This window comes from Pollicipes pollicipes, unplaced genomic scaffold (assembly GCF_011947565.3).
Source record: "Pollicipes pollicipes isolate AB1234 unplaced genomic scaffold, Ppol_2.1 Scaffold_6138;HRSCAF=7277_pilon_pilon_pilon, whole genome shotgun sequence".
NCBI lineage: Eukaryota > Metazoa > Arthropoda > Thecostraca > Pollicipedomorpha > Pollicipedidae > Pollicipes > Pollicipes pollicipes.
In genome coordinates this window covers 22,779,424-22,848,562 of record NW_023596818.1, presented here as the reverse complement: position 1 = coordinate 22,848,562, position 69,139 = coordinate 22,779,424, and the positions used below count along the sequence as shown (strand labels likewise).

The following is a 69,139-nucleotide window of genomic DNA, read 5'->3' as shown; positions in this document are numbered from 1 at the left end:
GACTTTACGTTCGTCAGATTCTTAATCTTAAATCATGACCAACATCTGCAAAGGAAGACATTGCCAGCGTTCTAGGCATCAGCTAATCCAGCCAATTTACGTTTGGCCAAGCCGATAAATCACCGACGGCGGTGCATCCTCTCTACGGTTGGGGACGAGAGCAACGTCGGCTGTTAAGTCGTTTCTTTACCCTGCAACCCCTGTAGAATAATGTCACGCCGTCTGACTTTGGGGGGCGGCTGTCCCTATGACCCTCCCGTTATTCCCTGGTAAATAAGCGTGTAGATGGTCCCAACAGGGCAGCTGCTCACGTGTGGACTCCGCACTCCGCGCTCGGTCAGGCCTCACGAGTAGCATGAGGCTGTTTCGCGACCAACTGCTCATACGTCAGACCGAGGTGAACCGAGTGAACTTATCATGTCAGTTCACTGCCCTGGTCCCTTACCAGGGCCACCGAGGTCGTCTCACATGAGTTACATCGCTGTCTCGGTGCCCCCACCGGATGGACATATACTGGGCTGTCTCATCGTCCCGACTCCTTCCCCATGGTTTCAGCTTCTCACCAGGGGCATCACAATGTCCCGACTTCCTTGCCACATTGACTTAATTGTCTCTGTTCCCTGGGCACGGTCACGAGGCTAACCTATCCGACTATGGGCGTCCCCTTGCCCTGGCTCATTCACGAGGACCATACCACTGCCCAACTCTCTCGCCATTTCACCAGGGTCACCCCACCGTCCGGGCTCCCGCGCTGAGGTCATCTCACCGGCCCGGCGCCCTGGCCAGCTCGGGCGCACGCTCGGCGGGGCCGGCGGGCGCTGAGGGCGCCGCTTTTTACCCGAGCGAGGCGGCGCTGCCGTGCCGCGGAGCGCGGCATGCCGTAACGGTCTGCCCACGGCAGGCCGGTCGGAATGCCGGGCCGCCAAAGAAAGTAAACTGAACAGGTCGACGGCATGGCGCGCCGGCCACCGTGGCCGTGTCAGTGACCCGTGCAATGGTGGAGCGCGGACGGCCGAGCGCGCGCCGCCGCCCGCCGCCGGCGCGGACGCGCCAGGTCACACGCGCACACTGGAGAGGCGACCGGCAGGTCATGGGTGTCGTGACGCGCGCCACCGCCCGCCCCCGGCACGGACGCGCCAGGTCACACGCGCACACTGGAGAGATGACCGGCAGGTCATGGGTGTCGGGACGCGCGCCACCGCCCGCCGCCGGCACAGACGCGCCAGGTCACACGCGCACACTGGAGAGACGACCGGCAGGTCATGGGTGTCGGGGCGCGCGCCACCGCCCGCCGCCGGCACAGACGCGCCAGGTCACACGCACACGCTGAAGAGCGGACCGACAGGCTATAGGTGTCCGGGCACGCGCAGAGACGCTCGAAATTGGGATCAGCATGCTACATGCGTGCGCATGCGGGCGAGGGAGCTCCGTGCAGCGGGCCGTTTTGGACTGCGTGAGAGTTCACGTCCTGTTTACGACGCCTTACAGCTGGCGAAGTACCGATCTGAGGAGAAAAGGCGCAAATTGTCGCATGGGATCGTTATCAGAGAGCTTAAACTTCAGCCCTTCCACGTGAAAAAATATAACACCAGTGGCAGCCACAAGCTCACGTTTCCATCAGCCCGCCGTGTTAGTCGCGCCCTTTCCATCAGCCCGCCGTGTTAGTCGCGCCCTTGCGCTCGAGGAAGTGATGATCCCAGCGTGTGCGTCATTGGGAATAATTGGGCCGATTTCGACACACGATCAGATTCCCTGCTGCTTTCGGTTTTTTCAATCCCAGAGTAACTTAATTCCTTCGTCAGATGTGCCGAAACAACGCGTGATCCTGGTAACCAGCGAATCGAGCACGCAATTAAATCGTGCACCTTTGGGCACGTTCTCAACATTTATGTTCGCGCTTATTGTTTTTGGAAGGCATCTGATGTATGCCGTGACAAGCAACAACACTCGGGGATCCTCGTAAACCTCATATTGGTCAGTAGACACATTCGTGTGCTGTTAGCCCCAGTATATGATCCGGTGCGCGTGCTTTTCCATATTTCTCGTCTAAAATGATATGGGGGTATGTGAGATAACTTATGCGCCCCATTATGTCCTAATACCCCACAACCATGAAGGTTGAGGAGAGGCTCGATTTTTTTCTTATAGGGCAAATATTCACTCGAAGAAATAAGGCGGAGCAGTACCATGGAAAACGGGCGTGTAAAGACTATGAAGGAAAAATAGAGACAACCAGCTCTGACCTCTCCTAGATTGCCTTACGTGGCCATGCTGGGCTCCATGCCTTACACAATAAACGTCGGCTTTGCACGCTGGGAAAACACAGTGCACAAAAACGCAACCTGGGACTGAGCGTTGAACTTCATCGATCCGTGTCAAGCCATGACCGCGGAAGTCGTCTCTTTCAACCACCTGTATGATGATCGATTGTGTCGTGTTTCTAATGCTGATAGATTTTGTTAAACGGCCTAATGCGTTCCCAAAGCGCGAGCAATGGGGTTGAACTACTTTTCATACTAACAGGCGATGTCGAAAGTGGCGTTCGAAAGATTAACAAAAAAAAAATTAATCGCAAGATGTCCGAAGCTCAAATGCCGTACTATGTAATGCTCTATGTATGACAGCATGCCTTTTTATTCCCACGTTATTTAACCAGTCGCTACTAGCTTCGAATTTGAATCCTGCGTGCACATATTTTATTCCTTGAACACAAACATTGTCCGCATGGTCTTTAGCAGTAACATCTGTCTCAAATGCAGTGGGAAGTGCTTTTAAGGTGACACATCATTGTCTTATCTTGTGATTGGCAATGTAATGCGCGGATGAACCCAAGGCGAAATAATTCGTGGTGTTCGTGCATTCAAACCAAGGAAATGAAGTGTTGAGGGCTAGGAATGCATTTGAGTGAATCCCTCAGCTTACCGTGATCTGCCTCTCACAGTTTAAGGCGGCATGCAGATGAGCAACGTTCAGCTTACGTGGTTGATAACAAAACAATGCGAGGAATGCAATTTAAATATCCTTGATTTTTGTTCACCAAGAATCATGAAATGAATTTAGCTCAAGTGATCAGAGGTGGTTAGGTGAAATGCGGGGCATGTTGTCATGTTTTCTTCGTTCCTCAGGTGGCACTCTACGAACATCTGAAGGTCGTCTTCGGGAAGAAACAGTGTTTGTGGACGGTAATGAGCATGGGGATGCATCTACTAAAGGGATCATGGCATGGATGTCAATCATCGCTGCATATCCTACAGGCGACTCAGGTTATATTCTAGGGTGTCACGTCTTGTCCACATGCAGCTAAAAATTATGCAGATGTCCTGAAAAGCTAGTCACATTTTTTACCGCATGTTTTTTAGTTGTTCTTTCAGGCTCTTACTTAGTAGTCCATATGCCTTAAAGAATAAGACCCCAGACTTGTACTAGCAGCGATTTGAAACCATTTGCGGAAGCATCACATCTCAGCTTTTTATTACAGAGGTACGTGAGGTTCGTAACTGCCAGCAAAGGAAGCCTTTAAAAAGATATCACGATAGAATTACGATCAATGATAGTTTCTCTGACCCGAGACACGTCCCTACTCGTAGATGGAGACCCCACGGTGGGTTGTGGGGTCAGGGGAAAGTCAGAAATCCTGACACTTAATGTCAGGACTACCGCATACCACCGAACCTTCGGAACCTTAAGAAGACCTGCGCCTCCTTCCACTCAGGAGACAAATCCCTGGCGTTGTCTCGAGCCGATGTCTCTATCTGAGACCACTGCCGGCTCGCAGCTCCGCCCTGAGACGCGGTCCGGGCGGATGACGCCGAAAAGCTAATGCTGACATCAGCCGACTCATAAACCCCGGCCTGAAGACGCTCCTGCACTCTACACTTCTACACCGCACTACTCAAAGACTCCAACTTCTCCGGCCTGAGAACGCTCCCGAGCGCACATTTCCGGCCTGGGAACACTCCCGAGACGCACGGAAGCTGCTCGGCGCCGGGCCGCGGTCGGCGGCGGTGCCGGTCGCCTGCGCACGTGGCCGTCCTGCCGCACGCGCTGACGGGCGGCCGTGCGTCATCCGGCAGCTCTGCTCGGGCGCGCGTCACGGCGGCCGGCGCTGCGGCGGCGGACGGTGGCGAAATAGCCCGAGTCGCCCGCCGGAGGTTACGCGAGGTGAGTGCGTCCACGGAGCCGGAACCAGTGCGTCGCCGGAAGTGTTTGTGCTTTCGACCAAAACACTCCTCTGTGGTTCTCAAACTGAAATGTCAAGGACTATTGAAATGACTCTTAATACATCGTCGATAAGGACCAGTTTTTCGAGCGATGGCACGAGTTATGAAGTCTAGTAATACTCATGTGCACACGAAACACAGGGAACATTTTCCAATAGCTTGTCCTCTTCTTAAAAAAGAGCGAACATACGCAAGTCAGCACAATTTAGCTGCTCTTGGCCGATAAGCCCAAATGGGTCGATTAAAAAGTACCGAGTACAAAAGTGAAGACACGATGAAAGGAACACTAGGCGGCATACGTATCCCACTGGGCCCTGCTAGCATAAGTACTTGCAAAGTTATTTCATCGTAAAGAGTTATCCCAAAAAGAGCGCTAGCCTACCGTCTCCGTCCAAAAACAGCGTTACCATATGCACCAGGAATAACAAGAGCAGAACGTGGCCTTCTACATGTTCTATCCTAATATTTTGTTTTTCGTTGGTCCCAATCCCTTTAACTTATATTTTTGCTTGGGGAAACTGGTCAGAATTTGTCGCGCACGGCCATTTTCCATGTTTTGACATGTCGGATAGCGGAAGGCCTAACTACTAAACCGCACCAGATGCGTATAACACAATGACGCACGCATAAAATGACGCAGCAGCGTTTATATTCCAAAGGCAAGCGATGCCAGCCTTGTGAATTACTTGCCTGGCAATTTGCTCTTATCTCATTATCAAGCTTAGGCAGCTCAGAAATCTATCCAGTTCTATCCAGACATCTATACAAGCCTGAATGCACTCCGTTGGAATGCGCACACTTCTGTTGGTATTTTAGGGAAACGCGTCATTTGACACCTGCAGCTGCGTCTTGATAATTACGTCCGAACCATGAGATGTGAATTGGCGTTCAGTGGAAATATGCGGGTTTTTTTTTACTGAAAATGAACATTAATACGAAGCATCTCACCAGCTATGCCATGCTACAGCAAGTTGTTTTTTGTGTGCTTATGGGACGGAGAAACAGTCAATGACAATAGCTGTTTACGTCCGGGTGACCAACATAAAAACGAGCGAGAAAGCCTCATTTCACAATGTTTCAGAACATGTGTAGGGTGCGGATCCTCTTGCAATAGAATGGCATGAGTGCCCGGTTGTCTATGAGCTTGTAACTTAAACATAGCAGCTGCTTACACTCGTAACTGAATCGACTCGCCAGGACAACATTCCGTGTGTGGCACCGTTTGGTACTTTATGAGCATGCCTATGCAGGTGATTCTAAAATCAATGGATGTGTCGTTTACATGTTTCTTTTAGCATTTTGCAGCTGGCTGTTGCCAGCCAGTATCGGCAGGCTGCAGCCTTGTGCGAGGATGGTTCCGCAGCGCTGCAGCGGTGACTGCAACAGGATCCCTTGATGTTGCCCAGTGAAACTCTCTGTCCTCAGTTGTCGCTGTTTACATTGCGCAAGCGTGTTACAGTCGGGCGCTCAGAATTCCCACGGAAAGGGGTTTGAGCGTTTCTGAAGATCCACGCCTAAAAATTATGCAATGAAATGTCCATAAGCCCGTTGCATGCTGCATTGCAAAACTCACCGGCGGATGATTATGATAATGAAGCAAAGAACTGTTACGACTGCGATGAAACGGGTTTCGGGATCAAAACTTACTATGGGTGCGGAAAAAGGCGGAAACCAGCGCCGTGTAAGCCGGGTTCGGTCAAGGCGAGTGCGCAGGTGCGCTACCCCCCCCCCCCCCCCCCCGTCCCGCCTGGCGTCTTCGCCGCTCCCGCACGTGCAGCGTCCACCGGGCTGCCACACCTGGCTCCTCGGGGCCGGCCGGAAGAGGCGGGGCGCTGCCTAAATGGCTATCGTCGCCGTGTCGGGCCGGCGGTCGAGGCCAACAGCCGGCCCGGGCCGTGACGTAGGGTGCCGCTCCCCGTCGCCGGGCGGACGGGCCGCCACGCGCCCACGTCAGCCCATCACAGCCGGCTGACGGCCGGCTGACGTCGAGCCGTGCCCGCTGAGGGTCCGCTGTTGTTCTGGACCCGAACGTGGCCGGATTAGGGCGCCAGAGGAGGGGGAGCGTGCAGGCTGGCAAAACACGTGCGGCTGAGCAAAAGTCTAAAAACAAAATGCTTAAGATGACGACATCCACACGCGCTCGGCTGGCCCGGGTGGCCGGTTGAATACCACGCGTTCAGGTGGGAATCAGTTTGACCCTCATGAAATCCCAGCAAGTAAGAGAGCTAGAGACACAACATCCACAGGGTGGATTAATTTGCATGTTAGTTCACTTGTGTCGAATTTTGAGGCTCGCAGGTCGTGACCCTCGGGTCAGATAAGGTCAAACAGGATGAAAATCTATCGTGGTGTCCAAAGCGCCCCCCGGACCTGCTCATGCAACTGCATTGAACCTAAATACCTGTTCAAACCAAGAGGTCACTGGTATTTGTCTTACCTCAGTGATCTTTTGACATTTAGGCCATGGTGACCAAGATCTATGAGATTACGCTAATCTTTTAAATTTCAGTAAGCGTCAAGGATTACGCTAGGGGCATGCTTCTAAGAAAGAATAGCTGCTCTGTGTCATTGTCGGTCAGTGATCCATTCTGAACTTTAAGAAGTCCATGGACGATGCATGTGTGGTCCTTTATGATAAAAAACACGAAATGCACGTGAATAATTACCCCATAAAGTAAGCTCTAGAGAAAAAGCAGGTTATTTTATACCCCGGTATAACTTCCATAACTGACCCAGGGCAATGTGATTTGTCGTTATCCCAACTGCAAGCGTATGATTGTCTTATAACCTATCTCATACATTTAAGGCACCGTCTAACACTCCGTTTTCGCATAAGACTGCAAGACCCCCGAGAAATTGACTTCACTGGCAGCCATGGCCTGCTGTTGAACTGCCAAACTTCAGTCACCGTACAAGGCACCCGTAAGTTTTGTATAAACATACCAGCTATTGAATTGTCTTCAGCTATGCAAAGTTTGGCGGGACTGCAACGGGCCTCACGAAAATTGTTCTGCAAAAGCCATGGCGCGGGTATCAAATTGCTCCCGCCCCCACCCAGGCGCGTGTTCATCGGCGCAGACCGATGAGCGTGAGTCAGTTGATTGGTGGGTCAGTGACCGGGGAAGAGCGACCTCCAGAGAATCCCCCGCAGGACGACGGTCCATTAAAGGCCACCATCACCACAGTGCCTGGTGTAATTACGAGCCGCCAGCTGGCGCCTCCAGGCTTCACAGTGCCATTACGTGCCGAGACAGGCATTCCTCGCTCATGACCCTCGCGGCCGGACCGCCCTGCCGACATGGCAGCAGACGCACAAAAACAGCACGACAATTATCTGTTTTGCAGCACTGAACACAGAGGTAACCGACGATGTTTTTTCGCATGCAGCATCCTGAAGCCGAGTATGGTGCCCGACAGACACTGCTGTGCGCAGAGGCATGCTGAGGTCACCTCTGGACACTGAGGACGCGTGAGGCTGACATCGCGGCCGGCGCCGAGCCGGGCCACAGCCGTGACCGACTGAAGTCCGCCAGCCCGTAGGCACAAGTGACTTGCAGGGCCATCCGTCCGTGTGGACCGTGTGGCCAGGTGCGGGCGCCGAGGCCGTTCACGGGCCGTTCAACCGGGAACGGCCGCTGGCAGTGACGACAGGCCGCCCAGCTCCGCCGCGCCCCTGCATGCCGACCCCAGTACCGATCACTGCAGCGCGTCAGACGTGCGATCGCTCAGTGAAGGCGCTTAGTTCACTTAGAGGTCGTGCAGGGTCACGCACGCTCGCGTTAAAGCGACAGGTCTCCTAAATTCGTCTGGATCCATAACGAAAGCTTGTAAGAGTATTCCTTCATCTCCAAAAAATCCCAAATCACTGAAATACTACCACTCTAGTGGTTGATCTAAAGCCACCACTCCACAGAATAAACCACTGCAACAACTGCAGAGCATGACTATGACGGGCTCACTTCACATCCGCCCCGTGCTGAGGCCGAAACCTCGCAGTTATTGCGGCGTGGCAAGCAAGGCTACGCCAAAATAGGCATCAAATGATCCAAAAGAGCCGAATGTGTCCACCCAGTCAACCCCAAAACCCGACATAGTTGTACATTTCCATGGTTGTAGCCGGTGTCCCCTTCTCCCCGACCCGCGCCTTGTTTACGATTTTCACCACGCCTTGACCGCTACCGATAGGAGGTCAAACTCAGCGTGCTGCATTTCCGCTGAGCTCCACCGCCCTCCCACCCCACTTAAGCGAATCCTGGATGAGCGCGTTCCCTATAAAACTGCAAACACAGGCAAAACATGGCTTCGCTCCGCACGTGACAGGGGAATAGCACACGAGCCATAAGATGTTCATCACGCCGGGAAGCCTTTCCGGCGTGGTGAGCATGACCGCGTCTAGCTCGCGGAACTACACTGGCGAGTCGGCCGCCGCGCGTGTCGAGGTCACCCCGGCTGGCCGGGCCGACAGTCCGCGACCCCGTGGCGGATCACCCCCACTTGCCCTGGCGAAATAATTCATGTGTGGAAGCGGTGGTGTAGGTGCCCCGACCTCGACAGTCGATCGCCAGGCGGAGCCACAGGCTGGTTGTGGCGATGGCGGCAGGTGTGTTGGATGAGAACTGGAGAGGTGTCGGCACATAAGGCGGACGTGTGCACTTGCAGACGTGAGCGGATTCAACGTCAATCTGTTATTTGATGGGGGCATGTACCTAATGCGGCACCTGGTCCCCGAAAACCAAGCTCAAAGAAGTAAAACATCTGTGTATGGGTGCAGCGGCTCCCCATACGTTCCCTTTCGTGGAGGCATTCGCCAACTAGTGTAGGTAATTGGGCTTCGAAGAGTCATTTTCGGCCTTCGCTTGCGCGACAGCAGACTCTTGAGGGTCAGGGACAAAGGGTCCACTGACTCTTCGTTGGACGAATCTTTCGCGTACTGCTCATTTTTGGATTCTGTTGGCTACAGGGCGCTGTTGGGTGGCACGGAATGGCCAGCTGTCTGACAAACGGCAACAGCTGTGTTAGGGCTTGTCCGCCACCTGGACTGGAGCTGGACCCAAATGTTCCAGGCGCCTGACATTCGGAAAGGCTCGTATTCAGATTCAAGCCTCATTCATGGTTGAACGGTGTGTTCTGACCGAAAGGCGCATGCTGTGAAGGCCCAAGCTTTGTGTGCACGGTATGAAGGCATGGTCGTTTGCATGTAGCCAAATATTTTGGCACACTATTTCCGTACCTATTGCATTATGTTCAGTTGGGTGGGCCAGATTCGTTTCGGTTGGTTTCAGTAGGGCTCGGTTGGTTTCGATTGGCTTCAGTTTGTTTCGGTTCGGCTCGGGTGGGCTGAGTTTGGACGCGTTAGCTCGGGTTTCAGGCTTATCTGGATTTCTGGACACCAAAATTGAGTCATCCACTAAAACCCCATCATCCGGGATCAGGAATTAATCCGGGATTCAAACTATGCGGGGAACACCCACACATATACCAATGGTGGCTCAGTGTGACGTCAGCAAGGGATATGGCTGGGGTTATATTACGTCGGCTTTGGTTAGATGCACTGTTTACATCCACACATTATTTAGATCTGATGGTCCTCCACCCAGACGTTCTGACGAAACTGTTCTTGTTTCTAGCGTCCCGTGAGAGACTAATGGATTTTGACGGAAGGCTTACATCATGCATGGACCCAAGCTCGAGCTCGGACTTATGATCAAGGACCCGGACTCATGAGCCGTGGCAGTGGTTGGATGCTGTTCGATGATGCTGACACCTGTAGTTTGGCATGATTGGACTCAGAACTCAGGTTCGAATCAGTATACCGAAAGTTGGGACATGCGCGCAAGGTTAGCGTCGTATTCGTGTTCGCACTCAGTGTCGAGTTCCGGTTTTGCATTAGCTTTGGCTATGCTTCGATATTATCAAAGTTATTTTTTAAAATTATGCCTGTCTGCTCTAATGTTCTAAAGTGGACAGTCTAAAGTCAAAATCCCGTCCAAAGTACGGAAAATACAATCCACAAAAAGGAAGATGAGACGCAATCGATTTTTTAGCATCAAAACGTTGCTTGCCACAGGGATCAACCTCCGTAAAACAAACTGAGCCGCCAAAGTCACGCTTCAGAATATAAATCGATGCCAAATAACTGGGAACCCCACAACGGCTAGTCTTACCTTACGTTGAACGTTGGTCGGATCATCCAGTGCGATGTGGTGCTTAAGACACCAACTGGACCTCATGGTTCGCCTATCATGGCTTCCCCAACATTTGAACTTTTAATCTTGATCGGTAAAACTGAATGCTCGGGTGTGTTAGCGAAGGCTGGTCCGAGTGACAACTTCGGTTTTGGTGTTTCACACAGACGGCGGGAGCTCATAGCTTCGTCGCCATGGCGTCCCGGGTATCTGGCCTCGATTTTGGCCCTGAAAGGCTACCTAGAAAGTTCAAGTTATTTTTACGGAGGTTGGTCAGGTGACGCACTTTTCTATGCTCATTGCATCCGGATCGGTCTTACCAACTAAGTACGCATGACGTAACCCATCACTTGACTTTGATTTGAATATGAACGGGTGGCCTTGAATTTAGATGGCCTTGCCGGATGTTAGTACAGATGACGAACTACATTTTTGGGCTTAAAACGCCATGTTGTATGGACAGATATGGTTGATGTAAAGTTCCACGTAATTCAACCTTTGCCGGTCTTTGAGGTAGCCAACTGCATTTGATTTGAACTGCATGCAACACTCGAAATGGTCATCGTTCCGGTCTGTATGGCATCCCCACCATGTGCTTCTGCTTTTGACCTTGAAGATGATCTTGAGTTTGGATTGCCTTGTCGGGTGGTAGTCGGGTAATGCACTACGTTTTAGTGTTGGAAACGCCCAGTCGTGTCTCATATTTTGTTCGATACGACGTTCCTCATCATTTGACCTTAAGTTCGATCTACATAGCGTTGGTTACATTGAAATCAAAACCGACCTTATTTTTCGGCTAAGAGTTCGGTGAAATGAATCATGGGAAAGTTTCAGCTAAATTGGACCGCGGCGCTTTACACGAATACGAGGCCATTTTGACGGAGAAGACTTGGACATGAAACTGGACTCGGCTGCACGGACTAGGACCCTCGTGTGCCTGAGTCCGGGAGGCGCCGAGATCAGATGCGTCACCTTCCGCCGTTTATCGCGCTGTGACGGCGTACCAACAGCCGACCTCATACTGCGGCCATGTCGACCCTCTCGACTCCTGAGCGGCGCCGTGTCCTACGCGCCATCTTTTGGTCGCCTCCGACCAGCGCCGGATGCGCCAGTTTCCGGCGCGGCCACCGCTCCGCCGCTCCGCCGCCGGCGCGCGACGGAAGCGATCCATCGCGGCTTGTGCACCGCTATGCAAAGTGCCCAGTCAAACCACTTCACAATGGCTTCCGCCCCCTAGCAGGCGGCACAAGGTGTCTGGGGCGACACTGGGATCTCCGAGGTGTGGCTGGCAGTCGCCAGGGGTCACAACTTCCTACAGAGCGCACGACGGGATTTTAGAGACACACGTTTTTCGTCATTAGCTGGATGTCTTGCCCCACGGCGCGGGCTCGTCACTTTGCATAGTTTTGGGCTCACGTGCCTGGGCTCACGTGCCTGGGCTCGGACCCGTACCAGTCTCGGTCAGGGAGGCATCCGATGCGCCATCTCACCCATCATGCTGTTTACCGGGTTGGTGGTCAGAGGCGAACAGAAGATGGCGCGTGCGGCACCGCTCAGGGCGGAACCGGAGCTGATCGGAATGGCGCATTAGAAGTTCTCCCCCAAATAATTCGGAATTTACCGCCGGGCTAATGACGAGGCACGTCAACAACCGCCGTAAAAGGCCCCAGCGGCTGTTAGAGTCAATCCGCTGGTCATGTTTGGAAGGTGTTGCCTCAACCAGTGCCCTCGGCCATGACGCAATCGCAGCACAGGCGATCGGCATTCTGGCGTCCCGAGCCGCTCGTCATCGACCCGGGTGATCGCCAGCCTGCCGTCCCAAGCCGCTCGTCATCGACCCGGCCCGGCTGCAGACCGGGCGGCGTCACCCGAGGCGGCGGACACGATCAAAGCCAGGGTCGATTAATACGCGCTTGGGTGGGGGTCAGTTTGACTCCTCGAAGGTTTTTCTGGAATGATTCTGAACGGCTCGGCGCAGACGCGCTGCCCATTGCAAATCTCTAGACAGTTGATAGCGGATAATTGGGTATCACGAATTTAGACTTACCTTGTAAGCTCGCTGACCTACCTTAGGTCAAAGCCAGGCCATGGTTTCAGCGAAGGCGATTTCTAGGGAATCGTTCAGTCTGATGCAACAACGGAGCGTTTCATGATTCCGTGCATCTCTGAGATTGTCTCTGTGGTAAAACAACAATTCAGTTGTCATATTGCGCTGAGGTAGTTTCAGGATGAAGTTTGGACCAAGGTCAAAAGTAGCCTGTGTTTACTCGAGAGCTTACTGTATGAGGCAGTGTCTGGTGCTCATTTTGAATCTACTAATGACAGGAACCACATCATGCATCTTGCATAGATTTCTTAATTGTCAGAAAAGGTCACTGACCTAAAATGACCCATGTCAGCACATTGTTTTTAGTAACATGCCGCCTAGTGTAATCCTTAACGCCTCCTCAAATGCAAAAATCAAAGCAGTCTTGCATTATTTTGGTCACCATGACCTTCTAAAGGTCAAACAAGGTCACTGACCTTGACGAGCATCAGTGATTTATTGCTTAGGGCAGGTATCTGGGTTCACGGCGGGTGTATGAGAACGTCTGGGGGACTTTGGACGCCAAGGATTTTGGCCTTGTTTGACAAGAAGGTCATGACCTAGGAACCTCAAATTTTGACACAAGCGAGTTCACAGACAGCTAAACATACCCTCTGAATTTAATGTCTCTAGCTCTCTTAGTTTCTGAGATTTCAAGGAAGCAAAGTTGACACCCACCCGAGCAAAGGGTACTGAACCAACTATTCGGGCGCGTGCTAAGGGAACTTCTGCCTTTGAGGGAAATGGGTGATATACGGGGAGCAGCATACCCAGTAATGGTCCCGGAATTTATCAAGAAATCTTACAAACATTAATTTTATCCCTGCGCACACAGCACGGGGATTCACACTACCACCGATCACATTTGTCGATGATTCGTCTTTTCCACATCCCGACTAATGGCAACGTGGCCGTATTTAGCGAAGTTGATAAAGCTAATGATTCGGTTGCTACTCGCGGCATAGCAGCTCCTGGAACCTATCGGCGTTACGCTAGCGCTCTCTTGAGGGGTGCGAACGACCGCCCTCTACCCACGGACTGCACGGCTGTGTGCACTGTCGACCTGGCTGCTAGGACGGCGCATCCCACCCGATTAATCGCGGCAGGCAGGCACCGCGCTGCTCACAGCGGCCGGGAGCCGATCGAGACCTTTCTCACCGCGCTGCTCACAGCGGCCGGGAGCCGATCGGAGCCTTTCTCGCCGTGCCGTCCACAGCGGCCGGGAGCCGATCGGAGTCTTTCTCACCACGCCGCTCACAGTGGCCGGGAGCCGATCGGAGTCTTTCTCACCGCGCTGCTCACAGCGGCCGGGGGCCGATCATGGCCTTCCTCATCGTGCTGCTCACAGCGGCCGGGAGCCGCTCGGAGCCTTTCTCACCGCGCTGCTCACAGTGGCCGGGGCCGATCATGGCCTTTCTCATCGTGCTGCTCACAGTGGCCGGGAGCCGCTCGGAGCCTTTCTCACCGCGCCGCTCACAGCGGCCGGGGGTCAATCATGGCCTTTCTCATCGTGCTGCTCACAGCGACCGGGAGCCGCTCGGAGCCTTTCTCACATGCCTGTGCCCTTGTCACTCTCGCTCTTGCTTCCATACTTGCAATGTACCCGGTAACAGACACACGCCGAACCCACTGCATTAGAGCACATGAACTAAATGTTTTGAACTTAAAAAGGCAATGGCTGTAATATCTCTCTGCGGCTACATCTCATAAAGGCGAAGGACGCCCTGCCAACAACCACCGACTGAACAATGGGGACCTTGGTGCCGTGCCGCCGAGACAGCCATCTCCATCCGTGACCCCACAATAATCCGGTCCCCTCGCTCGGTGCATCGTCCCGTGACAAGCGTGCCGTCACCCCCCATGAGCTTCATCCCTCCACAAGCCCGACCGACTGATGGTCCGGCGGAGTACCGCACCCGAGTATCCATGCCGCATTGTGCAGTAGTGACGCAATCAGCACATCACATCTGCACAGGCCAAGGCCAAACCTGCATGCAATTAGCGGCGCATTACGGCGCAATACCACACCTCCGTCGTCCACTCTCGCATATATTACTGCCGGACACGGCCACTGTACAGGCATGTACATTACAGCGCAGACGGCTGATAAAAACGGCACCCACTCGGCTACAGGCAGCCTCTACACGGACGTCAGGCCCGGCCCGAAGCACGACGGCCGGCCGGGCCGGTCCGCGCCCGTCCATGGCTGGCGCGCGCCCCGCAGGTGCGCTCAACGCGCTCAGTAGCGCGTCGTGTCGCGGTACTTGCCGCCCTCACCCAGCTTGAACAGCACCGAGTCGCCCATGTCCGGGTTGAAGCCGTACCGGTACTTCTGGCCAGGGGCCTCCTGCCGGCAGCAGGGTGGGAGGTCACCCTCAGGTCGGGTCAGTACTGAGGTGGCGCCGGGGAGCACAGTCTCGCTCCGGTTATGGTAGGGGGCGCCAGGTAGCGCCGGGGAGCACAGTCACGCTCCGGTCATGGTAGGGGGAGCAGGTGGCGCCAGGTTCAACGATCCCCAACCCCGTGCTCGCCCATTGCACTGTGGTACGCTAGGTTGGAGGCCCATACATTCCTAGTATGTCCAGAGCAGCTGGCAGCTGGATTCCTAAGCAGCTGGGTTTGAGAGCACTCGCGACGCAGTGAGGTGTTTGGGGATACTTATCTAGCGTGCGGGATTTACGACCGTTGCGCGGTCGCTCCGAGTTGTAGCACCATCAAACAAATGTGATGGATTAGATGACCATCCCATCGCCATCCCGTACTTAGCAGACCATAGTGTATCATGCTGCGCTCGAAATGATGATGATGATGGGTTGGGCTTTAAGGCGCGCAGACAACAATGGTCATATGCCGCGATGCGCTCGGTCTGCTACAATTGAGGCGCTAGAGAATCGCTGTATCGCCACGCTATGTTTGCGAGCCACTGAAGTCTCGTGCTAGGCTTATGTACCACCGGCCCAGCTGCATATGTATGTTGTCTTTCGATAACCATACCACCATGAGATGTAACAAAGCACCACGCCGCGGTTGAGAACCACCGCGCAAGCATGCGCGGTAGGAGGATCATTGCACCACCGTGTTGGCGTCAGGACCCCCGCATGGCTACAGTGGATTCCGGTGCCGTCGCTCCAAGCTGTTGGACTTCGTAACGCGAAGATCCGTCGCGGAAGGGCATAACGAACGGAACGCGAGACTAACCGGACCACGTGAGCTGCGGTGAAGTGAAAACAATAACAATCAACAATACCAACAAATCGGGTAGGGTGCACTAATGTTGGAAAGCAGCAGAGTCGAACATGGAGGTGAACGCACAACGAGGTAAGCAACTCGATAATAGCTACGTTCGTTAACTGTGATGGGAATAGAGAAACGCCGCCGATTGGAACTAATTCAAGGCATTAACGTTAAAGACATTGAAGTACAGGTATAGTAACAAGGTACGTTCCTCGTTGCGAGTCAAACATTGCCAGGAGGTGGTGCAGTCCTAACCAGTAGCGTCCCGTACATATTCATTACACACAACCTTCCCCGGAGGCACGCGAACAAACCTCGGGCTCAGGCTACACAGCTTCTGCATAGTGTCGCACACTGTCGTGCACGCCCGAGAAAGCAAAGCCGGACGGAACGATAAGATGCACTAGTGTTCTCACTGCACTATGCAGCGTGGGTAGACACGTCTCTGGGTTGTGCTATGAGAACCCAGGCACCAGAACCAAGAAAGCAACAACAGAGACAAGTTTCTGAGTCGTACTGAGAACCTAGTCACCAGTGCCGAGCTGAGCAATAACAGAGGCAAGTCTTCAAGCTGCCCTATGAGAACTAGACACCAGCACCCAGCAGAGTAACGACACAGACGTCTCTGAGCTTCGCTGTGAAAACCTAGACGCCACTGCCCAGCAAGGAAACAACACAGACACACCTCTGAGCTTTACTAGTGAGAGCTCAAATACCAGCACCCAACAAAGCAACAGAGTGCTTTGCTGGATGCTAGTGCTGGGTGAAGCTGGGTGCTTCAATGGGGCTGCCATATTGATCCCCTGCCATGGAGGAGGGGGGGGGGGGAGGGATATGTTTATTATAGGTAATAGGTAATAGCCCCCGCAGTGGGAATGAAATCATAAAATCGCAACGCTGATATCTACAGATCGGATTATGTCGAATAACACCTTCAACAGACGTTTGCAGGAGTCACGTCACACCAACCTCGTTTATTAGTTCATCTGCTATCTTCATGTCCTCCTGCTCTCCCAGAAGTTCTGGTACGTCGAACCGAGGCACCATCATGTTCATCATCAGGTGTGATTTGTAGTTGGTGTACCTGAAGCCATATCAACGCTGAGCACCCCACTGGCAAAGGCGCCAGCACGAGTTCTTGACACACCATCACCCTAACACCACACAACGCTGTACCGCTCACAGAAAACTCCGTGGCCAACGGAACTGGGTGTTTTTACGACGTTCGCCATGAAACCAAATGACACCGCACTTCCGTTTGACCCTTCTGCACTGTTCGCGCAGTTTGGTGTGGTATTTAGTGCAGAGTGTGCCGGCCTGAAGCGGCGCCCCGCAGGTCCGGGGACTCACTGCGTGCGCCAGCTGTCCCAGTCGTCGTCCGACTTGCGCCCCCAGTCCTCCATCTTGTTGGTGTTGTAGCCGTACTGGGTGAAATCCAGCTTCTCGATGTCGTCCACCATGTGCTCGACGATCAACTCCTTGGAGACGTCGTACGTTAGCAGCTCCGAGTGCTCGCTGATGGTCTTCAGCCAGCTGTTCTTGTACGTGTCTTCCACGGCGTTCAGGAAGCCGTCAGTCAGCGCCGGCGAGCCAACCTCCAGAGGTCGGGCGCGCGCCTGGCGGGTCGACGCTGACGTCACAGGTGTGAAGGGTTGAGGGTGACGGACGCGGACGGGAAGATGTGGTCGAGCGGTCGCAGCTGAGGTCATGTGTGAATTAATGAGTGATGGGTCACATGAGGTTATAAGCGACGGGTCGAAGGCCACAGCCTAAATGTGAAGACACCGATAGGAAGCCAGGAACGTAGCTTAAGGGCACTGGCTAATCACATGTGAGGTGAAGAACGAGACGAAATAACGGCCGTGAGAGGCAATGAGCGAGGAAAACTGAGAACCTTATTAAGCATATAGAGGAACAAGAAAATAAAAAAAAACACGATGACAAAAACATGATTCAGAGTGGTAACATTCAGCAGGAGATTTGTAACACCGCTGCAGAGAAGCTAAAGCTAGGTGTCGCCCCGCTAACAAAAAATGAAAAGACGCGGCACAGCATTTATTGGCCCCAGCACACATTTCGCATGGCAGGCTGGGAGCAGCAGGCCTGCAGCCACCGGCACATGTGGCGTGATACGAGGGCTCGTACCTTGACCCTCTTCTTGACCTCCTCCACGGGGATGTCGAGGTAGATCACCAGGTGAGGCCGCAGCATGAATACCAGCGTGTTCTGGGCAATCTCCCGGTAAACGCTCCGCGCTGAAATCGCACCGAACCGCGCCGAAGGTATGGTCACAGCGGTCAGGCTAGGCTGGCCGTGGACACGGCCGCTCCGCAGGTACATTGGGTGACGAGCTAGTGCACACGGCTTGACAAGGTGCTGGTAAACTCAAGAGTCCTCCGCACTCCCGGCGTGCAAAACCGGAACCACACTTACCGCTAACGGCAAGACCCAACTCTCTGGTCCGCGTAAGGCCGCCACATCCATTCATCGAGCGGGGATGAAGTGACCAAGTCGAAGGGACTGGGCCTTCTGACAACTAGTTTAGTTTAATGTGCAGAAAATTAAGACATCATTAATTTTGTGCTCTAGCATTTGCCACAAATTTCCTCTCTGCGCTGTCATAACTCTGCCAGAGTCTGGTTCCACTGGCAGGTCCACTGGCAGGCGTGGTCCCACCGGCAGGCGAGTTTGCACTGGTGGTAGTTCCAATATAGTGACATTTTAACCCAAAGCGACATGGCCAAGTACAAAGCGCATGACGGTAGCAACCCAGTTACTCCGCGTTTTTTTGTGTGCTTACAAGGCTGCTTCTCAGAAACAAAATGTTTTCTGGGAAAACTGAAACAAGGCTGTTGTTTTCGTACCAAATCTGTTTGAGCCAGGGAACTCCAGCTGGATATCCAGTCCCTTCAGCTTCAGCTAACGCTGGCCACTTAACACGGAGCTCACCTCCACGGCTGACGAAGCCGGCTCTGCACATGGCCTCCATGTAGACGAAGTCACTGAGCACACACTTGTTCATGACGACACCCTGACCTGTGGCAGCGGCGGTCCAACGTCACCACCTCGGAGCGGGAGGGCGAGCCGCACAGCTGCCGCCGCGCGGCGCACCGCAGCGGCGACGGTCAGGTCAGATCGGGAAGACAGGGCGGTATGGGCAAGCAGACGGGGCTGGGAACACGGACATCGCTGGATGCATAGCTAGCCAGCCGAGTAAGACTACAGTCGAGGACTGCACCATTCTAATCCTGTATTATGTATTCAAGGAATATGAGGAGAGCAGGTATGCGGTCGTCTAATAGCGAATCCAGATGGTATGGGTAACAGGGCAGTAAAAATGCCTGATTAACTGAATGATGGTGGCGATGAAGCTGGAAACATAAACTGTTCATCTGTCGCCTATCAAAATAATCACGTGTTCATTTCGTGTTGGAGCTACAGGGAACATAAAAACAAAAGTAAGTTTTGAGTGCCTGCACAGACCTGTTGCCCCCCCCCCCCCCCCACCCACCACCCATGCACACGTCCGCTTACCCGTGTTGAGGAGGTGGGCGAGCGCGTCAATGTACTGAGACAGCTTGAATTCGAACCAGGTGATCTGGAACGAAGCCATGCGAATGTCGTAGGGATTCTTGAGGAAATCGTCCACCTGCATCAGCTGCACCTTGTGCGGCAGCCGCTCGTTGAGCTGCCGTAGGTCGTAGCCGTAGTCGTTGATGTACATGAGATCGGCGGAGGCGGGCGGCATGTACTGCATCTCGAACTCGTCGGCCAGCGCCCGCGCCACCTCCTCCTTGCCGGAGGCGATCGGTCCATCGACCACGATCAGGCGCGTGTTCTCGTCCCAGCGGCTGCGCGTCGTGTCGAAGAACGACTTGAGGCCACGGTAGGGCTTCTCCTTGTAGGGCCAGGGCGGGCGGGGCCAGCTCTTGGGACCGCCGCGCATCGTGCGGCCGGTGATGAGCGCCGCCTGCACAGCCGGCAGGCCGGCGCGCGCCGCCGACAACGGCAGCGGCTGCACGCGGCAGCAGCGCGACACGGTCGAGATGCAGTGCAGCGCCATCACGCCTCTGGAGGGGCACAGGCACCGGGCCGGCGCGGGGCGAGGCGCGGCTGTGGAGAGGGAACACAGTCCAAATCTCTGGAGGGGCACAGGCATTGGGCTGGCGCAGGGCAAGGAGCAGCTGGGGGGTAAAGAAAACACAGTCCAAATCTCTAGGAGGGGCACAGACACCCGGCCAGAGCAGAGCAAGGAGCAGCTGCAGAGAGGGGACACTGTCCAAATTTCTGGAGGATCTTGATACAATCTCTCTAGAGATGACAAAATCAACATAATCATGTATGAGGGTGCATAAGTAGGGGCATTGGTACTATATTTCACTCAAACACTTACAGAAAGTGCACACCAGCCAATACCAATGGAATGCCTCAGACATCCACATGACACACCAGTATGAACAACCATATATGATGACATGCATCAATGCTAAATAAAGATGCTATACATTTAAAACATACTTGATCATCTGAACTTTAAAAGTGCCAAAACTGTAGCTTGTATAAGCATCTCAAAACAATCATCAGTTGTTATTGCTGCCTTTACATTGCATGTAAAACCTAGAACCAAAGGCACTCTGATCATGGCAACAGCTTTTCTTATAAAGATGAAATTGATTAAATTATGTGCATGATTACATATTGCCATGCACCAGCTGTAGTACCAGAATGCATGTAAAGCTCAAAGTGAAAAAAACAACTTTAAGTTAACAAAACTAAAAACTCTGTACCAAATTCCACCATCATTCCACATAAGTCAGCATAATAGTAGCTTACAAATGCCATGCATGCCAGCTACTGCAAATCAAATACATCATTCACATAAAAAAGAATGGCCAGTATGTAAGCTTCATATCAGTTTCACTCTGAAGCATTCTGTCCTGAACAATGAGTAATATTATAAATATTTGAGCTCAAAGACTGAAGAAACACCATGTTGCCACACATATATATGCTCACATATACATATATACATATGCATGCAAGAATAAATAATGCATGGTAACTCAATTTCATATTAATTTATGCACCTAAATGTAACTAGTACAGGAAATTCAAAGCTGCCACACACACACACATCCTCTGAAGTAAGATAAATAATAATGGATTACAACAACTTCATATTAATTTGTTTGTCTGCTCAAACTTCATTTAGACATATATGCACAACATCTGAGACTATCATCTTCCTGGAAAAAGAGCAGTTATAAATAAAAGGCTTCAGAAATTATGCCCAGAATTATGTTATACACTAAACTGTTATTTCAAAATAAAGTTTACATGGACAACTCAAGCAAATACTCAATTTTCCTGAGTACATCTGGCATACACAACGTTGGCTGAACATATGACCCCGAAAAAGCAAGCAGATGTGTATCGCTCATTGCATCCACTTTATCTCAAACATATGCATAAAAACCTAACAACAGATCATCTGCTGTAAGCCCGAATAATCCTGGCTACATTTTGAGACCCGAAAAAATACCTTTAATACAATCCAACCAGCCAGAATTTCACGTTCGCCTCAGCCCAACCGAACTTTCAGAGGCTGTTCATCTCTTTCTGTTGAGAGCCGGTCAAGGAAAAGAAAACAGTTCGATAGACGTTTCGTTTTAGTAGTAAGCAAATAAACCTCAAACTTTGATTTTAGAACAGCAATTTTTCACGATTTACGTGAGCAGAGTAAGGTAATGAATTTATAGGCAATCAATTAAGGTAGATTTAACTTATTACTATGATGAAAATACACCGTAGTTCCACTTAATATCTTGTGGAATATGCCAGCAGCTGACAATACCTAGGTCGATCAGGAAAAGTTTTCCACCGGTAAGACTTGAGCCCCAAGAATTGACGTTTGTTGCGCGTAGGGAGCGAAACCAACGCGGATGTCCGAAAAGTGTGTTCTGCGCATCGTTCTGCGCATCTTTTTACCGTCTCTTCACATGATCTCTTGCCTTGAGCGGCCTCCGAGTGCTGGGCTCGCCAAAGAGTCGTGTTTTCTTATATAAGGTTCTTGACATTTTAACAGGTGAGGTAAGATGAATACCGTATTTCCAGCCTTACGCATGCTTTGCATGTTTCTTTAACGTCTGGATTGTGTTTGCAGGGGTTATGGAATGTGAGCTTAGTTGCTGTTGCAGGTTCAGAATTAAAGATGGAAGTCCTCTTCGGGTGCGTTTTCAATTTCTTGACACATGCAGAGATGTGTTCATGCATGCTTGGTGTTTACATTTGCTCGTGAACAGAAAATGTCTGTTCCATCTGTAAGAGTGTTATTAAAGCAGCTGCCTTTTTATGAAAATTCAATTTGAGAAATAATTCAATTGATGTGGGAGAGATCTAGTGGCACAGTTCAACCATTATGGGAGAAGCCTAGTGTTGCCAGCACCTTCTGGTGTGGCTTCATCCCAGTCTGCCAAAAAATTAATCCATTGTAAAGAAGACTCAAACAGCATCTACCCTCAACTTTGTGCTTTGTGCACCAAACTCGGACTGGGTCTAATTGCCTTGCATTTAAAAGTTATGTGAATTTTTTTTAATGTGTTTGCATGAAATTACATTTCCACCATCTGAATTCCTTGAAACATTAACTCTATGTTCTGTTTTGGTGGTGATCATGCATTAAACTTGGAGCTCTTGGGTCTTCAGGGCACAGGTACTAGCATTGTTGCAGCAATGGTATTATGACAATATATTGTTTTTATGTGTGGCTTGGGTACATAAAATGTGCAAGTTACTTTTCATTGATAGCAGAGTAATACAGTTTGTGCTGTAGCATTTGATGATAGCCATTCCTAAAAGCTGCATGGGGCAGATGAAATCTGTGATGGTAATGGAAATTGGGGCCTTGAGGGCTGTTGGCCAGTTTTAGGAGAAAGGCAAGGTAGGGGAGAGAAATGACAGTGGCATTCTGGAGGAATGCCATTTCCCTACACTACAACACTAGGTTGACTCCATGCATGCCGGTTGTAACACTGGCAGGTTTAGTATCATGTTTTTAAGGTTGTGTTCTTATCCTGGGTATTTGTCACTGGGGCTACCTCAAGCATGCTTTCACTATCTCTGTCATGGCTTGCAAGTTGAAAAAGCAGCCTCTCCATCTAGGCAGTCATTCAGCATTTGCAGAAGCCTGTTGACCAATATCCAAAAATGTGCAAGATGATGGTATGTGATCATTTTACATATGCTTTAGATGGCAGCTGAATGACATAGAACTGAAAGGGATAAAGATTATAGTGACATTTTCATTATGTGCCAAGAAAGATATTGGAAAAGCCAATGTATATTATGCATGATCTATGATCAAGGACTTGTCCAATAGTATTTTAGCTAGGCTTGTACATTTCAGGAATAAATCATCTCAGCCAATGAAATGGTAATTAGGTAAACAAGATGCAGGTTCTCTTTTAATTTACCTCATCAGTTCTGATTGAAGAACATTGAAAGCAGTTATGGTACAAATTGGCTGTGTTTTTTGTCTAATGTGAGTGACAAGTAGTAACAACAGAAAGGCTATGGCCTGTTTTCAGGGAAGCTGACATTTGCCATTTTGTCTTTCTTGAAGAGCATGTGAGCTGCCAGTTACTGTCAGTCAACCAGCACAATTTTCTTTTTAGCATTTTCTGTTAGTAATAAACTTCAGTATTTTCACTTATCAGTGAATAAGTTTTAAAGAAGGCTGCTCAAGAAGGTTGAAGTTGAGTCCAGATCTTGATGTCCTAGCAATGTTTCAACAGAAATTATCATGTCACAAGTGGGCAATGGAAGTACACATCTAGTCACTCATGTCCAAGATCACGCCATAGAACCACCATCCTGCCCATGTGTTGGGGACTGATATGAGATATTGGAAACCAAACAAATGGATACATAGTCAAATGGAAGGTGCAGGCAAATCTATGTCTACAAATCAGCAAGAGACCATAGACACCATCTGGCCCAAAGTCTGCCAGTATTGTCTACGAAGAAACTACACTTGCCTTATTTAACAAAGGACCCAAATGTGACATTGCTTTACCTGAACCGATAGGAACTGGATTATCATAATCCCTAGGTTCAATTTCCCTTTTACTGCTATTCAAATGTCATCACCAAAAATGTGAACCACCACTAAAAATGCATTAGGTCATCTTGGTTTTAGATGCCCTGGCTGTAATAGGTCTATACCTAGCCATTTTTCAGGCATCTTAAGTTGTGAAGTACTCCATTAATCTTACATCACTGATTCTTCCTGTGCCAAACCCTCATAGAAGATAAACTTACTGATTCATTGGTCATATTGGCAATATCCATTCATGTGAATTTACAAAGATTTATAGCTCATCGGGTTTGGGGTTTGCTTGACAAATGACATGGCAACATGAAAACTGATCTCAAAAGTCGATTCCCATCTTCATTTTTTTATTTCCACAGGTCGGCCATAATTTGGAGTTTGCAGGGAGAGGGTGTGGGGAGACAAAAGTCTGTGGTTACCCATTAGCATTCGGTGGAAGGCTTTCCACTCTTCCCATCTCTTCTGTGACCCTGAATTGATGTTTCCAGCACTTTGTTTTGTACCATGCTTTTCCGTGTTTGTGACCTTTGAAGGGTCAGCCATGAGGTGCCAGAAGGGCAGAATCATATGAAAAAGTCATCAATCAGTTATTTAAACATCAAAACAGTGAGTGAAACATCTGTGAGTGCTTGGTGTCAAATTGGAAACCAACGTTACCAGAATAAAGCAGTGTGTTTGTTCACATCTGATATCACGCTTTGTGCTTGGTTTCCAGGAGGTCGGTTAGAGGATGTTTGTAGATGTGCTTTACTTTGAGTTTTCACCCAATGTCGATGTTGACATGGCTGGGTATTTGAAACACTTTCAAATAAGCATATGTCAACTTTAGTTCTCAACTGCTATTGCAAGAAATGGGAGCCTGTTTTGGCTGCAGCAGTCTCTCAGGATATGGCATCGTGCTGCTGGCTTTTTACACAGGTGCAACACCTGGAAGGCTGGAAGGAAGAGTTTCCCCTTTGTTTGGAAGAAACAGCATTCCTCCTTTGTAGTCAGTCACCTGTCTGTACTGAGTACTAACATGTGAGATGGCCATGTCATATGACAAGCCATGTTTCGTTTTTTTGCACCTGTTTAAATACAGCATTCACTCCTTTATCATAAGAATCTATATGTCTTGATGTAATAGTACATGATGATTATTATAGAACTGCTCAGTTAGGTCGAATGCCAGGTGTTTGTGTCTGATATTTAAAGGTGTGCAATAATTACCACAGCTATAAGTAAGTAGGCATAATTATCATAGCATACATGTGTACCATATTTTGTTGCTTTTTGTTTAATTTTGTTATTGAGGAGCCCAGTCTATGAATTAAAAACCATTCAGAAGAAATTGCCTGAATTATTAAGGTGGTGATGAAATCTGAAAGCCTGAAGTGTCTTCAACTAACCAAGCAACAACTCAAAATGCATGATTAAGGTTTTATCATGGTTCTAAGGAGAATTATGATAGTTTAAGGTGTGTCAGCTTTGTGGCATGCCACACCCTGTTCTGTTACACTTTCAAGGCCAGGAAGGAGCCCTCTCATTGTGTGGGATACACAATTGTGAAAAACGGACATGTTTGATTCAAAGTAGCAGTGAATTTGGCAGCTCCATGCTTTTTTGTGCAGGGTTGCCAGCGCTAAAAGGAAATATTTGGGACCCTAATATTTATTCACAAATATGGTTTTGTTTGTGGCTGTGGCCCTGAAGCTGTCCTGGCGGTGGTGCCTGACTGCCGTGAAACACGGTGCGGTGCACAGCCTGCTCCATTTGAGCAAAACGTAAACCAGCAGGTTTGCTACATCTGCCATTTATTCCCTGAATATTTTGTCCACCTTATGACTGCTAAGCATACATGGCCTGACGTGGCACTGAGAGCGAGGCAGGTGACACTTGCACATTGGGAACATGCTGAAGAGGCGGGCGCGGCGGCGGCGGGGCCGGCCGGCGCGGCGGCGCGCGGCAGGATGGGAGGGGGCGGCGGCCGGCCGGCGACGGCGGGGCCGCCGCCGGCGCCGGTCAGATAAGCCAGCTCCAGAGGACGCCACAGCTTGGACTGGCGCGGCGGATGAGGCCGAACACCAGGCCGCCGCCGTAGCCGCTGAAGGCGCGGTACGCGGTCAGCAGCAGCGCTGCGTTGGCCACGGCCAGCGCCGCTAGGATGTACAAGCACATGGTGATGAGCCGCTGGTTCTGCTCCTGCAGTCGCGCCGCCCGCTCCACCAGCCGCTGGCGCGCGCACACCCGATCCATGAGGCACTCCAGCTGCGGCAGACACGGGCCTGAGACTGCCGCCTGTCGGTGCCGCTCAGACGCGGCTGGCGGCAGGCTGTTCTGACGCGAAGCGGCGGGGTCACGTCATAGAGAAGCCAGACGCTGGCTGTGGCAGCCACGTGGGGTAACCCTGCTGCAGCCATGGGTTGTGGATCAGTTAGTCCAGCTCAGAGGTCTAGAGCCAGTCGTACAGTCACTGGCAAGGAAACATCGGTCGAAGCGAAGGGTCCTCGGGAATATAAAGGGACGTCCTAGGTGCAGCCTGTCGCACGTTTAGGATCCCTGCCTTATCCCGGTCCGTCAATGTGAATTGATGCATGGAGAGTGTCAGTGATTGTTGTTCCTTGCGGCATGCCAGCCCAGCCTGCGCGAGCTTCCGGTAAGCCGTCGCGCGCGACGCTGACCTTGTCGGCGAGACAGCGCAGCGGAAGGCCGGAGGCGGGCGGCGGGCCGCAATCTCTGGGCGGAGTCGCCTCCAGCACGCAACGCAGGCGGTGCTCGTACCGCTGCTCCTGAGGAACACACTGCAGGAGACGGCACGGTCAGCCTACTGACTTCCGGGGGTCGGGCCCGCCGGCTGAGGTCCGAGGTGTCCCCGGGGTTTTGCCCGCGAGACTTGGCAAACATGTGACCGGAAGTAGATTTTCCACACGGCCGAACATAGAGTTTAGGGATGAAGTATGCAAAAGCAATGCTGGGTGGCCTCGTTTGGTGCGTGCCAGTGATTTTCGGAAAGGCGTTTGTCATATGTCCCGCATATTGTTTAATGTATGTAACTCCCCAACATTTATTTCGAAAGCCCCGTGTGATCTAGTCGGCCAGCTCTTGCTCTTCCTGCCCTCTAGTGTACCTTCCAGAGGCGATAGAGCTCCTTGGCGCAAATGTTCTCCCGCTGCACGGGCGTGGCGACCACAAGGAACTTGTCGCAAAGCACTTGGCGTGGTGAGACGCCCTCGCACAGCACCACTTCCACGGTGATGGAGCAGCCGCAGGCGATCACGCCGCAGCTGGGGCGCACGCGGAACTTCTCCGGCGACGTTGTCTTGATCTTGGACGCGACAGACGCACGTGTTAGAGACTAAGACGGAGTGCTGCCATGAGCGCTGCGCTCGTTGTGGCATGAGTTTCAGGGAGTGGTAGTTATGTTTCCTCGTTGCGGTGGCTTACGTCTGGCTTATAAATCGGAAGGATATGAAGCCTACCCGAAGCAGCACAAGGTGCGAAGTACGCTACGGAGCCTGACGAAACGTTTTGTTTTCATCCATACATATTCCCCCCTCGCCGCAGACGCAAACGCTTCCATCAAGTCACAAACGCGACCATGTATAGATATCTAACGGGGTGCTGGATCACAGCCGGACTGTGACAGCTAAGAATAGCTTGGCAGGCAGCCGAGCTGCCCTTCAGGACGCTTGGCGTCGCCTCCACTAACCTTGAACGCCACGGGGCATCTGTGCGTGTTGGTGATGGTGAAAGGAGCTCTCGACCGGGGTGCATCGCATTTGAACCGCACCTCGCCGTACGGGCACACGGATATGATGTCACCTGGAGGAAGTCGCGAAGCGCTTGGTGATCTATGGCCTGGATAAATTTTCTCTGCTAAGATGCGTTTTGGCAGTTTCTAACCTATGCATTGTATTCCCCTCGCAAAAATCGGGTTGAGTTCACGCATCGCTTTCGTGATATGCAGGTCTTTGTGTTCAAAATAACGCTAGATTGTTACATTTTGGGGTTGAATACACCTATTATTATGCATATCACCAATCAGATTTTACTTTCCTGAAATTTATTTCCTGCAGGCTGCACATGGTCCGCTCTCTGCACAACTGTAATGTAAACGAGTTGGCAATGCAGCGCGAATTTTGTGTATTGGCCTTTACCTTGCTGGGATGATGAGCATGTCATTTTATCTTCGTTTTCGCTATTTCGTTCGAATGTTGATTTTTCGAGCTCGGAGCGCAGGGTGATTCTTGTCTAGAATCATGTCTGGCTTCTTATCCGCCGCTAGTTGCACAGGTACAGGTGCTCGATGCATGTAGTGTTACAATAGATGGCGAAAACGGCCTGTCATGAGCTAGGCCCTTAAACACATTCAACTCTCAGCATTTCATGCCAGCGCAACCTACTCGCGTTTCCTTCCTTAGCATACATGTTTACGTCTCATGGGTTTTAAAGTGTGCCGAAATTTTGGGCACGTGACTGTCGACCGAACGGACTTCGTGCTCCGAAGTTGGAATTAATTAATCGGGTAGGCAGTCATTGGGTGTGGTAGAAGTAGTGGTAGTTATTGGTGCTACGTTAGTTGCACAGATGAGTCGTTGGGTGTGGTAGAGATAGTGGTAGCCATTGGTGCTACGTTTGCACGGATGAGTTTTGCTTACGCTCAGTCTATCCGGTAATGCGCATTCCGTTGCTCGGCTCCGTTCACGTTCTCATTGTCCGCTCTGTTGACGTGCACCCGGTCCGTGGTCACGTGCCCAGCGGTTGTGGTACTGACCGGCGCCGCGCCTGCCGTCCCGCCGCAGAGATGGCGTCCGTAGCGGGTGTGGTGCTGCGCCGGTGCGTCCAGCTGCCGGCGGCGGCCCGCCTCAGCACCTCGGCCCGCGCGCTGGGCGGCCCCGGCCTGCCCACCGTGGTGGAGCGCCACGGCAGCCGCGAGGTGCTCGGCTACGGCTTCAACGGCGAGCCCAACTACATGGACCGCGTCGACTTCCCGATCCCGGCCGTCCGCTTCAAGGAGGACACGGCCGGCATCAAGGTGAGTCAAGGCCGCAGCGGCAGCGCGTGACGCCTCACTGGAGTAACTGAGTTAGAAGGCTATGCAGGGGTACCACTTCCTTGTTCGTTCAATTTTGATGATGACCGAATGTTTAGGTTATGTCATTTTCTGCGTGATGGTGCGTTGACGTCAAGTTGGTCAGTTAACCGTGTTTTTCTGTTTACTTTAGCCGTTTGTTGCTCGAAATTTTCACCAGACGGATGAGGAATACCTACGCTTATCACTGCATAAATAAATACGAAAACGTACGTTTAGTCTCGGTTTTTGTATCCTCTTATTCTGTGTCGTATGCATCCCACCGTCAGATAGGATGACTGGTGTGCTGCCTGGTGGCAGCAGTGCGGACCGTCGCCACGCACCCTTTTCGACGCCTGTGACCACTTCCTCGGACGCAGGTGCTGCGTGAAAAGGAGAAGGGCGACTGGAAGAAGCTGACGCCCGAGGAGGTGCAGGAGCTGTACCGCGCCACCTTCTGTAAGTCGTTCGCCGAGATCCAGGCTCCCACCGGCGAGTGGAAGCTCGTGCTGGGTGGCACGCTCGTCGCCTGCTCCATCGCCGTGTGGATCTACCTCTGGATGAAGGTGTTCGGTAAGTCCAGCCCTGTTGTGGGACGCAGCCTTGGAGCGGGGTGTGTGTGGTGTGTTTGGTGGACACCGCGGGAATTGTCAAGCTCGCATTCTAGCCCACTACAGAGACCACAGGGGAGCGCTGAATGCGCCTGGATGGTCTGGGTTCGAGGCTCGATGCACAAAGTTGACCACACTGCTTCATGGACTCGATCTACATATGTTTATACATAGCATCTGCCAAAGAAATGCGTTGGTAATGTTCTGAGCTGTGCAAAGTCACCGCATGTCCTCCGCGAGTAACGATGTTGGTGTGCGTATGACGCCGCCGTAAGCCTGTGCTGACTGCGTCAGGCGCTGGCCGCCGGCTGACCGACTCCCCCCCGCGGCAGTGTACGACCAGCTGCCGGACACCATCACCAACCCGTCCAAGATGGAGGCGCAGGTGCAGCGCATGATCGACCTGCGCATGAACCCGGTGGAAGGCATCGGCTCCAAGTGGGACTACGAGAAGGGCCAATGGAAGAATTAACCGGACCACGCTCGGCGGAGCACCTAGCTAATGCCCTGTGTGGCGCCGCCTGGCGGCGGCAGTGTGTGTGGGAGCTGGGCTCGCTGGCTCAGGCGATCGTGGCGTGAAGCGGGTACCAGTAACTCGAATAAATCCTACCTGAATCAGTCAAGAGTTTTAGACAGAGCGCGCCAATGGAGAGAGGCTTTGTAACGGGGCCTGGACTTATCTGGCGCCCACAGTAATGGCCTTGCAGTGTTGTGTCTGGCAACTGTAGCTGTGACGAAGTCTTAAGAGCTCTGGCGATAAGTCAGGTTGAACGGCTCAGACTGGGCATTTCAGACGACATTTGAGAGCTGGGCGTGCCGCGAGCTGTTTGAGTAAACGACTGATTTGGGATTTTCGGGGTCCACCTTTTTCTGGAACAGCACCACACCACAAAAATCTTACAAAACGCTCATTTAGTCCATTGGCGGTGTCCTCGGTCTGTCGCGGGGAAAACACGCAGGTGACCAGGTGAATCCCGACGAACGTGCCGGCGAGCATGCTGTCGACCGACGACGTGTGCGCGACACCGCGTCATCCAGCACGTCATCGCGACATCGCGTCATCCAGCAGTAAATTGCCGCGACGCCTCTTACCCACTGACGGTCACGTGACGCCGCCCGAGCACGGCGCGTGCAGACGCCGCTTCCCCGCCGCCGACGGGCCACTGCCGGTCACGTGACGCCACCCAGGCACGGCGTGTGTCGGCGCCGTTCCCCGCCGCCGGCGGGCCACTGCCGGTCACCTGACGCCACCCAGGCACGGCGTGTGTCGGCGCCGTTCCCCGCCGGCGGCGGGCCGCCCCACGGCCGGTCACGTGGCGCCACCCGAGTACGGCGTGTGTCGGCGCCGCTCCCCGCCGGCGGCGGCGGGCCGCCTCAGACCGGCAGCCAGGTCTTGCGTCTGATGCTGAGCCGGACGGCGCGGTCGCTGCCGCCGAGAGCCTCCGGCCGCGGCTGCTGCAGCATCCAGGCGCGCCACTCGGCCTCGGCCAGCTGGCGGCGGCGCGCACCTCCGCGCGTGTCCCTGATGAGCCCGCCCAGCCGAGCGTTTCGCATCCACAGGTCGTTGCAAAGCGCGTCCAGGCAGCGGTTGAAGTCGTAGAGCGTCTGCCAGTCGGCCTCGCCGTCCACCTCGCTGTCCATGGCGGCCGCGATGGTGTCCTCGATCTGCCGGCGGCGCTGCTGCTGCAACTCGGCGTGCAGTGTCTCCACCGTGTCCGTCATCTGACGCCTGCGGCATGGAGCGAGCGCGGCGCCGGTCGGCAGGAGCACCGGCAGCGCGGCCGTACGAGACATGGGGCACGCTGCGATCGACGCCGGAGCGCTGGAGGCGGGGGGTACTGGCCGTGGCGCCGCAGCGCGCTGAGTAGAGTACTGGAACGGACCGACCCCGCCACATACCAGACATAGTTTGCCGAAAGAGGGGTACGTGAGTGGGCATGTGCGTTTGACTGGCCATGTTGCTAGACATGTCCGACCTTTTTGGAGGGGATGAAACTCTCTCTCACTTGACGTCCTCGAACCACTGCGTCAGCTTCTCCAGCTGCTTCAGGAGGTTGGCCACCCGCATGTTGTCTACGGGCAGCAGCTGGAACTTGTAGTGCAGCACCGTCTCGATCTCCTCATTGACCTGGCGGCGAGCGGATGGAGCTAGTGATCCACACCGATTCAGCCCGATCCCATCACCCGCCGCATTTGGGACGCGAGCGCGGCAGAAGAGCACGACAGACAGCTCTTGACACGGCTGGGTTGCCTCCTCCACATATTTCACAAGCGGACAACATCCGCAATTGAAGATGTTCGCAGTTCCCATCAGCACTCAAGCCTTTGGCGGTATTCTCCAGGGCTCAGGAACGGGCACTGCAGCGTAGACTTTGGGGTGGTAGGAAAACACGCCGCACAGCAGGACGCCGCAGTGTCCTGGCTGGGGAGCCGATGTGGAGACGGCGGCCTATCCTGCGCGCCACGCCGCCGTTGCACGGCGCACGCACCTGCTTGGTTTGATCCTTGATCCGCTGGAGTCGTCTCTCCAGCACCTTTATCATCCAACGTCGGCCGGTCACCAGGGCCAGGCACGCCTGGTACAGGTTAATGCCACGGCACAGCCGACCTGCGCGGGGTGAACAGAGGGTCACAGGGGTCACACCAAGCGGAGCAACCAGCCGAGCAAGCCTAGAGTTCGGCCGCATCCCGCTGATGGCTTACTGCACAGTCGACTGCCTTTTAACTGCATTGTCTAAACATTTGTTCCGACATGGCAGAAATCAACCCGCCTTGATCGTGATACACATATACGTCCGTCCTAACGTCGTCGATCCATCATATTGAGGCCTCATGGCGTAGGTGCTCCTGGGACGTGAGATCTTACCGCCAGCGCCTCCCGCCCGCACCTGGGACCTGTGTGAACCTGAGCAGGGTGCAGCCGCTCTTGAGGTAGTCGATCTGCATGCTGTGCACCTGGCGGTAGGCGCGCACCTCGAACAGCGCTGTCAGACGCCGCAGGTGCCCGTTGTTTTCGGCCAAAGTGTCGTGCACCGCCCGGTAGATGTCTCTGGCGCGGGACAGCCGGGTCACCTGGTGCTGAACAGCAGGGAGACCACGGCTGTCACGCGCTCGACAGCAGTTTGCTGGATTGTTTTAGAGTGAGAAGCGAGCTGGAAGTTGAAGCATACGTAGCCTCAGCTGACTTGCACGGTGACATCACTTGTCCTGTGACCCGGCCCCATAAGCGCGAATTAAAATATTTCATTAACGCTTACCATTGTACTCCGAAATGTAAGAAGGAACACATGGTTTGGCCATCCACATATGCACAAATGCTCTAATTGCTCACCACTAGTAGCATCTTCCTGTTCTGCCACTTAAGCCTGGCGTCCCTGGACTGTATATGTCCAGCCTCCACTGCCTTCACGATCTCGTGCTTCATGCCCTCCAGAAACTTGATGTGCGCCTTACTCAAGTCCTTCGACTTGTGGAAATTAGTTGTTAGCAGTGCCTGCAAGGATACGATTCGTATTTAAGCTAGGCTACCATTACTTCTTGGCCCAGAATGTGCGTATCGTTTGCATGTCTGGAGAAGCCTTAAGAACAGGTATGCAGCGGGCAAAAGTAGATTAAAAAGGGTAAATGCGGGTTGAGATTATTTCTGGCCGAATGAGATATACAAACACGTACTGAATTACTGAAAATTGTATGTCAACAATACTTCTTCTATACTCAGCCGCCAAGTATTCACAAATGAGTCGCAAGGTCAAACGGTGGCCGCATTCCATTTCCGTCCCATCCTCTGGAGGACGGCAGTGCTGGCGCGGCGGGTCTCCTGGAGCCCAGCGAGGGTCCCCTGGAGCCCAGCGAGGGTCTCCTGGAACCCAGCGAGGGTCTCCCAGTCACCGGCGGCCAGCGCCGTGCGGCGACGAGCGGCGCGGCACACCGTACCATAAGCTCCTCCCAGGTCATCTGGCTGAAGTCCCTGTTGTGGTAGATGGAGAGGGTGGTGACGTCTGGCGGGTCCACGGGCGGCACCTGGGTGGGTTGCCAGCTGTCCCCGGAAAACACGCGCTGGCCTCCAACCCTGAAACCATGGCAGCGTCATCTCTGGACCGGAGTGAGAAGCCACCTCTGGCTTTCCCACTGATGTACGTCACTAACAGCTCCTGTTTCCTGGAGGCTCAGTCCTTCAGCATCGATTTGCTGAAGCAAACAGATGCTCCCTAGTCTATGCCGGGTGCAGTTTGAACCCCTAGTAGCGTGGCAGTGCTCTACAGGCCATTGGCATGGATGAAGGGCGTGGTACGGCTTATGTGGCGGCAACAACACCAGCTTTCACTGAAGTGGTAATAATGTTATCTTTTCCCGCCGATAGATGCTGTCACACCAACTTTCCCCAGCACCCTACACAGCTGGCCATTGACAAAACGCCCAGGCCTCCACAGAATCACTTCTGTGCATCGTACCACGATCATTCTCCTGGGTTTTCGTCAAACTCTGTTGGCCACGGTTGAATCATCTCGAATCAGCGTATGTTCCACAATGCGTCGCCTCCTCACCTCCTGCCTCTCGACGGTTTACGTGCCTCAGTCTGGTCGACAGGGGCGTCATCGTCGGGCTTGCCGGCACCCGAGGCCAAGTGGACGCAGAGGGAGGAGCACTTGCGGCCGGCTGGTCGTCCTCGGTCATCCCCGTCCTCCCCACTGACGGCCGGCCTCCTCCTGACGCCGCCGCCGCCTGCAGAACGACCACCTCCAGCCCCGGTGCCACCACCACCACCGCCGCCGCCGCCGCCGCCGCCGTCGCCACCACCGCTGCCGCCGCCGCCTCTGCCTCCAACAAAACGGCCGGCCGCCGCCAATTTGGGCGGCCCCTTGCCCATGCTGTAGGCTGAGAGAGAGCCAGCGAGCGCTGTGTCAGGCTGATGCTCTACTTCGAGTCATGTGCTGCTGTATGAGGAATCGGACCAGTAGCACGTTTTCGACGCACACAGCTGTCGTTGCGACCCATAATGCTAGCAAGGCATCAGCAGGATGAAACCTTTCAAATCATCGGAGCACACTAAGGCTTGCTGCCATCTCCTCGTGCAAAATGTACATAGCTTTCACTTTCAATACCGGAGGCATAGGGCGGTTTCGAGTCATTTTCGATGCACGAACGTTGTTACTCAAGGGTATGAGCCGCAAGAATTGCGCCTATCTCAAGGCTCTCTGCATTTAGAAAGCACGGTTCTATCGTTCACCGTCCGGACCCGTCGGCTGGCTTATCGGGTCACAGTTAATATTTCGAAACCAACCGGCGCAGTCGCATATTTGTCAACTTGTGTTTAAAACGGCCTCAACTCAAACTTAAATAAAGTACAGGTGGATGTTAACACATTTTTGTAATAAGATGAGGGCGGTTTATGCTCAAAGTTCGACATTTTATGTGGTATTTTGCGTCAACGGTCGCGCAGGTTTGAAATCGTGTAACGGAAGAGGAAATCAAAGGGATGATGTGATGACGGTGTCGGCTCCGTGTGTTTCCGCAGCGCTCACCTGCGGCGCCCTCATCGCGACACTTGCTGCAGCCGCGCAGGTGGATGCAGTAGTGAGTGGAGCGGATGTAGCTGCCCACCCTCTTGGCGACCGCCAGCGTGTGCCAGCGCGAGGAGCCGTGCCGCTGCCGCGCCGGCCCCTCGCTCTCCGTCACCTCTGACGTCACCTCTGACGTCGCCTCTGACGTCGCCTCGTCTGGCAGCGCCGTCAGGAACACCGACTGGCCATGCTGCGGCAGCAGCGGCGACGGCACCCGCACATCCGGCTGCGGCGGAGGCGGCGGCGTGCCTCCGACCTCGCCGCCAGGGCCGGATGACGGGCCCAGCGGCGGGAGCGGCACCACTGAACTGGTCGCTCCATCTGGAGAGTTGGACTGGGCATCGGTGGGAGAGGACGATCCGGTCGACCTGACGGGGATTTGTGGCAGTTTGTCGGCGTCCTCTTGATCCATGCCGAGGTTGTCTAGAATAACATGCAGATCTAGAACTAAATGGGGTCTAGATTAAATCTAGATCTACAAAATTAGTACATATTCTTGGCTCCTCCATGCTCGTGTGCTACAACTATGCTAATTTTCTAGCTTCATCGTGTTCTCTGTGCGCAGGAAAAAGACGTAAAATATCTGAGCTTGACCGAATGTAACCAGCAAAACACCTTGAAAAACGTCTCGTGACTTCCGCATAATGCCACTTCTCTAAAAAATCTTTCCTACGCGACTCTTACTTATACCGTCGCATCTCTCACCCCTTTCAACACTCAGTCACGCAGCCACATGTTTATAATGCAGCACCCATAACAATTTCGCGTGAGGCCTGAGCAGCTCAACATAATTTTTTTCGGGCGCTAGAGGCTTTCCCCTCATATCGGGATTTTTCATCATGGGGGCAGCCTTTTCGCGGGAACGGTATTGACGTTGGCGGAGGGGGGCGATGCTGAGGGAGGATACCGATCGGTTCCAGCTTCTCATCGGGCCCAAACACTTTATTTTGAGATTTTAGTTATAAAACACGTTACGAGCCAATCACTCTAGTAATTTGCTCGTAATGTGTTTGGACGTTGCAACCATGTCACTCGGACGCTGAACACGAAAAAATTTAAGGAACTCAACTGCAAATCGCGTTCCGTCCTACCATAATGAAGGACCCCGGCAACCTAGGCCCCATATCTCCGCCACTGCGAGCGGCGTGAGCACGTATCCTAGAAACCTTTCGTTAAACCTCGCTTGATCCAAGAGCCTGTTTAGACTCGGAGACAATCTTCAGAGTAACGTCTCTTCGTCACGTCACACTGTACGTTGAAGGTAGACATTTCCATTCCCAGAATGTCCTATTACTAAACTTTCCATTCGGTGCCCACGTTGTGGCTCCACTGGCAGTTACAAGCAATACCTCCTCATGCGCGAGGATATCGTAGGCATATTGTTCTTTCTTCAGGCTTAACCACTCTTTGAAGGCCACCGACAGCGTATCGTTGTCTAGTTTAAGCCAGACAGAGTAGCCGACGTTAGCGAGCCTTCAGCCTGCCCCTCACGTACTTCCCGTCGCCGGTGCAGCCCGCTGCCTTGCAGTTGTGTGACGTCCAGCGTCCCTATCAGCGGCCGGTCAGCCGCTATCAGACGGGCCGCATGACCGCGATACGGACCGTGAGCCAGTTGTGCAGCCCCGCCGCGCGCCGCCCGCACCGGTCGTCGCCTGAGGTGCTGTCGGGGGTCGTCTGTTGAAGCGGGGTGAACTCGGTGACCGGGGCGTAAGAGGCGTTCGCGACCACGTGTCTCAGCTGGGGCGTCCGCTGCCGCTGCCACGTGAGCTCCAGATCCCGACGGCATGCTGCGACCGGAGCCGATGCCGACCGCCGTGGTGGGCAGTCCGGCTGAGGAGCTGGACACCTCCTGCCTCAACTGCTTCAGCCGCCGGGTGGGCATCATCGTCATCGGCTGGGTGATCGTGGTGAGTGGCTCGCGGTCAGTGGCGGGCTGCAGAATTGGAGACCGGCCGCGGAGGGGCACAGCACCCTGCGCCGTGCCGGCGAGCATGTGGCGCGTGGCGTCTCCAAGCTCTCCAGGCCATGCCATCCCTTGTGTGCCTCGACGTACAGCTGACGTACAGCCGGTGTGCGCGTACCATTGGGGCTTTACGATGCTCTCAGCTGCTGAGGCTGTGGTGGCGCCTGTCACTCACCTTTGGCAGGAAGGGAGGAATGCGCAGGGAATCAAACCCTTTACACCCGACATACAGCCGGCGCATGAGCTCCGGTGGCGCCATTCGCGACATGCTGGCGACGCCCGACTTAGCTACACTTGTTTCGCCCTCGCGTGTATGTACACACAGGCCCTCCGGTAAGTGAAGGTTAAGAGATAAGCCTGCTTATCTGATGCAACTTGGCGTGGTCATGCGGTCTGGACACATGGAGCGTCATGTCAACAGAAAGTGAAGTGTCATGTCATGTCATAGGTAGCCAAATGGCCTCCCACCTCAGTTAGCTATTGTCACCACCCATGTGCAGTGTAGCGTCTCCATGCGGCTGCATATACGCCGATAACGGAGTAACTGACCTCCCTCATTCAGTTTCGCGCCACAGCCGATCATGGATTTTATCTAATCCGAATGCTGAACTTCGTCCGATGAGCTTATACTGATTTTTCCGTTTTAAGTGCTGCATCAGATTAAAGGGATCGCTCCACATTTGAATGGGGCTTTAAACTGAAAAGCCGTCCTCGAGATCATTTGGTGCGGTTCACATCTCCGCCCTTCTTGAGAACTAAACGCTTCTAGTTTCTGAGCTACACACTCTCAACGATGAGCAGACTTTTTCGGAGAGATTGTTGCAAGGTCACCTTAGCATCGGTGACACCATAATTACTTCATTCAAAGTCTGCTATTCCATTAGCCATGCGGCGGTCAAGGTCAATGGAAATATAATTGTTGAGTCGTTCATATCTGGCGTTCGTGAGCACGATTTCCGGATGAAACGGCCTTTCACTGGCTCTCGATCAATGTTGTACAAGGTACGGTGACGTAATCAAACAATAGCGCATTGATGAACATATTAACTAAGCAGAAAAATTGTCCTGTCTAGAGCAGAGCAATCCACTTGAAATTATGCCAATTGTTATAAGTGAGCCTATTACATCACATCTGTTGCTTGCTTCAGTATCTTCAAATGTGAATTATTCCTTCGAGTGCCTGTTTACAGGCAGCCTCGGCGTGACGTGGTGGTTAGCGGTGACCGCGGCGGCTCCGTGACCGTATTCCATCCAGCGCAGCCTCCGTTCTCATATGCCCCATGCATGGCCGAGGGAAGAGGACCGTAGCTGAGACACTTGGCTTTCCGCACTTCCTGTCCGTTTGACTGCTGCTACTTGTCTGTGCTATATGACCCCGTCATAACGTGACCTTTCGGCGGCCACGAGACAGAGCACGGTCAGCTGGGTGGTCTGTTCGCTAAAGTAACTACAGATCGCATGACTCCTGCCGCATGCACTGACACTTGTCTGGACTGCCTGACTAGCGGTCGCGCCCACCGGTCTAATCGGGCTTCGCTCTCCACCGGCAGCTGATGAGCATCCCAGAGGTGGTGACCACCTGGAAGTTGATGACGGTTTCCAGTGGGGGAGGTCTGGCCATCGCCATCATCTACATGCTGATTCTGCTAGTAGACGGTACGCTCGCGGCGCTGCTGCTGCTCGGCCTGCGTGACGGCGTGGTCCGCACCCGGCTCAACATCTGGATGGTGTGGACGGCTGTGTACACCGTGTTGCTGCTGCTGCTCTTCATCATTTTCGTGGCGACCGTGCCGAGCGTGACACTCGCAACCGGCGTGCTGGGTGGTTTCAACCTGCTCTTCTTCATCTGCTTCCGTGTCTACTGCCTGTACGCCGGCTGGAAGTACCGCGAGGTCATCATGTCGGCGCCGCCGCCGGCCACCGACATCCGACCCGATCCCACCTACCCGGCCTTCTGAACGCTTGGCAGGCGGCTGACTCCTCCTCAGCCGTGATTGCCCTGGCTGTGCGTTATCTGGTGTGGAGCCCTGCAGCTCGCGACGAGGCACGGGCCCGGCCGGTCGGAAGGTGCTCCCCCAGAGGCCGCGGAGCGCACTGGTCTGGCCGCGGCTTACTCAACACCAGGTGCCAAGCAAGATGGCGGACGGTACGCTAGTCTCTTGAGTCTATGGAGCGTGCGGCTTATAGGAGAAGGCACAACGTTTGAGTGGCACTGGATCCACCGAACACCAGCGTAAAACGCGAGATGGTGGCGGGGGGGGGGGGGGGGCAAAATATTACTGATGGTCAAACCATTTCCACGACTTGGTGTTTGCCCAAGGGGCTGTCTAACCGTATCTGACGTGATTGGCAGGTGCCCACGTTGTATGAAAATAAAATGAGCCATCTGAATACGCCTATTCCAGGGAGCTAGAATCGCTTTTGAACTAGGGTGAGGGTGAAAAATTCAATCGCAAAAAGACCATGCGGGAGTGAAAAATATCAATTAAAAAGATGGAACTTATGAGCTCGTGGCTGATGCTTCAGCCACAAAGACATCTATTTCCAGTTGGCATGAACGTAATATCAGGAACCTGACAAGACCAATTCGTTTTTTAACATCTTAAGCCATTAAAGTGAAGCAGAATACATTAACACGCGCTCGGGTGGGGGGGGGGGGTGGGGGGGGGGGGGGGCAAATTGATCCCCCGAGGGCTTTTTCGGAATGATTTCTGAACGGCGCTGCGTAGCGGCGCCGAATTTTGCACAGCCGTAGAAAATTGCATAGCGGATCGTTTGACACACAAATATCAGATGTACCATGTAAGGTCGCTGACCTATGACAGGTCAAAGTCAGCCCATGGTTTCCGCGAAGGCAATTCTAGGGAATCGTTCAAACTGATACAACAACGGAGTGTTTGACGAAGACGTACGTCTCTGAAATGCTTTCTTAGGCACCACAAGTATTGAATGAGCAAATTACGTTGACCTAAGGTCAGGTATGATGGTCGGACCAAGGTCAAACCAACCTGATATATAATAGGGCTCGCTGTATGGGATAGTTTCTGGTGCTCATTTCGAATTTATTGGTAGCAGAAACCGCATTATACATCTTCAATTGACTTCTTACAGCTCAGAACAGGCCATATACCTAAGATGACCCAGGTCAACATTTTGTTTTAGGAACATACTGCCTAGTGTAATCTTTGTTGCTCATTCAAATGCAAAACGCAAATCACTCTTGTATCATTTTGGTTGCCATGACCTACAAATGGTCAAACAAGGCCAATGACCTCAAATGAGCTTGTGAACTTTTCCTTACAGACAGTTGCCTAGGTTCTGGGGTGCTTTGAAGACCAACCTGAAATTTGACCTTGTTTGACCTTATTTGGCCTGAAGGTTAAATTGACCCCCCCACCCCACCCCACCTGAGCGAAGGGTATCTAGCTGGCCAACCGGGAGCGTGTTAAAGCATAGTAATTTCATGACAGCATTATAAGCATAGCAAATTATTAACACCAATAATTTGATGCTGCACTTTTCAATTCCGATCCACAGCACTTTTAAAACAAAACAAAGCAAAGGAATTCAATAACAAAATAAAAACAGAAAATTCAACAAGATCTAACAGCTGCCCTAGCCCTGATGCTCCGGTGGGATCGGCCAGCACGTGATAGATCTCACGAGACATGATTCTTTGCTGGCTATGGTGGGTCCAACCGCCGCCGCTGGTCCCAGTTAGACAGATAGCTATAGGCAGATGACACATATCCCATATACCCCCCGCCCCATATAGACAGATGACATGTGGATAGGATGAGAAGCCTGGGCTTGCTGTAAAAAGGTCACCGGCACATCACGCAGTTGGCGTGCCAATGGGCAACCACTGTGGCGGCGATTCCGCCTCGTGTCCGGATCTCGTGACAGCAGGTGATTCTACGGGTAACAGATATGACAGACTATGACGGAAAGATATGTCAGACGTACAATGTCTACTCCGGCTACTGCTCACGTTTCTGCTGACAGCCCACACGAATGCAGAAGTGACCTGGATCAACTTTAGAACGCACGCAATGCACACCGATGGATTCGTGGGCGCTGTCGTGCACCGTGCGCTGCGCCATGGGCTCCCAGGATCTCTGCAGGTTGCGAGTGACTAAAGGGTGTCTTCTCATGTCTGTGTGCCTTGGAGCACTAATATCATCAAGGCAAGATGCGTTGAAAATATCAGTGAAGGCAAGATGATATTTCGTATTCCAAGGACCACATTTGGGACCCAGTGTGAACGCAACAGAATGCTAGCCGGCACAGTGACTGAAGAAGACCATTTTTTTGGGGGGGGGGGGGGGATTGGGGAGTCAGCATTACTCGCAATCTCAGGACGGCAAACATGGCATCAACCGTCAATCATCAACCGTCAACAGCCAGCGGCATAGGTTCAATGTTTTTTCAGGCTCCGGTCGTCCTCACACCACGTGAAGTGTAGAGTGGCTGGGCGTGTGGAGTCTCATCTCTGACCTCCGCCAGCTCTCAGTCACGCAGCCACATGTTTATAATGCAGCACCCATGACAATTTTGCGTGAGGCCTGAAGAGCTCAACATATTTTTTTTAGGGCGCAGGGACTTTCACCTCATATGGGGATTTTTCATCATAAGGGGACCTATTTGCGCGGGAACGATATTGACGTTGGCGGAGGGGGAGCGATGCTGAGGGAGGATACCGATCGGCATCAGCTTCTCATCGGGCCCGAACACCTTATTTTGAGATTCTAGCTATAGAACACATTATGAGCCAACCACTCTAGTAGTTTGCTCGTAACTGCGCTTGGACGTTGCAACCATGTCACTCGGATGCTGAACACGAAAAAATGTATGGGACTCAACTGCAGATCGCATTCCGTCCTACCATAATGAAGGACCCCGGCAACCTAGGCCCCATATCTCCGCCACTGCGAGCGGCGTGAGCACGTATCCTAGAAATATTTGGTTATCTACACATTATTACCGCTCGCTTGATCCAAGAGCCCTTTTAGACTCGGAGACAATCTTCAGAGTAACTTCCCTTCGTCACGTCACACCATACGTTGAAGGTAGACATTTCCATTCCCAGAATGTCCTATTACTAAACTTCCCATTCGTTCCCCACGCTGCGGCTCCACTGGCAGTTACAAGCAATGTCTCCTCATACGCGAGGATATCGTAGGCATGTGGTTCTTTCTTCAGGCTTAGCCACTCTTTGAAGGCCACCGACAGCGTATCGTTGTCTAGTTTAAGCCAGACAGAGTAGCCGACGTTAGCGAGCCTTCAGCCTGCCCCTCACGTACTTCCCGTCGCCGGTGCAGCCCGCTGCCTTGCAGTTGTGTGACGCCTAGCGTCCCTATCAGCGGCCGGTCAGCCGCTATCAGACGGGCCGCATGACCGCGATACGGACCGTGAGCCAGTTGTGCAGCCCCGCCGCGCGCCGCCCGCACCGGTCGTCGCCTGAGGTGCTGTCGGGGGTCGTCTGTTGAAGCGGGGTGAACTCGGTGACCGGGGCGTAAGAGGCGTTCGCGACCACGTGTCTCAGCTGGGGCGTCCGCTGCCGCTGCCACGTGAGCTCCAGATCCCGACGGCATGCTGCGACCGGAGCCGATGCCGACCGCCGTGGTGGGCAGTCCGGCTGAGGAGCTGGACACCTCCTGCCTCAACTGCTTCAGCCGCCGGGTGGGCATCATCGTCATCGGCTGGGTGATCGTGGTGAGTGGCTCGCGGTCAGTGGCGGGCTGCAGAATTGGAGACCGGCCGCGGAGGGGCACAGCACCCTGCGCCGTGCCGGCGAGCATGTGGCGCGTGGCGTCTCCAAGCTCTCCAGGCCATGCCATCCCTTGTGTGCCTCGACGTACAGCTGACGTACAGCCGGTGTGTGCGTACCATTGGGGCTTTACGATGCTCTCAGCTGCTGAGGCTGTGGTGGCGCCTGCCACTCACCTTTGGCAGGAAGGGAGGAATGCGCAGGGAATCGAACCTTTTACACCCGACATACAGCCGGCGCATGAGCTCCGGTGGCGCCATTCGCGACATGCTGGCGACGCCCGACTTAGCTACACTTGTTTCGCCCTCGCGTGTATGTACACACAGGCCCTCCGGTAAGTGAAGGTTAAGAGATAAGTCTGCTTATCTGATGCAGCTCGGCGTTGTCATGCGGTCTGGACACATGAAGTGTCATGTCAACATGAAGTGAAGTGTCATGTCATGTCATAGGTAGCCAAATGGCCTCCCACCTCAGTTAGCTATTGTCACCACCCAACTGCAGTGTAGCGTCTCCATGCGGCTGCATATACGCCGATAGCGGAGTAATTGACCTCCCTCATTCAGTTTCGCGCCACAGCCGATCATGGATTTTATCTAATCCGAATGCTGAACTTCGTCCGACGAGCCTACATAAACCTTTCCGTTTTAAGTGTTGCATTAGATTAAAGGGATCACTCCACATTTGAATGGGTCTTTAAACTGAAAAAGCCATCTTCGAGATCATTTGGTGCGATTCACAGCTCTGCCTTTCTTAAGAACTAAACGCTTCTAGTTTCTGAGCTACACACTCTCAACGATGAGCAGACTTTTTCGGAGAAATTGTTGCAAGGTCACCTTAGCATCGGTGACACCATAATTACTTCATTCAAAGTCTGCTATTCCATTAGCCATGCGGCGGTCAAGGTCAATGGAAATATAATTGTTGAGTCGTTCATATCTGGCGTTCGTGAGCACGATTTCCGGATGAAACGGCCTTTCACTGGCTCTCGATCAATGTTGTACAAGGTACGGTGACGTAATCAAACAATAGCGCATTGATGAACATATTAACTAAGCAGAAAAATTGTTCTGTCTAGAGCAGAGCAATCCACTTGAAATTATGCCAATTGTTATAAGTGAGCCTATTACATCACATCTGTTGCTTGCTTCAGTATCTCCAAATGTGAATCATTCCTTCGAGTGCCTGTTTACAGGCAGCCTCGGCGTGACGTGGTGGTTAGCGGTGACCGCGGCGGCTCCGTGACCGTATTCCATCCAGCGCAGCCTCCGTTCTCATATGCCCCATGCATGGCCGAGGGAAGAGGACCGTAGCTGAGACACTTGGCTTTCCGCACTTCCTGTCCGTTTGACTGCTGCTATTTGTCTGTGCTATATGACCCCGTCATAACGTGACCTTTCGGCGGCCACGAGACAGAGCACGGTCAGCTGGGTGGTCTGTTCGCTAAAGTAACTACAGATCGCATGACTCCTGCCGCATGCTCTGACACTTGTCTGGACTGCCTGACTAGCGGTCGCGCCCACCGGTCTAATCGGGCTTCGCTCTCCACCGGCAGCTGATGAGCATCCCAGAGGTGGTGACCACCTGGAAGTTGATGACGGTTTCCAGTGGGGGAGGTCTGGCCATCGCCATCATCTACATGCTGATTCTGCTAGTAGACGGTACGCTCGCGGCGCTGCTGCTGCTCGGCCTGCGTGACGGCGTGGTCCGCACCCGGCTCAACATCTGGATGGTGTGGACGGCTGTGTACACCGTGTTGCTGCTGCTGCTCTTCATCATTTTCGTGGCGGTCGTGCCGAGCGTGACACTCGCAACCGGCGTGCTGGGTGGTTTCAACCTGCTCTTCTTCATCTGCTTCCGTGTCTACGGCCTGTACGCCGGCTGGAAGTACCGCGAGGTCATCATGTCGGCGCCGCCGCCGGCCACCGACATCCGACCCGATCCCACCTACCCGGCCTTCTGAACGCTTGGCAGGCGGCTGACCCTGCCGCAGCCGTGATTGCCCTGGCTGTACGTTATCTGGTGTGGAGCCCTGCAGCTCGCGACGAGGCACGGGCCCGGCCGGTCGGAAGGTGTTCCCCCAGACCAGGCCGCGGAGCGCACTGGTCTGTCCTCGGCTTACTCAACACCAGGTGCCAAGCGAGATGGCGGACGGTGCGCTAGTCTCTTGAGTCTATGGAGCATGCAGCTTATAGGAGAAGGCACAGCGTTTGAGTGGCACTGGATCCACCGAACACCAGCGTGTAACGCGAGATGGTGGCCGGGGGGGGGGGGGGATGGGGTTCAACTACTGATGGTTAAACCATTTCCACGACTTGGTGTTCGCCCAGGGGGACGTCTAACCGTATCTGACGCGATTGGCAGGTTCCCACATTTTATGGAAATGAAATAAGTCATCTGAATATGCTTATTCTGCTGTTTTTTTTATTCTGCTTATTTGCTGATTGTTTCGCACGTCTGCTTTAACACCGCGCCTCGGGTATTGAATGAAGATGTGGAGTAAGTCCCTTCTTCACAGTTACAACCAACGATGACACCGCTGCCGTAATGGTTGAAACTGCCGAGCGGGAGGCCAACGAAGTAGGACGTTCCATACAGACTCAATTGTTTCTTAAAAAAGCAAAATGTAAGTGTTTCCAATCAATTTGTGCGCTTTCCACGTTTCCCCATTCAAAATGGTTTTTGCACCACGCACCTTTGCAGATGTGTGCACACCTTGTAGCCCTGCGCACACCCGGCCCCTCTATCCTGCTTAAGGCATGCATAAAAATGTGTGCGACTGTATATTGGCAGTTAAATATTCCATGTACAGATGTAAAACATGAGTATGGTGAAATTATGTGGGAGTTGCGCGCGCCCCCGGTACGCTAAACTCATTTTTGACAGTTTTTGACACTGCGTCTATCAATTACGGAGTCTTAGGTACGCTACGAAAAACCTACACCTTTTGTGTACAATGATTCGGTGCCAAAAACGACACCCTTTTCAGGCAGAACGACATCATTTAATCGAAGACAATGCAACCGTTACCCGGCAATGACAGATTATTCAATGCTCGATGGAAGAGTATTCACGTAACTGACAAGAATAATCAAACACCTTGCGGTAATATTATGTCATGCAATGATACATTACCCGCTGTGCGATATGTTGAATTTACACCATGTTTTAAAATTACACCCACTGGTAGTCTTTCGATTCCAATTAGTTTGGCTTCAAGGAATATGCTGATTTTGCCGTGCAGTTTGCATGCAGTTCGCCGATCAATGTGTCATCAACGTATTAACCAGCCGTAGTTCCATCTAACCGTATTTGTAGCATTTTTCATGCGTAAAAGCTGATGTTAGTGTATTTTTACTTCGTGGGTTCATTTGTGGCGCGCATTTATATTGATGGGAGATTGTGGCTTGGCGGAAAAGCAAGATCTTAGAGTTTAAAGACCCGATGATTGTTTTCTAATGTAACTCAGATTCGGAATTCTGGGAAAACATGTTGAGAATCTTGAGATATTTTGTCATATATGCTTTGACTGCTTGATTAAGCACTCAATAAAATATTCGGCGTCTGCGAGTCTAAAAATCGCGCACGCCTGAACTCCGACTACAGCGTAATAATTAAAACTCCATACTCCAAATTGTAGAAAAAGATAGGCTTTAGAGGCCTTAATGGCTATCGGACTTCCACGAAGTCACAATACAACGTTCAGAGCACCAGGACAATATCAAATGTAGCGCGCGCTCCAGTGTAGGTTAATTTGACCCCGCCGAGGTTTTTCCGTAGTGGTCTCCGAACGGCGCGGCGTAGCCTCGCCAAATTTTGCCTGGCTGTAGGCAATTCAATAGAGTATTGTGTGGTGTCAAAACTTGGATGTGCCTTGTAAGGCCGCTGACTTCCGGCAGTTTAAAGCTAGGCCATACATTCAGCAAAGTTAATTTCAAAGGAATCGTTCAATCTCATGTAACAACGGAGTGTTAGACGAAGCCATGCATCTATGAAATAGGTTATTATGCAACGCAACACTTGAAGGAACCAGCTCCACTGACCTAGGCCACGCATGAAGATCAGAACAAAGAAAAAAATAACTTGTTTTATTACCCTAGGGCTTGCTGTTCGGGCTACTTTTTGGTGATAGTTTCAAATTTATTGATAACATAAACCGCATTAGACGTCTTCCATTATTTCTTATATGACAGAAAAGGTCACTGACCTGAAAAGACCCAGATCAACATTTCGTTTTTTAAGAACATACTGCCTAGCTTAATCTTTGTCGCGTATTCAGATGAAAAACTCAAAGCAGTCTTCTATGATTTTGGTCATAATGAACTTCTAAAGATCAAACAAGGTCACTGACCTTGAATGAGCACGTGACCTTTTGCTTAGAAGAGCTATTAAAGTTATAGGGACACTTTTTGAGGCAAACTTGGAGTGTGACCTTAGGCGACCTTATTTGACCCGAAGGAGATAACCTAGGAGACTAAAGATTTGACCAAAGTGAGATTACGTACATATCAACACCCTGTCAATTTGGTGTTTCTAGTCCCCCCAGTTCCTGAGATCTTAGGGGAGTCAAATTGACCCCCGAGCGAAGAGTATCCAATCGGCCACTCGGGCCCGTGCTAGATCACAAAAATTGGGCTTTGAATTTTGAAATAACTTATTTTTCAGTACCTCAGATGTGGGTTACGTTGAAAAACATTAAATAAGTTTGAAATTCCAAAAACGTGTCGTTGACTGGCACTTCTGACGGTATAATTCGTATTGAGCAGAACTACTACGAAAATGAAATGCGTATTGAACGCCCAAAAGATAGACATAGTCATTTAAATGCCGAGTTGAAGGCGATCCGCTGAAGTGAATGCGCTTATGTACAAATGGCTTGGCATAGTCCCTTCCTGCCACTTGTTTGTTTCTGGTTTTCAACGCACAATTTTCGAAATATTGGCGATTGAAAATCTCAAATCAATGTTGCAGTTGTGTTCAATGCAGATTGCCCACTCTGAAGTATCCAACAAATGTAAATGTGAGGTGATGTGTATTTAATCGGATAACCATAAGGTGACGATAAATAAATGTAAGGGCTTGTTTACATTGCACAACGCAAGCATTAAAAACGCTTGGCGCCAAGATGTCTTTGGATGCATCTTTAAATCAATTATTGAACAGTCTCACTCACGGTATAATCGCAGCAAACATTGATGTAAATTCTATACGTTACAGCTGTAACTTTGAAGACTGCTATGTAAATGGATACTAGGAGAGCAAATTAAACCTGAATTTCACATGGAAAACTGATAATTACTAAAAGCATGCACCGTATTTTCACTAAGGCCTCATAAACAACAGGAATACTGTGTCGCCGTTGCCCTGTAACCCGCTCACACAAAGATACAAAGGTGTAATATGTAATGGCATATCTGTATAAGATGACATCAGAAGTAAAGTTACCCTAGCGTCTACATGCTGTACAGGACATGTACTGAGCTGTGCACGTCTATGCCTACATGCTGCGCCTGCATGACCTGCTGGGTTGCATAGAGGTTCCGGCAATATTCATTATTGTTAATTGTGCAGCTGAAAATATGCCGGTAAATAACCCGCGGGGTATTTTCACGGACTGCTGAAATCTCGGCAGAATACAGCGTGAGCCGCAGCAGCGACCTGTAGCTTGCCTTCGCCGTTAAGCTCCTTGGAACTTGCGACAATTTTTGATCTCCTACAAAAAGTGCATCATCTCCGTGCTCTTATTCTATGTGTACGCTGACACCTTTTTCGCAGAGCGACTCCTCGCCACACGTGAAGAAAATGCTTCGCTCTTAATCACACTCTGAGCAACTCGTCTTCACAACCTTATCTGATTTGATCTGATCGTAGTCACCACTGCGCCCTAAACGCGTGCAGTCAGCGATCGAGCGCGGCTGTAGTGTGATGACCAGGACACAGAAGGTTTGGATCGTGTGCGTGTTGTCGCCTCCGCCACGCACGATTAAAGGTATGCTACATCCAACGCCGTGGCTTTCCAAATCGCCGCTGCGGCAATCCTGCCAGCACCGAGTGAGACATTATCAGGGGCTGATCGGATTAAATAGATTCCATGATCGGACAAGTGTATCATGATCACACAACAGAGCCTGATGGCAACGCTGTCGAATGCACACGTTCGCACTCTGCGATCGATTATGAGCATTTTTCCGACGCCGTTGTATGCTTGCCATTACACTACGGGCCTGACAGCGGCAGTTAGCAATGTATCGACCGAGTCGATTTCAACAAAAAGGTCATGTCGACCGATGAGTGATTCACGTCGTCGGCCGATAGTGCACTCATACACTATCGTGTGCCCATAGTTGCTGCCTCTGTGTAGGAGTAAAACAGGTGGTATTGGACATATGGATAACGCATGAATGGGGAGAGCAAAAAAGAGCAATCTACAGTGAATATCAGGTACAATGTGACTGGTTTGAGGTAAAATGGCTTCATACGATCGAGCAATGCGTGCTACGGACGCCACACTTCAAGAACATTGCATAAAGATGACGATTATTGCGGTCATTCAAGCGCTCTGTCGACCAAAACACGTGCCCTGCTGAGAAGCGCCCGAAACACAGGTGGCTAAACCAAAAAGCTTCAATGGCACGTACTCAGGGAAAAACTTGCCGGCGGATATCAATGTTCACCGCAAAAATGACAGAACGGTTTCTAAACGTGTGTTACTAAATGGCGGTGCCCAAAAAGCATGTCGAGCTCCTCCGAAGCTAAGAATAAGATCGTCAGAATTTTAATAACACATTTGTGTGGTTAGTCTCCGGAGAAAATTACGCCTCACTCGGAATCCTTATGTGCTGAGATCCACGTGAACTTTTGCTGCCAGTAAAATTCAAATATACGCTTTTCTAGCCTCCTTTGAGGGAAATGGCTTAAAACTAACGTACTTCTAACTACTCTTGGGGAGGGGGATTGGGGAGTCAGCATTACTCGCAATCTCAGGACGGCCAACATGGTATCAACCGCCGACCGTCAACCGTCAACCGCCACCGACATAGTTTCAATGCTGTTCAGGCTGCTGTAGCGCTCACACCACGTGAAGGGTAGAGTGGCGGGGCGTGTGGAGTCTCGTGAGGCCGACCCATTGCAGGGCGCGCACCTCGGCGAGCGTGATTTGTGGGAGCCCAACTCGACGTGTACCAGCGACGCGCATCAAGGTCGAAGTCGCCAGCCAGCGCAAGGCAGCGAGTCGAAATACGTTGCTCGGTCATGTATGCGCACACATGTGTCACGTGCCTCAGGCCCTAACGTGCAGATGCCAAAGCTAAGCATGCAGAACGCAAAGCGAACCGCTCATAAATCACGTTGCACGTGAAGGATGGAAGTGGTTCTTGATGGAACATTTCATGGCCGAAGCCTAGCAAGGAAGGCTTTTTGGAAAGCGTAGCGCTACGCCCAGGCGGAGTTGCGAATTGTGCTGAAATCTTGAAAAATTATGTCGAACAGCGTACCAGGGAATGGGATCTCACCTGACGTAGGCGGTCAGTAACCAAGGTCTGGTTACTGGGTACTGGTTACTCACTGGTTACCCCTGATTACCCGCTGTTCACACCAGGGACGACTTGACAAACAAGACGCGTGATAAGAGACTTGAAAATAGCCAAAGGCGCGTAACATAATTTATGGGAGCCTTCACCATAACTGGTCACACATCATATTAACCGGTGGTTAGTAGTGTTCAGCTACTGCATTTCATACATTATTTTGCCCAGATAACTGCTATGTGATCATGTACTATTGTCGCGAACAGCAGCCCATGAATGCTTCAGATGCTCGAGCGCACTGACTGAAGAACCTGTTTTAGGAACGATCACTTGACCCAGTTGGCGAGGCTGTTGCTGTATTCCCTGTCACCCATGCTGCTCGCATCCAATATTTCCACTCGCTGTGGCAGTTGCGCGTCAATCAGCGAGAGTACCTCATGCAATAGTGCATGCGACAGTGCGACATCACAGCCATCGGACCATCTCAGCTTCCGCAGTACATAACTTGAATGGTGTATAGGATGGCGCAAAGAGCGGGTAGTAAATACGATATTGATGACAAAACGTTGCGCGACACGGGGCTGAAAGCTGCACGGGCTGCACAAGCGCACGATACGGCTTTCCTCGGGTATTCTTTGAACTGATGCAATCCCGAGTGCGGGTGTGATGCTTGCTGGGATAACCATTTCAAGGTCAGGACCGTTTTGCATGGGCGGCCCGAAAAGGTGACCCACGCCAAACGTGAGAGTACCCGGTCCGAACCGTGACCACATCTTGTCAACGAGACATCGGAGCGACGAGAAATCGGATTGCCTCACCAGGCGTCTGAACAAGTGGTACAGAGTGCGGACCTCATCAGTTTCTTAAACCAGCAAGAGACTTGTACGGCGTAGGACGAGCGAGTTGGCAACGAATCTGAGAGCTACCAAACTCTTGATGTGGAAGCCAGAGACGGCGCAGGACGAGCGAGTTGATAACGAGCATGAGAGCTACCAACCGTCTTCATGTAGAAGCCAGAGACGGCGTAGGACGAGCGAGTTGAGAACGAATCTGAGAGCTACCAGCCATCTTCATGTAGAAGCCAAAGACGACGTAGGACGAGCGAGTTGGTAACGAATCTGAGAGCTACCAAACTCTTGATGTAGAAGCCAGAGACAGCGCAGGACGAGCGAGTTGATAACGAGTCTGAGAGCTACCAACCGTCTTCATGTAGAAGCCAGAGACGGCGCAGGACGAGCGAGTTGATAACGAGTCTGAGAGCTACCAACCATCTTCACGTAGAAGCCAAACCCTACACCTCCTTGCCCGAACACTTTTGGAGGTCACCCGAATGAGTCGGATCAGGGCGCTTGCTGCTGGCTAGTCCGTTCTTCGTGAAGCTTAATGGACAGAGGATCACTAATGGTTGCGTTCGCGGGTAAGTTCACAATCCTTGTAATGCTTGTAGATTGTTGCATGGATCTGGTTAAGCCCGGCGACTTCAGGCGGCGAAATCGATGAGTTTAAACACGTGCTCGGAAGCGGGTCAATATGAGACCCCGCCGAAGTTTTTCAGATTAATTTCCAAGCGGCGCGGCAATCCCGCCCCAACCTTTGTACAGCTGTAGACAATGTAATAGCTGATCATTTCGGCTTGCAAAATTAGATGCACTTTGTAAGATCACTGACCTATGGCAGATCAAAGTCAGGCCATGGACCTTGGCGAAGGCAGTTCCTTGGGAATCGTTCTATCTGGTGCTACAACGAAGAGCTAGACGAGGGCATATATCTTTGACATGGTTTCGTAGACAGTAAAACAATTGAATTTAAGATCATGAATAATTCCATTGAATCTAGTTCAGGAATGAATGTCAGACTAAGGTCGCAACCAAACTGCTTTTGTACTAAGAAACTTGCTTTTTGGGAAACTTTAAGATATCCTTGAAATTGTATCACAGAGACGTCAACCGACATGTAACGTGGACTTCATGAAGGTCAGAGGAAGTCACTGACCTCAAATGGCCTCAATCAATTTTGGTTTTTAGGAACATGTCAGGCAAAACCCATGAAAATTGGAGCTTTCTGAAATTGGAAAAAATAATATAATGTGGTAGGCTTTCGGACACCGTAGCCTTTTAGAGGTCAAAATAGGTCAAAGAAATCGAGGTAGCCCTGGAAAGCTTTGGAAACTTTAAACGTTTGCCACACCGGCTGTGTAAACTTGGGGCTTTCCAAGCTTTCCTAGTCCTCTCTGCCATTTCCCCAAGCAATGCGCTGGCTGAGAACTGCAAAAAATCCCCGCATTTCTGCACGGTGTGACGTGAACGACTTCAACGAATGCCTTACAAACACTGGTCGACACGTCATTTGCTGCTGCTGGAGCAGCTGGCTGGTCAGGTGGCTGCATTTCTGGTCTGCGTGCCACCGTCCGACTGCCGTGTCCACGCGCTGGTCGGGTCAGCTGTCGGGCGTCCAGCCGAAGTCGCCGCTCGACTCCGGGCGGAACAAATGGCGACAGCAGCGCGTGAGGGCAAGTTATGACCGCGTGACGCGGGCCTCGCAGGAGGCGTGCCTCGCGTTCACAGCCGCCGTGGCGTGAAAGTGCCTGCGGTCAAATGTCGGTTGGCGTGCCGTACTGCCATGCACGGCCGACCAAAAGGTCAGGCCACAATTGCTACATATTCCCAAGGCATTCTGCCAATATCGAACACAAAGCTGCATGCCTCAGAAGCTACAAATGTTCCTGCTTTTATTGCGTTTTTAATTATTGTACTGCCGGCCGCTCAGGCATTCCGCTGCCATGCGTCCGCAGAGTCTCGGCGTCAGCAAAACTATGTAGGAAACTGAGACCACTGCGATGCGTCAGAGCCTTTCTCTCTTAGCAGGTAGTCAACAGCGGAAAGAAATGAGTTTATATCGAGCCTGAGTAGCAGCAGGACGGCTCCAAATCTGTGTAACGGATGACAGTCCCGAGTCACTCAACGGACACACAGCAGGGCGCTCGACCTTGCAGTGCAGTCCCGACTGCGTGCGCGTGTGTGTGTCTCTGATGAGCGTCAAAAGTTATATATGTTAATATATATATATGCACACACACACACACACATATATATATATATATATATATATATATATATATATATATAAATGTAAATGGTAAGGTAAAGTGTTAAATGTGACAAATCCGACACGTCGCGAACTACCTGGGCCTCATGGAAAGAGACTTTACATAAATAAGACAGTAGTATTAGCCTTATCCCTCGGTGAAAAACCAAGAGAATGGGATATAGTTGGGCTGATATTTCGGCAACATGACTTTATCGAAGCAAGTTTGTTTCGATAAAGCATGTTGTCGGAACATCGACCCAACTATATTTTCATTCTCCTGGTTTTCTGCCAGGAATAATGCTAATACTACTGTCTTATCTATGTGAATATTGCTTCTCGCTAATGCACTGAACAACTTATGAAAATACTTTACTTTCATTCGCCACCGAAATGGCTTTAACCGGTGTGGAAGTCGAGGAGGGGCACAGGGGACACATTTTTCTCCTCATAAATGTTCGCGCGTGCATTAATAGGCATGCATATACATTTTTTACATTGAATAGACGGAGGCTAGGAAGACGTGTAAAAACAAGCGGATTGCGACAGGCAAGCTCGCATGTCATGATACAGTTTCAAATAATTTTGCTCGAGCATGAAACGTCAGCACTGTTTGCCTGTGACGCCAGCCTGACGTGCCAGAAAACGACGCTATGCTTAATGTGACATGCTGAGCTGGTTGTGGGACCTTTAGATCAGCAAGACTAACCCCAGTACAACATACAAAAACAAGACAATTTCCGGAACAGGCTGCGTTTCAGAAGGTCAGTGTGGAGGCACATGCTAAATTTCGAAATGGGGGGGGGAGCAGCTCGAAAAGTCTTCGATAAAATCCCAGTCAAGCGCGCAGCGGACGCGCCAAATCCTTGCATTGCGCAGAGCACTGCGTGTTCTCGAACTGTCTAATTGTACTTGTTGTCCTGGAATTGGTAAGCGTCAATTTATCAGCGCACACATTGATGGATATCACATATTTGATTAAGAAGCCACGCACCGCGCGGGTCACCACCAGTCATATGCGCCTAGGTTAGCTTGTAAAGTTTCTGTGACCTGAACTAAATGACCTTACACTTGAGATCAAAAGGTCAGGACTGGATGTCGTATTACGCTACCTGTAACCCAGCAACGGCTCTAGAAACCTTATGCAGGAAACCTGCCGCTTAACGTGCTCGTAGCACCACCAATGCCTCAAAGCCGGAGAAGCACCGTTGACTGAACAGCTATCCCTCCTATCTATCTGCTCTGAGCGAGAGATGACCTTCTGGCTTGTAGTGGTCGCGACCTAGGTCCGGCGGGCCCTCGTCGCGGGCTCACCGCACCCAACCGCTATGACGGCTCAGAGCAGCGCAGAGGTGTCCTCTGCACTTCAGCACGATTACTTTTACGGCCGTAAAATTCCTCCTAAAAGTGAGCTTTCACTGTCAGGCCGGAAGCCAAAAGCACTTAACTCATTGGCGGTCTCTAGTAAACATCGTCACCGATAGGAAGCCTTTCTCAACAGCGGAGTATCGTAGCATAAGCTGGGGGAGGCTGATCAGAGAATACGGCTAAACCTTGCATAGAAATACGTCAACAACGGCTTTCTCCCAGAATGTGACCGCTTCCTCCTCAAAGACAAGGAGCTGGGGACCCCAACTGAATATGAATCTCACCCATGAATATTTTGCCCATGAATGTGATATGTCTGCATGCAAAAAGGTAATGTGACCTGCCAAAACTTCACACTTATTGACACCGCAAACCCCCTCCTAAATTACCGCATTTATTGCTTGAGCAGTAGCTATTATTGACAGTTCTTCGTCTGATCTTTTCTTTAAATTTCTCTTGCCTTCCGAAAAAGGCACACATGGGTACACAAAATATATTGGTTATTCATTGCTGTAAAACATACCAACAGATTGTGGAAAAAGGCAATTAGTCTGCAGATGTATTTGCAAACAACAGCGTTTCGGTGCCAAAGAAGAATCCATCAAGTCTATTACACAAATAAAGCGTGCAGGTAACCATGAGCTAGTCTAAACAGACAGGACTGCTTCAGCGTTCTGATGGCTTGATGTCGCAGCATTTGATGCCCATATAGACGGGCGTCGAGGAGCTGCTGTAGTAAAATCCGACGACAACTTTGGTGTCGGTACTGCACTGGACCGGCCAGCTGAAAAACGCAATAGTGTGACTACGCAATATCAAGGCTTCAGCCACAAACATGTACATTATCATGCCAGGGGCGATATCGGATGGTTACGATTCCAGTTGCAGCGCCATCACAGGTTGATCACTTTTCGGTGTTTGTCGAGTCATAGAGATAAAAGAAGTGTTTTCGAACCTTGCCAGATTGATTTCCCCGAAGCAAACAAAATTCGATTAATGCAAGTACATCATACTCTTTTTCCTCATCGTAAACATAATCATGCCAATAGCCGATAGCCTATCTGAACATGCCAATAGCCTAAAGGTTATTGGCATGTTCAGAAAGGTGCTGTGACAGTGAATAAGATTGTACACAGCAATTACATTCAAATAACACTAATTAAATTAATTACTATAAGTTAGCATAGTATCTCGCACGTCCCTGAGTAATCCATGTCAGCGGAAGCGCTGTCCCGATTTTTAGGCTACTGTAGTAGACCGTAGTGCCTGCGGTACATGACAGTGCACGTGACAATATCAGTTTACATGGACAGTTCCTGTCTGTTGACGTTGCTTGGATGGCTATCTTCATTGACTAACGCATGACTTGGCCACATCGCAGTTTCTATCTAAGAATACCGTGTTCCCCTTGGGGAATCCATCACGGCTAGAGACGCTGGTATTTAAGGGGTTCGGTGTCAAAAAGGTCCTCATTGCATTTTCTTAGAACGAGTTGCAAACTCGGGTTTCAAAGATTTTATTTTCCACCTTAGCCTGTTCCGAGCAAATGAAACACTGCCAGTGTTATGCATTGCCTTCGGACCCAGCTTTGTGGGCTGAAACATTACGTCCTGCGGGCTCGTTGGCATAGTGCCCATGTTGAGCCCAAACCTTCGTAAAGCTACCGCAGCATAGAACATTAAGCTGCTAAAGAAGAGAAAGGTGAATGGACTCGAGGAAGAATGCCACACTTTATACGCCCTTCCATTGAAACGGATTTTTGGTACGTCCAACTCTTCAAGAACTGGATGTGCCAAAAAAGTTTGCCGAGTAAATGAGTAGACGATATGTATTGAGCCTAATGCAAAACATGTACCACGTGTTGAAACACGACACACTTCCCTGTATCACGTTGCAGGATTTTTCACGGGCAGTTTCCCCGATGTCGGTATTTTTTATCAGCTGTCGGCCCATAATGAGCCTCTGCACGTGAGCACGCGGAAGGCATATATTTATCGCGACAGAGTTTATTAAGCCGACAACGTTGCCACTGAACGCAGCTTACGGAGATCCTCACAGTCGAGATCAGTCGAGATCCTCACAGTTATTCGTGAGAGTTTTCAGAGAGTCAGAGTATTCGTGAGAGAGTACGATGACTGTCTTTTGAATTCTACTTTTCTGTTTGTTCCAGGAAAGATGATACGATAATATATCGGAGATGATCATAATCTCTCTAAGATGGTTATATGAGATACAGTACTTCCATTAAGTTGGAGCTAAAACATTTTCCCATAACGGAGATGCACTATGAGCGATCTTACTTTTAAGCGTCCTTGTCCTAGAACCCCCAAATTGATGTGAACCTAACCCGTGAATGTGGCATGTTTGCAGTGCAGATCATGCAACGCCCGTCACCTTTCGGTGGCCTCTAGGTTGGTGGAGAAGGCGGCGCTAGCGTCGGCTCTGACGGTCTCACAGTCGTCGGCGTCCACACGGAGCCCGCCGCTTAGCGTGGCGCAGGAGTACCGCGTCAGTACGCGGAACTGAGCCGAGCGGTCCGTCTTCAACGAGGCCAGCACCTCGCCGCTCGAGCATCCCTGGTATTCCTGGCGACAGAAGCCCCCGCATCACGGGCACATCTGCCGTGAGTGGAACGCCTGTCGCGGAGTCGCCATCAGGAGGCGTTAACAGCAGCACACCGCACGGCTTCACCACACGCCAGGCAAAGCGACTCAGGACGGGCAGAAAGAGCCGTGACATGGGTGCAATCGATTCGAGTAGGGACACAAAGCGGGCGCTTCAATTTTGGTCCACAGCAAGTGCGCCCGTCACGCTCAGGGCATCAGAGTGTCTTGCTCGTATCTTTACCGCCTGGTATGATGTTGTCTGGTACCTCTTCATGTCACTAGGCCCAGAGGGAACAGGATTCGCCATGGGCACTGGTCTCTCTCTTTCTCCCTCTCTCTCTCTCTCTCTCTCTCTCTCTCTCTCTCCTCTCTCTCTCTCTCTCTCTCTCTCTCTCTCTCTCTCTCTCTCTCTCTCTCTCTCTCTCTCTCTCTCTCTCTCTCTCTCTCTCTCTCTCAATTCATACCCTGCCTTACCAATGGCTGTCGGAAAATGCAAGGCCTTTAGACATGTTGGTCCCGCGCACGTCAAGATCGCAATATCGCAACGGCGCCTTTCCCAGCATGTCACGTGGCACACGTGTGGTTCTTTACCGAGTCTATATTCGAAAGACCTGGCCGCGTCAGCGCCACCACATCGGCTGACAGGAAGTTCCAGCCGCTGGCCCCTCTGACGCCAAGGACACCAGACGGAAACAAACCAAAACGACTGAAGCGAAGAACTGTCGGACCTGGCAGTTGGGTCGAATTGGCTCGCATTTCGGATCATTCATATTGATCAATTCTGGAACAGGAGTCCTTGTTTCAGGAACAAGAGGCTCTTTCATGCATAGATGGCCGCGGTTCCGGATCGGGCTGCCCTGTTTTGAGAAAGCGAGGTCTCTTGGCCAGATTTGGAGGCCCTTTTCGTGAATCGTTAGCAGCCTGTTCTGCATTAGGAGGTTCTTCTATGCAATGGGAGGCCCGTTTTTGGAACCGAAGGCCCTGTTTTAGGACCCTTTGCTGGATGATCAGGCGAATTCCAATATACATGTATATATATTTACATATATATATATATATATATATATATATATATATATGCATATATATATGTATACATATATATGTACACACACACATATATATATATATATATATATATATGTATATATACATGTATAATTATCAACATTTCTTTATTTGTGTATGACGCATGCAATAATTTGATAAGGGGCACGTACCCTCAGTGCTCACCCCTCTTGAATACGCCGCTGTGGATCAGGCCCCTCTCCTGCAAGGAGGGCCCTTTTTGTCCAGGAGGCCCTCTGGAAAATCCGTCACCCCTCAACTCAAAAACCGTGGCGCCGCCCCTGACCACCAAACACCTATCACGGTTTGCTTGAAAAGATGGTAACGAACCTGCAGGATCATGTCCCCCATCAGGTCCCAGCTTGCTTCACTATGCTGCATTTTCAGTTGATCGGGGTTAACGCAGTGTGACTGCGATCAGCCTCGGATATGAGACCTCACGCCCGAGTGGTAAACCAGCGGGACCCTCAAAGCGATGTGGTGCTAGACAGCAATCCAAGGAGATGTGTCATCTGACTGCCCACATCCTCTCCTTTGGCCGGTGTGAGGTCAGGTGAGTGAGGGATCACACTCACACTGGATCTGATCTGATCTGATCACTCCACCGGTAACTGGCAGGCTACCGTACGCGCTAATGAAGGAAACAGTAGCATCTGCAGTAGCATCCGCTTCTGCTTCTGTATGCCTAAACAGCTTCAGAAATGATTGGTTGTTGTGTTAGTCAAGGGCAGTTGATCATCCACTTCTCAGATCCGTCCGTGGCAAGGTCAGATCCCCAACCACTGCCCGGTGGGAGTGTTAGCTGGCAGAGACCAGTCCCAGAAACTGTTCCAAATTTTGTACGCTCCCCATGCATTGCCTCCGGTAGATACAGCCGACGAGCCAAGTCTGCTGCTGGGATGGGCATGCAGTGAAGAAAACGACCTCTGAAGCTTGCAAGTAAACATCGACATGCAGACAAAAGCCTCCCTTACAACATACCCATAGATTATGAATCAAGGGGCTGCAGTTCACGCAGGGAGGCTATCCCAGAATGTTCAGCTGGGCTGACGGGATAGGAAAAAACAGTCATTGGTAGAACGTCATTTAAAGCGCCTGTATTCATGAGATTATCGTTATTTTATCCAAATCCATTCTGAGGCTGGCGTAACAGACGTCAGCATTTCAGCAAATCAAATCGCTGTTTAGTACTTATTAATGCAGCATGCTTGACCCTGTTCCCGGATGCCTTCTGATGGAATGCCTAAACCTGCCGTAGAAGTAACCGAATTGTGTATAACTGCACGCGACATGCTGATCCTTGGAGCAGAACTCACGCCACTCCGCAGTCTCTGCTCATAACCGACAGAAAGACGCAACGAGCGGAACTGCTCCAGACGAACGCACTTGATGCTGTCCAGCTCCTGCAACAAAACATGCGTTACAATGAAGCAATGGTTCAAAAAGCGGCAAATGAAGCGCATTTTATGTTTTCCGTGTACGATGCGCGAGTTTGGGCTGCGTGCATGCTGCACACCGGTCGTAACGACCGTCAGAGCATTGCATGTTTCTGTGGATTGCACTGTTATAAGGAAATTACAAACACGGTATTATGCCCACCTGAGACCGGGACAGCCAAAACGAACCCGCGGACATGCTAATCCACAGAGTCCTCCAGTTGCAGTAGTCTTAAATTCTGAAGACTACTGAAGCATGCTTGCGGAATTGTATTCAGTTTTCCGTCGACTGTTTCAGCTTAAATGACCAAAAGGCTAGTTTATGCATGTTTTATATAACTACAACACTTAAGGCAACTTTACCTACCATAAACCGATTGACCTTATCATCTTTCTGACCAAATACATTTACCCTCATGAAATTAACGGTTTTCGTATCCACACAGATGCCAAATTAGAAAACTCAGCGTTTTGTAAAGCACGGAATCAAAGAACCGAATTGTCCTTTTTCCTGACATGAATCAGTCACCGTCAGCCATTCAAACCTTACCGAAAATGCCTGTCCACCTGATTCTTCATCCTGCAGTCCAACAATCATTTCTGATGCATACGACGTAGACGTCATACAGTAAAGTGAACGAGAAGATCCATCCTTTGCATTTTTCCAGAAAGCTGGGCCTAAAGGAGGAGAAGGGTGTTATCCTCTCATGCATCGGCTTCCAAAAACCGTGCATTTGAAATGTCCATCCTGATGACCGGCACTGACATGAATAAATGGCTGGCAACCTGGGACGCACGGCCCGTTATTCACGAAGGCCATAAGGCGTGCGGTAGTTGAAAATGTCTCATGATGATAGGACCAAAAATCAGAACAGCGCATTTGGGATTTGTATGATAAAATTGATATTTTAAACGTTTTTTGGTGAGCACGAAGGGTAAATATCTGCATGACTTTATACCTATTTCTCAAACTGATGGGACAGCATGCACACAAGGCTTCGACCACTTAATTGGCCCCGGCATTAGGTGTTATTAGATGCTGAGACGGAGTGGTGGGTGTTTGGTGTTCACCCATGTCTGCATCACAACCCGAATGATTTCCTCTGAAATACTGGGATTCGAACCGGAGGCCTATGACTGCAAGTCCACCACACTTCCAACTGAGCTATCCGGGAAAGACATGCGCGTCTGACAGTCCGGCATAATGCATTCCATCTCAGGATTCAATAGGATCTGTCAACGGTCAGAGAATCACTGGCCGAAATGTTGTACATGCACTAAGATACCGGACGACAAAAATAGTCCGAGTTGCCCATCTGTGACACCAATGCCTCGCCCTAATCCTCCCGTGAGTTGGAGGAGGGGCACGACCTCCCGGGTCCCCCCTCTTTGGTCATCTTTCTGGTGTCTGACTACCATAGGGGCCTCGATTGACAATTTAGTATGACTGAGCTGCGACTTCAAGGACCGGTTTAGAGAAGGCCGACTGAGTGACACCTGAAAAGACTACTTGAAAAGCTTCATGTCATGACGTTAGCGGTTGGTCATAATTTTGTGCCAGCGTTGCCGTGAGCTGGTGGCTAAAGCAGTAGCTGACAGCTTCGCACGCCGAGATACACTAGTTACACGCAAGCAGCCCAGTTTGCTGTGTATGGAAACAACTGACGTGGATGGAGCTGCCCCAAAAGCCTTGAAATCAGGCGTTCCATGATAGAGATGGCGCAGTTTTATGGTGAATGATCAAATGACGCATGCAAATAAAATATCACCATGAGGATTAGCCACATACTATAGAGGTTACATCTTTACTGGCGTTGCGTTACGATCAGAGTGATTGTTGGCTTATCAAGGCTTTCGCCATACTTTTTCCGTCCTTTATCACAGCGCAATCAGGTGTTGTGTTTGCCAACGAAAATCGGCTTGCCGGTGACAGACTGCTTACATCTTGACAGCAATCACTCTGTCATCCGTTATTTAGCAGTCGGGATTAATTGATCGCTATTAACAGCGACCACAACGTAAATTAATTGTGCAAATAGGTCACTTCAAGCTGCATCTTGTTTCACTTTCGTCCCAAGTCGGTTAACTCGAGCCGGCCTGTGCAATCACCCGGATGAGGCACAGTTTACTACAAGTGCACAACACGCACTCCGCGTGCGAATGGCGTCTTGAGTCCGTACCGCTGGTGGCTTCATAAGCGCTAAGTGTGCTCCACGAGACACGAAAGCCACGCGCAGTCTTGGAGTGGTCGGTTTTGAAGCTAATGGTGAGGTGCCTTCCGCTGGACGGGCCGATCAGCCGGGCGACGGCTGTGCCGCAGAATGACCCCAGCTCCGGCGCGCTGTCCGAGTCGCCGTCACTGTGGCAGTCGAAAGACGGTGATGACGCGGCAACGACCAGTCAGCTCTGGACGTCGTCGAGGATCATATTATAGTAGACTAGGAGGAATGGATGGCTAGGGGAGAGGAGTGGAGTTGAGTTGAGTGGAGTTGAGTTGAGTTGAGTTGAGTTGAGTCGAGTGGAGTGGAATGGAGTGGAGTGGAGTGGAGTGGAGTGGGGTGGAAGTGGGGTGGGTGGGGTGAGGTGGGGTGGAGTGGAGAGGGGTGGAATGAAGTGGTGGGGAGTGGAGCGGAGTAGGGTGGAAAGGATTGTAGTGAGGACAGGGGAGGGCAGGACAGTAACCCTTCAGAAGAATCTTTAGATATCCTTCGTTAGTCTCCTCAACCGCTGCCCTGCAGAGCGGGGCAGGGGTTAAGAAGAGAAAATGTGGAAGAAGAGGGAGGAAGGAGAGAGAGAGAGAGAGAGGAGAGAGAGAGAGAGAGAGAGAGAGAGAGAGAGAGAGAGAGAGAGAGAGAGAGAGAGAGGAGAGAGAGAGAGGAGAGAGAGAGAGAGGAGAGAGAGAGAGAGAGAGAGAGAGAGGAGAGAGAGAGAGAGAGAGAGAGAGAGAAGAGAGAGAGAGAGAGAGAGAGAGAGAGAGAGAGAGAGGAGAAGAGAGAGAGAGAGAGAGAGGAGAGAGAGAGAGAGAGAGAGAGAGAGAGAGAGAGAGGAGAGAGAGAGAGAGAGGAGAGGGAGAGAGAGAGAGAGAGAGAGAGGAGAGGAAGAGAGAGAGGAGAGAGAGAGAAGGAGAGAGAGAGAGAGAGTGGAGAGAGAGAGAGAGACGAGAGAGACGAGAGAGGAGAGAGAGAGGAGGTAGTGAGAGAGAGAGGGTGGATCCGAGAGTAGAGAGAGAGAGAGCAGACATCACATTTTTGTAGTTATGGCACAGCCCAATCACCACTTGCGTCGATGAAAGGTTTCCACATACTTTGCACCATAGCGCGGACAAGCGGACGGAAAGACCGGAGCAGAAAGTTTGCAAGCTTCCGTCCACTCCCAACGTTAGCGAAGAAGTCCACCACTACGATAGATGGGCCTGTACATACCTCACTTTGAATTCGTCGAAAGCACAATAACCGCTTGGTTCCATGGCGAAGTCCAAGACACGGAGCATGACCACCTCTCCGTCTGGAACCTCGATGGTCCAATGGCAGTCCAGGTAGTGTTCATAATCTTCGGGGTAGCCGGGGGAGGTCAGCTCACCCGAAGCCGTGCTCAACCATGTGCCGCAACCTGCAAGCACAGCGCCGAGACAGGAGAGCCACATCCCGCACCCCTACGTGTGGACAGGTGAGCCACATCCCGCACCCCTACGTGTGGACAGGTGAGCCACATCCCGCACCCCTACGTGTAGACAGGTGAGCTAGATCCCGCACCCCTACGTGTAGACAAATAAGCCACATCCCGCACCCCTACGTGTGGACAGGTGAGCCACATCCCGCACCCCTACGTGTAGACAGGTGAGCCACATCCCGCACCCCTACGTGTGGACAGGTGAGCCACATCCCGCACCCCTATGTGTGGACAGGTGAGCCACATCCTGCACCCCTACGTGTAGACAGGTGAGCTACATCCCGCACTCCTACGTTTAGACAGATAAGCCACATCACGCGCCCTTACGTGCTGCCAGGTGACCACATACCACGCCCTTACGTATAGTCAGGTGAGCCACATATCGCGCCCCATCTGCGGCCAGGCGAGCCACACACCGCGCCCCCACCTGTAGACAGGTGAGCCACATACCACGCCCCTATCTGCGGCCAGGCGAGCCACAAACCGCGCCCCCACCTGTAGACAGGTGAGCCACATACCACGCCCCTATCTGCGGCCAGGCGAGCCACACACCGCGCCCCCAACTGTAGACGAGTGAGCCACATACCACGCCCCTATCTGCGGCCAGGCGAGCCACACACCGCGTCCCCACCTGTAGACGGGTGAGCCACATACCACGCCCCCATCTGCGGCCAGGCGAGCCACACACCGCGCCCCCACCTGTAAACGGGTGAGCCACATACCACGTCCCCATCTGCGGCCAGGCGAGCCACATACCGTGACTTCAACCTGCAGACTGGGTAGACTTCGTATTCCCCCTCCCTGCATATGGACCCAGTCCTTTTTGGGCACCGGCATGAATCTAAAACATAAAAACGGGCCTTCGAGACGTCACATTGGGATCCCGAGTCTAAAAAGGCTGCTGAGTGCAATAGTAGGGCAGGGGTGGAAAGGCTTCTGATTTGGCGGATTTGATCAGTGATAAAACTGACACTTTCGCGAACCAATAGATGACAAAATTGCGAATATGCCAACTTTCAACGGACCAGACCATATCACACCAGATCATCCCAGCTAGACGGAGCCCAAAGCTTAGTATTGGCCTGGAATCGCTAACGCTTGCAGCTGTGAGTAGGCGTAAAGCAAACGTCGAAACGTTGACGTCTCGCTATATGAGCAAGTCGAGCCGTTACATGCTGCCAAACATAGTAGCTTTAATTGGGGTAGTACTTACCAGGTGACAGAAACATACTTCAAATTATACTACATCATTGCTGTCACAGATCATCAATGACACGGCGTTTTTCCAATGCCCCTCAGATCAGTGCTTTTCACATATTTTTTCCGAGCCAAGAACACTTCACACTAAGCAGTATAAAATATTAAGTAACTAGGCTTATCATCAGCTGTAAGAATCGTTGCAGGCAACAGCACCTTGCGACGAACGTGATCAGTCTGCTACGCAACGTTTTAAAGCGTTTTGCCATTTGAGACAGATGGGCTCGGTTGCTCGCTACGCGGAAGTGCGCTGGGTTCAGTACATGGAAGTGGACTGTTGGTAGTTATGTTCATGTTGTGAGAAGCTGAATGGCTAGAAGAACGTAGCTAATCGTCAGTATTTTTAAGCTAATGGCGTTAAAAAGCCCTGCCGATTTAGGAGGATTGTTGTTTGTGAATACCTGAGCTGTAGCTTCAGAAGTAAACGGAGGTCACTGGACCGACACATGTCAATAATTCATCCGGGGCTTCCTGCTGCTGAGAGGAACTGCGGTTTTGAGGTAAGAGGCCGAGCATCGCTGGTGTAGGCCCCTCATATTGCCCGTTGCACCTCAGACTTAGCGTACTGATTGGTGGATAGGCGCGACATAAAACGCTTTTAGCTGTGATCATATTGCGTATAAAGCCAAATGTAGATGCTAGAGGTGCCTAAAAATGTCGTTTGCACCTGTTGATAACAACATTACATGGGTTTTACTCTAAACAACTGGGATCACGTTCGGAAGTGCGAGTTCCCCACCGGCATTGATTATGCGAAATTAGTGCAGGTCGCCAGTGCTTCCAGCTGATTGTACGATGATATCACAAAACCAAAAGAGATTTTGTTTCAGGCGTTTGCAAAACTATGTTATCGGTAAATGTAGGGCTACAGGGATGCAGGCTTGCAGCATATGTAAAGATAAGGGAGGGAAGGGGGAGGGGATGCTGGGGAAAAAAGGCTGAGCCTGCCTCTGAAATGTACTTGGAACAGCTTCTCCCCAGATTTGGCGCACTTCCTTTTCACAGCTTGAAGCAGGGATGCAGTTTCTCAAAATAAGATTTTTGAGTGTTGAGCTCCCAAGATTGTAATGAATGAAAAATAATGGATAAAAATGATAACTAAAAATGGCTAACTGCATCTCTGGTTAGTACACACAATCCCACCTTTTCCAAAATGCGCAGGAAACTGCACGCCTTTAGGCTGGTTATGATAAGTATGCCTTTATCTGATAATTATATTAGGTTAGTCCCAACCACCATTCGTCTGTTTGTTGTTTTTGTTTATCGCATTTAGAGATATACTGCAACAGTTTCTGAAAGATTTGACTTCAGGTGACGCTTCGGACGGTTCCAAAGTTCGCTGGTGACAGAAAGGACACCTTTTCGCCCCCGCAGTAGGACCTCTGAAACCTCAAGGCCTGGGTAAAAGGGCCTTTCATGCATCGCGTTGACCCCTACTGGGCACAACCTGGCAGCCGGCGCCTCTGTTGCCCTGTGCGGCTTTTTTCCCGCCAGCAGCGATCACGACGATGTTGTATGACATTGATTTGATGGTACGTGATTATTACCCAATAAGGAACAGCACGAGAGACAGGACTGAATGGCTGTGTCAAACACAAAGAAAGAGGTCGCCTCGTGATCTCTGGAAATGACGGTTGCAAGGTTTCACTGTTAGGCGCTGAAAATAACTTTCCCTAGTGCAACGCCAAAGCAAGTTACCGATAGCAGTCTGTCAGTGAAAGCAAAGAGCCATTGCTCCAGCTTCTGTCAGACTAGATGAGATGGCTTAAACGGCCTGTTTCTTAGCAATGTTAATGTCTCCAGATACTTTTCTTCGCCTAGATAACTGTGAGGTTTTTCAGAGAATATAATTGTCCGAGTGCATCTGAGGGTGTTTTTTTTTTTACATTCCAGAGTCATTGGGCCGATTTTCCTACAAAAAAATCACGTTGCTCTGCGGGTGGTGGCTGTCGGGGTCTATAGGGGCAAAGCATGTACAAAACATGCATAAACTGGCACATGTACAAAACTACAGGACCGGCGCGATCTTGTTTTAATTTAGTACGAACAACGATGTATGTAATCGTGGACATATAATTACCAGTAGGTGACGTTCTTGTTTCCACCGCGGTGGTCTGTGTAGACGTAGTGGGCTCTGTTGTTGTAGTTGTTTCTGCCATTGTAGTTGGTTCTGCCGTTGTAGTTGTTTCTGCCGCTGTAGTTGGTTCCGCCGTTGTAGTTGTTTCTGTCGCTGTAGTTGGTTCCGCAGTTGTAGTTGTTTCTGCCATTGTAGTTGGTTCTGCCGTTGTAGTTGTCAATGTTGTTGTGGCTGTGGGCGGATCAGAGGCCGGTGCTGTCGTTGTGGCTCGCGCGGTAGTGGTTGGCAGCGCTGTGGTAGTTGATGGCACCGTGCTGGTTGTCTCCGTGGCGGACTCCGTGGCGGCGGCGGTCGGGGTGGACGCTGATGTGGTACCAAGCGTCGTCGTGATGGGAGATATTGTCGTTTCCATCGGTGCTGAAGTGGTCGGCGCAGGTTCTGTGGTCTGCCCTGTTGACAGAGCGCAGGGGTGATAAAACCTGCCAACTTGGTGGATAGGGTCGGCGACAACAATCACGCGAGACTTTCCACCAAAAATGCTTTTGACAGGAAACTTTTTTCATAACGCGGACTGATGGGGAGGGGGTGGCAATTCCCTGCCGTTTGCAAGCTACGAAAGGCAGATCCTTGCAAGAAAAAAAACAAAAACAGTTAACTGCCTTTAGCGAGATCTCGCGATTGCTATGAAGTCTCTTGTAATTGACTCCATCGGGCCAATTCAAGGTCGACCTTTCCTGAAAATCAAGTAAGTTCAACTATGCATGTTCATATGTTCATAGCCATGCAGCGCAGGGCCATGGAACATAAGCAGGCGTATTTCTTGTTAAATTCTGAGTACAATGGTAGGTAGTTGTATTTGTTTCGAGCCAATATCTACAGTGTAGAGCTTCGTTAACACACACCCGGGTGGCCGGTTGAATGCCCTTCACTCACTCGGGTGAGGGGTCAATTTGACACCTGGGATCTAAGAAACTGAGAGAGCTAGAGACACCAAATTCACAGGGTCGGATGGCTTGTACGTGAATTCACTTAAGTCAAAGTTTAAGGTTTCTAGGTCATAACCTTCAGGTCAGGTAACGTCAAACAAGGTCGAGCTCCAGGTTGGTCTTCAGAGGGCCCTCAGAACCTAGATCCCTGTACTAAGGAAAACGTCACATGCTCATTAAAGGTCAGTAACCTTTTTTGACCTTCTGAAAGTCATGGTGACCAAAATCATACAGGAGTTCTTTGAGTTTTGCACTTGAATAAGCGAGAAATATTACGCTAGGCAGTGTTCCTAAAAAGAATGATGTTCTGGGTCATTTTAGGGTCAGTGCCCTGTTCTGGCCTAAAAAGTCCGTGGAAGATGTATACTGCGGTTCCTGTTATCAATAAATTTCAAATGAACACCAAAAAACTATGATTAATTTTGATGAATTCGATTCATTTATTTTTGGTCCATCCAGTGGTTGCGTTACATAAGAAACTATTTCAGAGATGTATGGCTTCGTCTAACACTCCATTGTAACCAGATTAAACAACTACTTAGAAATTGACTTCGCTAAGTCCATGGCCTGATTTTGACCTGCCGCAGGTCAGCGACCTTACAAGGTGCATCTAAATTGTTAAAATCACACAGCCCACTATTCAGTTGCCTATAGCACTGTAAATTTGGCGCGGCGCAGCCGCGCCATTCGGAAACCATTCCGGGCAAACCTTGGGAGGGGTAAATTCCATCCCCCACCAGAGCGCGTGTTAATGTAGCAGTGCCGGCCGTCCACGCGCGGTTCGCAGAATCGTCGCTTCCCGCTCGTCGCCCCGCCGGCCTTCCGTCGTCTTGCAGTGCCCGTAAACACATTGCTCTTCAGAATAAAAAAATGCTAAGGACACATTATTTATGTTAACACACGCGCATTGAATGCCCCAGAGGCTACCAAAGACTTGGGCGAACCTGCACAATATGCCGGACTGGTATCCTCAAAAACTTTGGGTGGGAGGCATCGTATCGTCCCCTCCCCCTCCTGTCAGGGTTAGAGTGTTGTCCAGAGAGAACTAGCAGCCTGATGTCAAGTCATTAACAAAATTCAGTACAATTTATTCGCAGGAGCACGGCGAAAGGCGCCCGCCAGCAACACATGTAGCGCCAGGCTTGAAGCGGACGTAAGGTGTGGTGAATAGTTTGATGACGGTTCAGATGAGGCTCCAGGTGTACGCGTGATTTTCATAAGCATGCATGGCCACGAGGAGGTCCGCATGTTGGGACGTCATCCCCAGTGCTGTCT

General features: G+C 51.3%; 6 protein-coding genes across 8 annotated transcripts; 3 read left to right on the top strand and 3 right to left on the bottom strand.

Annotated features, from left to right (window-relative positions):
- Positions 1–14,527: 14,527 nt before the first annotated feature.
- Positions 14,528–21,359, bottom strand: ND-42 (NADH dehydrogenase (ubiquinone) subunit ND-42). Of its 2 annotated transcripts, XM_037229684.1 has the most exons (7): positions 21,268–21,359; positions 19,260–19,838; positions 18,675–18,761; positions 17,871–17,980; positions 17,076–17,341; positions 16,695–16,809; positions 14,720–14,838 (listed from the first exon to the last, which is right to left on the bottom strand). In XM_037229684.1, the coding sequence occupies exons 2-7, from the start codon at positions 19,786–19,788 to the stop codon at positions 14,731–14,733; spliced, it is 1,215 nt and encodes a 404-aa protein (XP_037085579.1). In that variant the 5' UTR covers positions 19,789–19,838; positions 21,268–21,359; the 3' UTR covers positions 14,720–14,730. The 2 variants fall into 2 exon arrangements, with proteins under 2 accessions (XP_037085578.1, XP_037085579.1); XM_037229683.1 differs by lacking the exon at positions 21,268–21,359 and having other exon boundaries at positions 14,528–14,838.
- A 351-nt stretch (positions 21,360–21,710) lies between these two features.
- LOC119106207 (cytochrome c oxidase subunit 4 isoform 1, mitochondrial) lies at positions 21,711–30,115 on the top strand. Of its 2 annotated transcripts, none has more exons than XM_037229811.1 (4): positions 21,711–21,810; positions 28,617–28,849; positions 29,266–29,458; positions 29,829–30,115. In XM_037229811.1, exons 2-4 carry the CDS (start codon positions 28,619–28,621, stop codon positions 29,966–29,968), a joined length of 564 nt encoding a protein of 187 aa, XP_037085706.1. In that variant the 5' UTR covers positions 21,711–21,810; positions 28,617–28,618; the 3' UTR covers positions 29,969–30,115. The 2 variants fall into 2 exon arrangements, with proteins under 2 accessions (XP_037085706.1, XP_037085707.1); XM_037229812.1 differs by having other exon boundaries at positions 21,728–21,815.
- LOC119105473 (motile sperm domain-containing protein 2) lies at positions 25,837–28,585 on the bottom strand. The gene is made up of 5 exons (XM_037228938.1): positions 27,972–28,585; positions 27,524–27,636; positions 26,942–27,139; positions 26,496–26,615; positions 25,837–26,082 (listed from the first exon to the last, which is right to left on the bottom strand). Exons 1-5 carry the CDS (start codon positions 27,994–27,996, stop codon positions 25,837–25,839), a joined length of 702 nt encoding a protein of 233 aa, XP_037084833.1. The 5' UTR covers positions 27,997–28,585.
- A 6,569-nt stretch (positions 30,116–36,684) lies between the features above and the next one.
- On the top strand, positions 36,685–39,269 carry LOC119106327 (uncharacterized). The gene is made up of 2 exons (XM_037229939.1): positions 36,685–36,964; positions 38,571–39,269. Exons 1-2 carry the CDS (start codon positions 36,842–36,844, stop codon positions 38,976–38,978), a joined length of 531 nt encoding a protein of 176 aa, XP_037085834.1. The 5' UTR covers positions 36,685–36,841; the 3' UTR covers positions 38,979–39,269.
- A 3,186-nt stretch (positions 39,270–42,455) lies between these two features.
- On the top strand, positions 42,456–45,042 carry LOC119106370 (uncharacterized). The gene is made up of 2 exons (XM_037230002.1): positions 42,456–42,735; positions 44,343–45,042. Exons 1-2 carry the CDS (start codon positions 42,613–42,615, stop codon positions 44,748–44,750), a joined length of 531 nt encoding a protein of 176 aa, XP_037085897.1. The 5' UTR covers positions 42,456–42,612; the 3' UTR covers positions 44,751–45,042.
- Positions 45,043–55,322: 10,280 nt separating this feature from the next.
- LOC119106460 (uncharacterized) lies at positions 55,323–62,156 on the bottom strand. Its single transcript, XM_037230104.1, has 5 exons — positions 62,056–62,156; positions 60,426–60,553; positions 59,756–59,842; positions 57,160–57,350; positions 55,323–55,549 (listed from the first exon to the last, which is right to left on the bottom strand). Exons 2-5 carry the CDS (start codon positions 60,498–60,500, stop codon positions 55,432–55,434), a joined length of 471 nt encoding a protein of 156 aa, XP_037085999.1. The 5' UTR covers positions 60,501–60,553; positions 62,056–62,156; the 3' UTR covers positions 55,323–55,431.
- Between the last annotated feature and the right edge of the window lie 6,983 nt (positions 62,157–69,139).

Bases quoted from the DNA above. Each gene is read 5' to 3' on its own strand.
- ND-42 (XM_037229684.1), bottom strand. From the start codon at position 19,788: ATGGCGCTGCACTGCATCTCGACCGTGTCGCGCTGCTGCCGCGTGCAG. The intron at 18,762-19,259 runs GTAAGCGGACGT...CCGCTGCCACAG, and splicing joins CGCCCACCTCCTCAACACGG to GTCAGGGTGTCGTCATGAAC. The intron at 16,810-17,075 runs GTGAGTCCCCGG...ATATGGCTTCAG, and splicing joins TGGGACAGCTGGCGCACGCA to GTACACCAACTACAAATCAC.
- LOC119106460 (XM_037230104.1), bottom strand. From the start codon at position 60,500: ATGACGTCTACGTCGTATGCATCAGAAATGATTGTTGGACTGCAGGAT. The intron at 59,843-60,425 runs GTAAGGTTTGAA...GTTTTGTTGCAG, and splicing joins CAGGTGGACAGGCATTTTCG to GAGCTGGACAGCATCAAGTG. The intron at 55,550-57,159 runs GTGACGGGCGTT...TGCGTTTTTCAG, and splicing joins AACCTAGAGGCCACCGAAAG to CTGGCCGGTCCAGTGCAGTA.
- LOC119105473 (XM_037228938.1), bottom strand. From the start codon at position 27,996: ATGACATGCTCATCATCCCAGCAAG. The intron at 26,616-26,941 runs GTACACTAGAGG...CGTCTCCTGCAG, and splicing joins AGCTCTATCGCCTCTGGAAG to TGTGTTCCTCAGGAGCAGCG. The intron at 26,083-26,495 runs GTCAGCGTCGCG...TGTCTGCCGCAG, and splicing joins TGCGCTGTCTCGCCGACAAG to CTGGAGTGCCTCATGGATCG.
- LOC119106207 (XM_037229811.1), top strand. From the start codon at position 28,619: ATGGCGTCCGTAGCGGGTGTGGTGCTGCGCCGGTGCGTCCAGCTGCCG. The intron at 28,850-29,265 runs GTGAGTCAAGGC...CCTCGGACGCAG, and splicing joins AGGACACGGCCGGCATCAAG to GTGCTGCGTGAAAAGGAGAA. The intron at 29,459-29,828 runs GTAAGTCCAGCC...CCCCCGCGGCAG, and splicing joins CCTCTGGATGAAGGTGTTCG to TGTACGACCAGCTGCCGGAC.
- LOC119106327 (XM_037229939.1), top strand. From the start codon at position 36,842: ATGCTGCGACCGGAGCCGATGCCGACCGCCGTGGTGGGCAGTCCGGCT. The intron at 36,965-38,570 runs GTGAGTGGCTCG...CTCCACCGGCAG, and splicing joins TCATCGGCTGGGTGATCGTG to CTGATGAGCATCCCAGAGGT.
- LOC119106370 (XM_037230002.1), top strand. From the start codon at position 42,613: ATGCTGCGACCGGAGCCGATGCCGACCGCCGTGGTGGGCAGTCCGGCT. The intron at 42,736-44,342 runs GTGAGTGGCTCG...CTCCACCGGCAG, and splicing joins TCATCGGCTGGGTGATCGTG to CTGATGAGCATCCCAGAGGT.